General features: G+C 46.5%; 7 protein-coding genes across 9 annotated transcripts; all 7 read left to right on the top strand.

The window, feature by feature from the left end:
- Positions 1–4,872: 4,872 nt before the first annotated feature.
- LOC117852872 (auxin response factor 16) lies at positions 4,873–11,119 on the top strand. 3 transcript variants are annotated; one of them, XM_034735156.2, is made up of 13 exons: positions 4,873–5,058; positions 5,300–5,412; positions 5,500–5,595; positions 5,682–5,738; positions 5,825–5,980; positions 6,081–6,165; positions 6,381–6,471; positions 6,573–6,737; positions 6,817–7,012; positions 7,237–7,375; positions 7,919–9,603; positions 10,180–10,370; positions 10,471–11,119. In XM_034735156.2, the coding sequence occupies exons 1-13, from the start codon at positions 5,013–5,015 to the stop codon at positions 10,613–10,615; spliced, it is 3,165 nt and encodes a 1,054-aa protein (XP_034591047.1). In that variant the 5' UTR covers positions 4,873–5,012; the 3' UTR covers positions 10,616–11,119. The 3 variants fall into 3 exon arrangements, with proteins under 3 accessions (XP_034591047.1, XP_034591048.1, XP_034591049.1); XM_034735157.2 differs by lacking the exons at positions 4,873–5,058; positions 5,300–5,412 and having other exon boundaries at positions 5,686–5,738; XM_034735158.2 differs by lacking the exons at positions 4,873–5,058; positions 5,300–5,412; positions 5,500–5,595; positions 5,682–5,738 and having other exon boundaries at positions 5,842–5,980; positions 6,064–6,165.
- A 1,265-nt stretch (positions 11,120–12,384) lies between these two features.
- LOC117853062 (20 kDa chaperonin, chloroplastic) lies at positions 12,385–16,666 on the top strand. Its single transcript, XM_034735425.2, has 6 exons — positions 12,385–12,546; positions 12,869–13,037; positions 13,186–13,365; positions 15,633–15,788; positions 15,944–16,021; positions 16,244–16,666. The coding sequence occupies exons 2-6, from the start codon at positions 12,897–12,899 to the stop codon at positions 16,415–16,417; spliced, it is 729 nt and encodes a 242-aa protein (XP_034591316.1). The 5' UTR covers positions 12,385–12,546; positions 12,869–12,896; the 3' UTR covers positions 16,418–16,666.
- A 9,349-nt stretch (positions 16,667–26,015) lies between these two features.
- Positions 26,016–26,823, top strand: LOC117852457 (ethylene-responsive transcription factor ERF017). The gene has a single exon (XM_034734565.2). The coding sequence runs from the start codon at positions 26,206–26,208 to the stop codon at positions 26,821–26,823; it is 618 nt and encodes a 205-aa protein (XP_034590456.1). The 5' UTR covers positions 26,016–26,205.
- Positions 26,824–41,932: 15,109 nt separating this feature from the next.
- Positions 41,933–42,652, top strand: LOC117852449 (uncharacterized). The gene has a single exon (XM_034734554.2). The coding sequence runs from the start codon at positions 41,933–41,935 to the stop codon at positions 42,545–42,547; it is 615 nt and encodes a 204-aa protein (XP_034590445.1). The 3' UTR covers positions 42,548–42,652.
- A 3,707-nt stretch (positions 42,653–46,359) lies between these two features.
- LOC117852448 (ethylene-responsive transcription factor ERF018) lies at positions 46,360–47,958 on the top strand. Its single transcript, XM_072293505.1, has one exon. It carries the CDS (start codon positions 46,664–46,666, stop codon positions 47,108–47,110), a length of 447 nt encoding a protein of 148 aa, XP_072149606.1. The 5' UTR covers positions 46,360–46,663; the 3' UTR covers positions 47,111–47,958.
- A 2,189-nt stretch (positions 47,959–50,147) lies between these two features.
- On the top strand, positions 50,148–50,723 carry LOC117852447 (ethylene-responsive transcription factor ERF015). Its single transcript, XM_034734551.1, has one exon. The coding sequence runs from the start codon at positions 50,148–50,150 to the stop codon at positions 50,721–50,723; it is 576 nt and encodes a 191-aa protein (XP_034590442.1).
- Positions 50,724–68,758: 18,035 nt separating this feature from the next.
- On the top strand, positions 68,759–69,999 carry LOC117852446 (uncharacterized). Its single transcript, XM_034734550.2, has one exon. It carries the CDS (start codon positions 68,911–68,913, stop codon positions 69,589–69,591), a length of 681 nt encoding a protein of 226 aa, XP_034590441.1. The 5' UTR covers positions 68,759–68,910; the 3' UTR covers positions 69,592–69,999.
- Positions 70,000–70,334: the final 335 nt, after the last annotated feature.

Below are 70,334 nucleotides of genomic sequence, written 5' to 3'. Positions count from 1 at the left end.
GTCAGAAGATCGAATCATGCATGGCGATCGATGGATCCGGTCAAAGTCAACAGCTAACGGTGCAGTCAGTGCGGTGTGGTCATGAGCTCATCGCATCCGTCCTCGTCGTCGATCGAAACCAACACACAGCCAGCTGCCCAGCTAACTGATGATGAACACGCTGCTGAGATCTCAGTAGATGCTGATCGGAACGCAGGGAGATTTTATACGATTTCCCCCGCGGATCATGCTGCGTCCCGTGCCTGCAGAGTTTCTGCAAACCTGCCGCGTTAATTTTAGCATCCTGACAGATGATGCTAAAATTAACCACTTGCTGTACGTCCCGGTATAATAATCGTACATCTTATCATATCCATCGTCAGTTCGTCAGCAAGAACGTATAATAATGTAATAAATGGGCAAAAAGGCATACGTACGCGACATAAAGTGTACGTACATGAGCACATGCCCGCACGTACAGCCGTACCAGCCGCTTTTGCATACGGAGAAACGAAGGGCCGGACGGATCCCAGATGAGATGCGATGTCGTCACAGCTCACAGAGGTGGCAAGGCAACTGGCCCTGCAAAGCTACCTGCAGGCTACCAGCCCTGGCTTTTGCCGCAACCGGCCGGTCGGGGCCGGCCAGCCGGCGGCACGACACGAGGTCGTGGGAGCGCGTAGGCGTCGCAGCGGATAGACGGACCAACCAAAGCGCAGCTCAATTAAGCTAACCGCCCCGTGGTCCAAGTGGCTTCCGACGAGTTCGTATCTGTCCGCGCGCCGCACATGGCGATCTATCGGCGATCGAGCAGCTAGCCAGCGATCCCTCTCTGGCCTGGCCTCTGACGCCGCCGCACATGCGGCTGCCGGGGCCCTGCCCCCGCTACGCCTCGGCTCTCGCCTTCCCCAATCAGGCCGTCCGGCCAAATGCATGCACGCATGTTTAAGTTTGCCGTGGAGCAACGGGGCAATGATTTGCACGGACGTGACGGGGACGGGCGGAACATGGCCTACGGGCTCTGAGCGCCTGCGGGCTCGTGGCCGGACACACGGTGACACGGGCATATCTGCATATGCGATGCGAGCTCGCGGGGTTTTCACTGCTGCAGGGAGAAAACAAGATCCTCCTCGGACGTGCACAGTGCGTAGCCGGCAGCCAGGAATCGTTGCATGTGTCATGGACTAGTACTCTACTCATGCAGTCATGCGTGGTAGCTGCAGGCTCTTGACTCGCGGGACTGTGCTAGCTAGCTGAAAGTTTAGCCATTTTGGGGGCTTGATCGGACTAAACAATCAGGGCAGGCTAAACTGCTAAAGGCACTTTTTTTGTGGGTGTGTACGTAGATTCCACTACAGGCGCAGTACAGGGGGTGGTTATAAGTATCATCATGTGTCGGGTTATCTCTTTTATGATGATGATGATTTGGGCAACTTGGATTAGTTAAACACGGTGTGCGTTGTTACCATCCTGTCTTGCAATTGCCCTTGCACCCAAACAAGAGGGGTTTGGAGTTAGGAGGCACCAGATACCCCGGAACTGGTCTTGCATTGCGTATACGTAGATGATTGTTGGATCGTAAGACATGTATGTTAAAATGGTGTTTAATTTGGTACTCCTCTGTTGTTGTGACCAGCTAGCCTATAGCTATTTTCCACCTTGAGGATTCGCTAGGCTATAGCTTGGGTTGGGCATGTGAGGAGAAACTCCGAGGAAGGAGCCAGGCCTAAGAGATCTTTTCCACACTGCTATATATATAACAAATTTGTGCTCAGGTGTATGGCCAAATTGTGGGTCCATGATTGATCCTGGATGCATGTTTCATGTTCACTTCGAGCTTGACAGGCTTTAGATTTGAAAGATATACCGAGCTGTGCATGTATGTTTTCTAATTAACAACAACAACAACATAGCCTTTCAGTCCCAAGCAAGTTGGGGTAGGATAGAGTTGAAACCTAGCAAGAGCCACACATTCTTGGGTTTCATCTCCATTAGAATGCCTAGGTTTAACGTTGGCTCGCCAAGCCTATCACAACCCTTCTCCTTTACCAGGCTTGGACCTGCTATGTTGAGAGTATGTTTTCTAATTAAGTACAAGTAATATTTCCGCCATTTCATTTATTAAGCACATATGCATTTTAAGATTCAAATTTCTTTATCTTTATCAATAGACTCAAATTTCATTATCTTTGTCAACAATTAGCTTATACCAATTTTTAAAGTCCTGTGAAAAAATTGGTACCGTTAGATACATATTGAGGCGTACCTTTTTTATGATCGATTTAGTGCCATGGGACATATAGCACTATCATACAAATAAAACGATGAAAGTGTATTATCAAAATACGGCACCCACGTTGAAATGGATGGAGTAACAAAATTTGTCCCTCTGCATTTGCACCTAACAAAAAAAATATACCTGTTAAAGATTTCAATGATTGTGGTTAATCTCTTCCCACATGGTACAATCAATCAGCCTACATCTACTTCCACTCGGATTCCTAGCTAGGAGCAAAAGGATCTCTGGCGCGGCATTAATCAGGAAGCTAAAATGATCTCACGCAAAAAAAAAAAGTAAGTCGAGTCAACGAGTATCATGCATGGCTTCAATTATGCAGTAGTGATAGTAGTAGGTGAGACATGAATTACTGCAGTACTAGCACGTAGATATACCCTCCCCTATCCCAGCATTGAGAATCAACAGAAGCATTACGTAACAAAGCTACATCTGGCGCATGCATACATGCAACATGCTCGGTGAAAACTGCAAGGGGCCACGTTCTAGCAAGTAGTTTACTCTCGACCAAAGCTGGAGCAGGAATTTCTCCAAAGAAAGCTGGCGCAGAAGATAAAAAACTAAGCTGGAGTAGTCGAGAGTCGCCGAGCGGTATAGTAGCACGGGAACGTCGCGGGCTGAGGGCCTTGCACGCGGCCCCGTGCGTGCACGAGGGGGGAGCGCGCGAGACCAAGGTAGGCGCACCGGAGGTCCGGAGCCGCCGCGCGCGGACGCCGGCGCACGGCACCGATGCGTGGAGTGGAGCCCCCCACCGTACGTCGCTTCCGTCCCGCCCAACGCCGCGCGCGCCCTGCGGGAGCCGCAAGCAAGCAGTAAACCATGGCCCACGGGGCAGCGCCGCCGCCATGCTCTCGCGTGCTCCGGTGCGCACGGGACGGCGGCCGGCACGCCATGGGCTAGTCGATGGTGCTGACTGCTGACGGCGAGGCCGTGGTGGGCGCTGCCGCGCGGGACGCGCTGACTCGGGCCAGTTCACGAGGAGCGGCACGGGGGGCACGGCGCGGGTTCCCGAGGCTGCCGCGCCGTACGGGGCGGATGACGCGCGACGGGCGAGCGCCGCGCCCGCCGCGCCGTCCTTTCCCCAGGCCCCGCCTGATCTGGCGGGGGACGACAGATCCAAATGGGGGAACCCTTTCGGTGTACTGCACCTGAAGCTAGCAAGCCTGGGATTACTGTCAGTCTGTCACGGAAGAATCAGCCGCCTCGTTCATGCTAATCACGACACGTACCGAGTGTCATCTTGATTGGGAGTAACTTACTAACTTAATTACTGCCGCAACATTATCATGGCATAATTTCAGTAGGTCAAATCGGCTGTGGAATGACGGTCTCGCCCTCGTCTCTGTCGCATGTGCGACGGCGCGTAGCATGTGGGCTTGTCCGCCTTCTTCCTTAACCTTTACCAACAGCTCGGCAGCCGGATGCCTCAAGTAATCTCAGCCACCACTCTCCTTCCGGCAATACCGACACGTATCCTCCGGAAAGACGGAGCCGCCCAGACAAGCGAAACGAACGGGATACGCCTGCGCTGCGCACGCCAGGACAACCGCATCCGCCCCCACGCCCGTTCCGTGCGCCGCTCCTCCTCGCCCCTCGGCCAGTCGGCCCCCTCACGCTTTCGTCGTGCCGCCGGCGTGACTTGCCGCGACCGAACTTCCTTCCTTCCCACCACCGCGCGTCACCGTCGTCGCCAACGTCAAAAAGCCGCACGCGGCCACGGGACGCGTCGTCGCTCTCGCTGCCCCCGCACCGGCACGAGCCAACAAAAACGCCCGTCGCCGTCCGCCCCCTCCTCGGCGCGGCACGGGCCCGACACGCCCGCACCGGCGCCCGGCACCACCCCACACCCGTCGCCGTCCCGGTCGCCGCACCACGCGCGTCCCCACCCAGCAGCCGCCCGGCGGGCCCCGGCGCGTGTGCTCGCCCCGGCCCCGCCTCCGCCTTCCGTGGGGCGGACGGAAGCCGCCAGCGGCCAGCCCGCGGCGGCAGTTTTTTTTTTTAACCACCGGCCGCTGCCGCGGCGCGCGGCACGGCAGCGCCCGCCCACGAGCCCGACCCCGCCGTGCACCTGCTGCTGGCCTGCTCGCAGCTTGCTTCTCCTCCCCGCGCGCGCGTCGCGGCCATTAATTTACTCCGCCCCTGCCGCTGCCGCCGCGGCACTGCGCCAGCCCGCCCCACCACCCGGCTCCGCGCAGCGCGGCCCGGCCCCCCCGTCCCCATTTTTTAAACCCCCGCTTGTCTCCCTCCTCCGCCTTCCCTTCCCTTCCCCTTGCGTCCCAGTCCAACTCCCAACTCCGCAGCTTCCCCACGTCCCACGCGCGCTCGACCACCTCCGTGCCTCGGCGAGCGGAATCAAGCCCTGAGTAACCGCCGGGACGCGGAGGTCTGGTAGGCGCCTCTGCTGCTCGGGATAGGCGGCGGTGGAGGCTTCAGAGAGCGCCTGAGTCGAGGCGCTGCTGATGAGCTGGCGCCCCGGCACGGCGGCGACGGCGTGGTGGTGGGCGGCGGAGATTCATTCCGCGGATTTTTCACACGGGTGCTCGCCTAGCTCCTGCGCTGGTTCCAAATTTTATTACTCCGAATTGCCTCGTGCCGCTCACTTTCGCCGGAAAGGAGGTCGACGCCTTCCTAGCAAGTAGTAGCTACTACTGGTTCATAAAAGGTGGTGGTGGTGGGAGAAGGTGGGGGTGGATATTCGTGTGTCCGGACGCGGGATTCGGATCAGGATCTCGGCGAGATGAAGGATCCCGGATCGGGCGGCGTCACGCCCAGCCCAGCAGAAGGTGAGATTTTCCTTGCCCATGCTTGCTCAGAGTTCAGCTTAAGCATTGCTGAATTCAGTCAGCATTTTGTCATGAAAACTCATGATTCATGGGCATCGCCACCATTTAGGTGTCTGGCGATCTCAATTTGTCCTAGTTGTTGTTTCCAGCTAATTGCAGTGAAATTTAGTTCATGAATCTTCTTTACTTGATTTGTGCAGTACGTGTAATAATTGGCTCTCGGTGTCTATTTGCAAAGCAGGGGACAAGAAACCCATCAACTCGGAGCTGTGGCATGCTTGTGCCGGGCCCCTGGTGTCGTTGCCGCCCGTGGGCAGCCTCGTCGTGTACTTCCCGCAGGGCCACAGCGAGCAGGTGCAGGATTTATCAGTTTACTGCTGGAATGAGCTGATTCAGGGAATATTTTCTGAAAACTTTCTTATTCTGCTAATTCTTTTTTAGGTTGCTGCTTCAATGCATAAGGAGCTGGACACCATCCCCAGCTACCCGTCTCTGCCTTCTAAGTTGATCTGCAAGCTTCTAAGTCTCACCTTACATGTACGTCAATGCTAGTTTCCCCTTGTTTTTTTTCATTCATTTTTATGTTCTGCTAATTAGGTACTTGAAAAATATTTCTTGTGCAGGCAGATTCTGAAACCGACGAAGTTTATGCCCAGATGACGCTTCAGCCTGTTAACAAAGTATGTGAGCATTCTTTTTTTAATACATTCTTTTTCGTTGTGATTTCTTCAATGGCAATGAAATATTTCTTTCTCAACGCGACTAGTATGATCGAGACGCAATGCTGGCATCTGAACTGGGTCTGAAACAAAACAAGCAACCAACAGAATTCTTTTGCAAGACGTTGACAGCAAGCGACACAAGTACACATGGGGGATTCTCAGTGCCACGCCGTGCAGCTGAGAAGATATTTCCACCACTAGTATGCAAAATTTCTTTATAACACTGAAATAATGTTTATGGATTTATGAATTTATAAGATGCAATAAGTACCTCCCTTACCAGGGTAACATGTTCGATAGGACTTTACGATGCAACCACCAGCGCAAGAACTCATTGCGAAGGATCTTCATGACATTTCATGGAAATTTCGACACATTTATCGAGGTACAGACAATTGCCAGGCACTCAAATATTACATGCAGATGAACCTTTTACTCTGTATGAATACAAATTGTTATGAAGCCACAGTTCAGTGCCACAATTTTTAGGAACCCATTGTTTATATTTGGTCCTTTGCAGCTATTGGAGTTTTCTTTTTAATGACACTTTTCAATTAGAAGCATTCTGTACTTATCACTGTACTGTATCTGCACATGCAGGTCAACCAAAGAGGCATCTTTTGACAACTGGTTGGAGTGTCTTCGTCAGTACCAAAAGGCTCTTAGCTGGTGATTCAGTTCTCTTTATAAGGTAATACCATCAATTTCAGACATGAAAAAGTGTGTGTATCTAAACATATGTGTGTATTCTAAACAATTATGGAAAACATGGATCCTGCATTCTTTTAACAGGGATGAGAAATCTCAGCTTCTCTTGGGCATTCGGCATGCTAGCAGACCCCAACCAGCTCTGTCATCATCAGTTTTATCAAGTGACAGCATGCACATTGGAATTCTGGCAGCAGCAGCCCATGCCGCTGCAAATAGTAGCCCATTTACTATTTTCTATAATCCAAGGTATTTTACTTGTTGATTGTACCTTATAAGCAATTTCTGCCAATAATAAGGTTAATGAATCATACTATTCTTTGGATAGGGCAAGCCCATCAGAATTTGTCATCCCTTTAGCAAAATACAATAAGGCTCTATATACACAAGTGTCCCTTGGAATGCGATTCAGAATGCTCTTTGAGACAGAGGATTCAGGGGTAAGAAGATATATGGGCACAATCACAGGCATTGGTGACTTGGATCCAATCCGGTGGAAGAATTCTCATTGGCGAAACCTTCAGGTTTGTCATTAATTTTTTTTTACTCTGCAGTGATATCCATTTATTTCAGCTACATGCAGTAAAAAGTTAGCCATGTCAAGAAGTGAAGTTGCACTTGCACGAGTCAACCCTAATGCTATACAGATTTTAGATAAGATTTACATAAAACTATATGGAGATGATATTTGAAGACTAGCATAAAGGATGATAACTTCATCTGATTTCATCTACCTTTTCCACTTTAGGTTGGTTGGGATGAATCAACTGCATCTGAGAGGCGCACCCGTGTTTCCATATGGGAGATTGAGCCAGTTGCTACACCATTTTATATATGCCCACCACCATTTTTCAGGCCAAAGCTTCCTAAGCAGCCCGGAATGCCAGGTACAGATACTGCGATATTATGGTTTCTACCATACAGGAAAAATACTTCGATATGTTGTCAGTCTCAAATTTTGGCTTTCTATCCTTTTATAGCTCTGTTTTTCATGCACTTGTTAAGCTGATTGACCCTCATGTGCCAGATTGTATATTTAAGCTGGAGAAAATTTATTTCCTGAATTAGTTCATACTATTTCTTGTGTATAACCTTGATACATCAACAATAAGAAATGTGGGCTGCTCATTGATGATCATCGCTATAAGTTGCAAATAAATAAGTTGCAAAAATGTGTATAACCTTGACTCATTCATTGATGATCATCGATATAAGTTCCAAAAATATGTGGGCATACACATGGAAGTTCCCTTTCCTGAACTTAGTTCTTCTTGCTTATCTATAAACTAGACTTCAACTGTGAACAAGAATAGTGGCCTTATGTTGATCCTTGTGTTGGACTTATTTATTTATTTATCATGCATCTATTATTTGCACTGCTCCATTTTTCTGAAGATATGTTTTGTCCTTGCATAAAATGAATCTTGCAGATGATGAGAATGAGGTTGAGAGTGCTTTCAAAAGAGCGATGCCGTGGCTTGGTGATGACTTTGCTCTGAAAGATGTCCAAAATGCATTATTTCCAGGCCTGAGCCTAGTTCAATGGATGGCTATGCAGCAAAATCCTCAGATGCTAACAGCTGCTGCCCCTGCTGTACAGTCTCAATACTTGACCTCTAATGCACTGGGTATGCAGGATGGGATTGGCGGTGTCAATGAAGATCCAGCAAAAAGATTGAGTATGCAGGCCCAAAATGTTGGCTTACCTAACTTACAGGCTGGTTCAAAAGTGGACCACCCTGCAATTACCTCATTAGCTCAACAACAACAGCAGCAGCACCCTATATTGCAACAGCAGCAGGTCCAACCACTGCAGCAAAACTCTGCAATTCTACAGCAACAGCAAGCCCAGCTGTTGCAGCAGAATGCCATTCACTTGCAACAGCAGCAAGAACAACTCCAACGGCAACAGTCACAGCCACCACAGCAGTTGAAGGCCACTGCATCTCTTCAGCCAATGGACCAGCACAAGCTGAAAGAGCAACAGCCTTCAGGTGGACAAGCAGTCTCGCAAGCACAATTGTTAAACCAGATTTTGCAACCATCGTCCTCTCAGATACAACAGTTAGGTTTACCCAAGTCACCTACCCAACGGCCAGGGTTACCAGGTTTAACGACCATGGGTTCTTTGCCACAACCACAATTAACTCAGACTCCACAGCTGCAACAAACAGCAGAATACCAGCAGGCACTCCTACAAAGTCAACAACCCCAACTACAACAACTATCACAATCAGAACTGCAGCTGCAGCTGCTTCAAAAGATTCAACAACAAAATTTGCTATCTCAGCTGAACCCACAGCATCAGTCGCAGCTGATCCAACAACTATCTCAGAAAAGCCAGGAAATTCTCCAACAACAAGTTCTTCAGCATCAGTTAGGCGGTGCTGATACTATGGGCCAGCTCAAGCATTTGCAGCAAACACCTTTGAACCACATGACAGGATCCATGACACCCCAGCAACTTGTAAGATCACACTCAGCACTTGCTGAGAGCGAAGAACCATCCAGCTCAACAGCTCCATCTGGCAGCCGTGTCTCTCCAATAAATTCATTGAGTAGAGCACAACAAGGAAGCAGAAATTTGCCTGAGATACCATCAACACCACACATTGAGCACTTACTTCAGGAAATTCAAAGTAAGTCAGATAATCGAATTAAGAATGACATACAAGGCAGTAAAGAAACGGTCCATGCACCTAATCGGCATCCGGCTTCAGATCAACTTGACGCATCATCTGCAACCTCCTTTTGTTTAGATGAGAGCCCACGAGAAGGCTTTTCCTTTCCTCCAGTTTGTTTAGATAGCACTGCTCAAGTTGATCCAAGAGATAACTTTCTTATCGCGGAAAATGTAGATACATTAATGCCCGATGCCCTGTTGTCAAGAGGGATGTCTTCAGGAAAGGGTATATGCAATCTACCTACTGGACAAAGGGATCATAGGGATGTGGAGAACGAGCTATCCTCTGCTGCATTCAGCTCCCAGTCATTTGGTGTGCCTGACATGTCTTTTAAGCCTGGATGTTCAAGTGATGTTGCTGTTGCTGATGGTGGAATGGCAAGCCAAGGTTTGTGGAATAGTCAAACACAACGGATGAGAACTTTCACTAAGGTTAGTTACTTGGTAATACTTCACTAAGAATGCACGTTTGCACACCTGTTGACCTATATATTGTGTCCATGCTCTCAAAACCATCAAGTAGTCTAGTATTCTTTTAGAAGTACATTTTTTGGTGCTGTCATAAAAGCTGATCTTCTTAGGCATATATTTTTTAAAATATTAATTTTGACATTTTTCCTGCAAATTCACGAGAAACTCAGCCTTCATCAGCTAACATAGAGGTGTTATGCGTATTAATGTAGTGTTTAATTTTGCACAGAAATTTGATTTTGTGACATTAAGGAATATATATGTTTGCATGCTACCCTGGAGTTTACTTTCCAGTGTTCCATAAATGGGACAGATTGTTCCATGATGAACGGTGCATGTAGCTAAAAGCCTAAAACCCCTGATGATGAAGTTTCTATACTAGTTAGGTTTGTGATAATATTTTCAGTCTCCAACTCTGTTTTGGTTTTAGGCTGAATACTATGCTCATTATATTTGACTCAGTTATTAGAGGATGCAATTGTCCAAAAATAGCGCAAATGACCTTTCATAACTACCTTAACTTTATTACATGTCCAGGTTCAAAAGCGTGGATCTGTGGGGAGATCAATCGATATAACACGATACCGAGGTTATGAGGATCTTCGGCATGATCTCGCATGCATGTTTGGTATTCAGGGGCAGCTTGAAGATCCCTACAGAACAGATTGGAAGCTGGTGTATGTTGATCATGAAAATGACATCCTCCTCGTTGGGGATGACCCCTGGGAGTAAGTTCTTCCCTTCCTTTCATCTCTCTGGTGCCATCCTTACCCTAATGTTTCTTCAAAACTTTTCCCCTTCTGATGATTTGAAAATCTTCACCTGCAGGGAGTTTGTAAGCTGTGTGAAGAGCATCAAAATATTATCATCTGCTGAAGTACAGCAAATGAGCTTGGATGGCGACCTTGGTTGCATCCCTCCACAAGGGCAAGCCTGTAGCGCTTCCGATGACGCAAATGCGTGGAGGGGCTGACGTAAATACTAATGTGCATCTTACCATTATTTAAAGGATACTGAGTGAGGGATAAAGGATTGGAATACACGTCTAATGTTATTACGAGGTATTACTTAGGGCCAACTCACTGACAGAACTGATGGAAATACTTCTGGCAGAATTGTTCAGCAAACTGCCTTATTTTGGCGGTCCTGACGCTTTGTTCCACTAAAATCCGGTAATTACTCAACATAATCAGATTAGTTTCTTTTTTTTGGGATACTAAACTTCTTTGAAGTTGAGAAGCTACCTCTGTTTATTGGGACTTACATTCATTGTAATCCTTCAAATTGTTCAATTGTCACAATGTATATATGTGCTGTAAACCTGTAACTTCTGGCTTTGCAACTCGCAAGCCCCATGTAATTGTTCCAGTGCGCTGCTTCCACTACTGAAGTAGTAGAAGTTGTATTGACTATCTGTAACAGATAACTCGGATCCAATGTCGGACCTCGGACGTAGTACAGTCTTCAGTCTTGTTAATTTTTGCAGTTAGATGGGCTGTAGTAACGCTTTAAAATTTTACTCTGGAATCATGTTCGTATTTGCACTTGGCAGTCATGCCGGCAAATGCAGGGTTACCTAATATCAACAAAACTGAAGCCGTGAGAGGTTTCTGCTCCAGATATACTCGTAGTAGGTACTAAAAAGCTAGCACCTCCAGTTCAAAATGCTAAATTTTATCCTGCAATATGTACACTCAACAAATTTAATTGACACCGACTATAGAAAAAAAAAGGGCACATCTATATCCGTCAGGCTTTACTCAGACCTGCAAACCTATCACTACTTGTCTGTATAAACACTTCCCATCTACTGCCATTTATGATTTGTCACAAGCAGCCCATCAGCCATGTAATCATTCCACCAAGAACGCATCTGTGGCGCACGAAACAAACGGGGGTGTTTAGTTCCCACCATGAATTAAAATTTGGGCTAAAATGTGCATTTTAGTTGGACTAAACATCCAAACACTTGACTAAAATTAGGACTAAAACCTTTAGTCCTTTAGTCCACAAAACTGGATTAAAGGATGCCCAGGACACTCCTACCCCCTCATTAATTGCTCCCTCCCGCCCGACCATCGCCGCTCTCCCACCCGCCGGTGAGCCGGAGGACCTCCGCCGCGGCGTCTCTGGCTGGCCCGCTCCTACCACCGCAGATCTAGGAGGAGAAAGGCCTGATTGTGACCAGCCACCATGTCTCCCACCACCGCCGCCCTTGCCGCGGCGCCCAAGCCCCGTGCCCACCCGCCGCCACGGGCCTTGCCGTCCTCCCGCCCGGCCCCTGCCACCGTCGCCGCCCTCTACCTTCCTGTCAGCTTGGGGTAATGGTGGAGTAGGATGGTTGGAAGTGCAAGCTTGGGAAGGAGAGGCTGGAGAGGAGCGTGTAGCTATCAGGCCAAACACTTTGTCCAGAATGGCCACAAGCTGATGCAAAGAAAGATACCAGAATGGCGACGGGGAGGGGAGGCTAGGAGGGAGGGGTACCGGGATGTGGGTAGCGAGGGTAAAACAGTTTTTGTTCAACTGCATTAATAAATTTTAGTCCACTTCAATCCATGGAACCAAACAGGAATGGAACTGAAATTAACCACCATGGACCAAAATCAAATTAGTCCACCATGGACCAAAATCCCAACGGGTCATAATACCAGCGTCAGTCCGGCCCATTTGAAGCGCAGCCCCTCCAACATTCTAGAACCATCCGGTCTAATCGCACCCGCCCGCGGGGGCCCTGGGGATAATAAAGTGGGGGCTGGGCTTTAGCTCGGCGGCGCTTTACCCGCTGCTGCTCTGCTCTCTCGCATAGGGTTTATCTCCTCACCTCCTCGTCTGCCCCCAACTCGCTTCTCGCGCACGGCAGCCGGATTCCAAAGCGCAGCCTCAGGCCCCAGCTCCGAAGACAAGGTACCAGCCCCCTGGGATTCTCGCTTGTTGGGTGTTGGATTTGGCGGGTTCAGGAGTGGGATTGGGGTGAATTTGGTGTGCTCCGAGCCGCAGATTTGGTACTGCAAGAGGCGGGTTTGATTTAGTTGAGTTCCCCCTTGTGGATTTGGTGGGCTCTGCTTGACACCTACTGCAACTGTTTTTATTTGTGCCGCTGAATCTAGATGGAATTTGCGCTGATTTATTCCGATTTCCGTCATTTCTCGCGTCACAGTTGAGATTTGGATGGCTATGGCATTCACCTCGATTTATTAGGCTGACTCTTGCCTGCCTGAATCCGCAGCTAGCCGTCGTTCCGCGAGCACACGAGAATGTCGTCGGTGCAGCTCTCTGGCGCCGGAGTCGCCGCCGTGGCCTTCACGAACAAGAGCCTGGCGACTCTCAGGGTCTGCTCGTCGAGGCGCTCGGCCCGTAGCCTTGTCGTCCGGGCTGCTACCGTTGTCGCCCCAAAGGTATGCGACACGTGGATATGGGCCTCACTGAACGCGTCCAATTTTTCGCAGAATGCACCTGCTCCGCATCAACTGTTTTGGTAGAATCTAGTGTAGGTATGCTTGTGTATGGCTTGCAGCATTAAGCTGATATGATGTCATGTTGCAGTACACTTCACTGAAGCCTCTGGGAGACAGGGTGCTCGTGAAGCTTGGCGCTGCCGAGGAGAAGACGGTTGGTGGCATTTTGCTTCCATCGACGGCGCAGACTAAACCGCAAGGAGGTGAGGTTGTTGCTGTTGGAGCGGGAAGGACCATTGGGGATAAGAAAATAGAGGTCAGCATAAAGGTAAATTCTGGCTCCCTGTGGTAGACCAGTAAGTAACTCATATGGATGTGGATATATGTCTAATCCATATGCTTCTGTTATGAATAATTGGGAAATATGGACATGGAGGAATCAGGTTCCATGCTCGTAGATGTGCTGATTCAAGAATTGATGCTCATCTGTAGGCTTCACAGTGCACAAACAAGAACACACTGTTAACTTTTAATGGTAAATTGTCAAGGGAATGACAAAATTGGAGGTCAGAGGTGGTTGTGAGAAAAGTCGTGTGCAGAACCTATAAAAATCTTACGTTTCTTATTGTGGCTAGTTCTTCTATGCACCTAAAGTTTGTACTGTATAGTTGTTGGTTTCCCTTTTCTGCAGCATACATACCAAGTTTACTAAAAACAAGAAGACAATAATGGTCTCCAGTTCATCCTACCCAGTAAATTAGATGTAAATCGCAACTGTGAATAGGACATTTGCAAGCTCTTGCAGTTTTTTCCCTTTTTAAATGTTGAAGTAGGCATCATTGCGGTCTTCCTCTATCCGTCAACAAGTCAGTGCAGGTCTGTCCATCAAGTTCATGGATGAATTTGCATTGGTCTAAGGCGTCTAGTCTGCAAATGGTACTCTGTTGAAAAGCATAGGTTGTCTGCTTTGATATGTTCCAAACGGTGTACAATTTAGAGTTGTGGTATATGGATTATGGATGAATTGTGGAACAATACTTTGGAACAATAATTTAGCCAAAAGATTGGCTTGCCAAAACTTTGGCATGCCAAAATGTTGGCAGCAAACCAATCAGGCTCTAATTGCACACATTTTTTCTACACACCTTGAAATGCCACACCATTTGTTGTATATGGAAATAGCACTCGTAACTTCCAATGGAGTATGGTTTGTATATTGGAATCCTCCAGATCTTTATAAAATCCATACATGAACTTCATGGATACAACTGCACCTGGTTGTGGATGGATAAGGTTCCTGGATCCACATGACATCAAGTCCAAACCTCCCATAACCTTACGATGAAGCTGAATTTATGTTGTCACACAAACGGTGCCCAAAAAAATACCAATCAGATTTTGGACTAGCAAAGTGTGACAAAATATTAACATTAGCAGGACTCCTGCCCAAATTTGGTTCGACAGTTTTGGACTTTCAGTCCATCATCCCACAGTGGCATGTGTACCATTGGCATTACCAAGTTTTGGTTTGCCAAGCTTTGTCTATAGTCTGGTTGAGGTCTAATTTTTTGGTGATGCCTGTACCTGTCAGTGCTGAAATTTGGTTTGGTTACTTGGTTGCAGTCTAGATGTGCACTTAGCTTGTACTATGTTTTATCTGGTAACTGTTGAAGGGAGTACAGGTGAGTTTGGGCTAATCTGGTGCCTGGTATTAGGGAATCCGCAGATGAGTTTGGGGTAATGGAGTGCAGGCAGGTACCACCAGATCCAGGGTTTGATCCCCAGGCTGGTCCAGTCAGAACACCCTTTATTAAAAAGAAAAAAACGACTGACAAGTTGCAATTTTGCTTATTTAGGATCAATTTATTACACCTTGGAGAGTTGTAAATCTCTTCTGGAACAAGTGTGTTGCACGAGCCAGGTCTATTTGTGCTGATACAGAAATAAAACCTTGTATCCTATTCTGTTCATAATTGCAACGTGGAAGTTAATGTTCCTGAATAACGTTAATTTGGGCCTGTTGTCTAATTTAAAGGAAATGAGGCAGATCTGGCATATGCACATGCATGTTTGGTTGCTTACAACTTGAATGTCCAGTCATACAAATATGTTCCTCAACCAGCTATCTTCTGCTTTGCGATTAAGTTATGTTAACATAATAAGATTAGGATAATCTAAGCTCAGGGTATGCAAGAGTTTGTTTTATCAAACTTGCTTCCTTCACACTCCTGCTAGAGCTGGACTCCTTTTAATATATCGAGTATGTCTAAATGTCTAGCAGAGAAGTTGGATGCAATAATTCTGTCAATACAGTTGTTTCCATGTGCCCTCATGCCCAGGGGCAGAGCTTCGTTGGGGCCAAGGTGGGCCATGGCCCCCCCCTGCATTTGTGTAATCTCCAGTAGATGCTACAGTGTTTAGGTATAGTTTGCCAATAAAACTTGGTTAAATGGCTATCCCTATACTGTATGTCCCCCTCTAAAGTTTCCTCCAAGCTCCACAACTGCTCATGCCTAAATGTTTATTATCTGGCATACTCCTTCCTCTGGTTGCCCATGAAATACTTTGCAGTAATATGTCTGTTTTGTCTTTTAGACTGGGGCAGAAGTTGTGTACTCGAAGTATGCTGGAACCGAGGTTGAATTCAATGACTCGAAGCATCTCATTCTAAAAGAGGACGATATCATCGGTATTCTTGAGACCGATGATGTGAAGGATATGAAGCCTCTCAATGATCGTGTCCTCATCAAGGTATTAGTATGTTCCCTGTTAGTTGTAACAATGTTGTCAGAGATGTTTTGATTTTGGATAGTAAACCTGGAGATTTCTGATGGATTGTTCTTATATCCTGCTCTTGTACTGAAATAGTGCCACTTAGTTACGTTTCTTTTTGCATGCCATGGCAGGTTGCAGAAGCTGAAGAGACAACTCCTGGGGGCCTTATCCTTACTGAAACAACTAAAGAGAAGCCATCCATTGGAACAGTGAGTCCTTAGCACCAATTTTCTTTCCGGAATTATATTATTGGCTTTATTCTATAGCCGCGACCTAAAAGCTGCTAGGCCATGTCTTAACGTTTTAGGTTGTGCGAGTTGTAGCTTGCAGGATTTGATGCTAGGATAAGAGTATAGCCCCTAGCGAAGTTACAGGCGTGAAGATCATTACCATCTGAATACATGAGCTAACGCATTATTCTACTGGTCCAGGTTGTAGCTGTTGGGCCGGGCTCTCTTGACGACGAAGGCAGGAGGCAGCCACTGTCAGTGCCGGCTGGCAGCACCGTTCTGTACTCCAAGTACGCAGGTAGCGAGTTCAAGGGAGCTGACGGCACGGGCTACATCGTGTTGAGAGCGTCGGACGTGATGGCTGTCCTCTCTTGAGCGCCTCTCGTTTCCAGTTTTCTTTTAGTTTGCAACCAATAGGTGGCGATGCAGATACTGTTCGGGACAACCGGATAGAATTTGTATGGTCAAGTTACGAACTAGTGTGGGGGAGAGAATTTGTATGATCAAGTTACGAACTAGTGTGGGGGATATAAATGTCGACATCTGATAGTGAGAACACTGAGTTGATTTACAAAGGACATTTTTGGGGTGAAATGAAATCCTCCCTTATTTGCTTGTGAGTAATCAACTCCAAACCGAACTTTTGCAACAAAGTAAATTCTGTAGACACACTATGGATGTGCATCGTTTCAATTTTTTTTGAACACGTGGTTGTATGATTTTTGGAGGAGTTTTCATGTTTCCACCGAAGAGGTGGTATGCACCGAATATTTAGGCAAACAAGTTTCTCATGTTCGGTCCGTCTTTGAGAAGAAGCCGAAAGAAAATATGAGCGGATGTGCTTGTTTCTATAACATGATTTTCCCGTCCACTTGAACAATGAAGGAACTAGGCTGACGGTTCCATTATTAGTCGGTTATAATATTTCTTAGAGAAAAAAAGATTATCAACCCCAATGCAGGCATCAGTCGTGCACTGCATTCCCAAATGGACAAGGGATATTGTTCTTCACGATCTCTAGTAAAGTGGCCAAGGGTTTTCTAATCTAGTTTGGTTATTTCCCAATAGGCAAAATAAATTAACTAAAAAAAAAATCCCCAACCAATATTTTTTAAAAAATCGTTCCCTTGATAAATAATCACCGGGATTGCCACAATTTGGCTTAAATGCATTGGTTATTTGAGAAAATTATAAAGAAGGTCAATGACTAGTAGCCATTCACAAAAAAAAAAACAATTGGGAATCATAGAAATTGTGTAGTGACATTGAGAGCATCAAATGTGACGGTTATCCTCTCTTTAGCTTGATGTCTTCAGCATTGAGTTCATAGTGGATGGTATGACGTGGTAAGAAAAACGTAACCAAAATACACCCTAATTTGATTCTAAATCAATCATCCAAAGTACCTCTATTTATATACTTCTTAACTACCTACATCTACTATTATAAAAAAAATAGCTCACATTATATATGCATGAAGCATGCTACCATCTAGACCGTGCATGTATGCATGCGCGGTAGGAAACGGAGACAAGGGGGTGGCTGGGGCACCGGTGGAAAAGTGAACATTTGTCCCGGTTGGAGAGATGCATAGGTCTCAAAAATCCAACCGGGACTAATTTTTCGAGACTAAAGGTCCCCCTCTTTAGTCCCGGGTATTTCACCTTCTCCTTTAGTCCCGGTTGGTACTACCAACCAGAACTAAAAAGGTTCAAAAGAATAAAAGAAAATGGGCCACCCCGCCGTCCAGCCTGCTCCCACCGCTTGCACCTGCGCCTGCGCCTGCACCTGCACCGGGCCCGCCCACGCCGTGCCGGGCCCTCGCCCGCCCGCACCGCGTTGGGCAGCTCCGCCCGCGCTAGGTCCTCGCCTGCCCGCCGCAGCTCCGCCTGTGCCAGGCCCTCGCCCGCCCGTGCCGCGTTGGGCAGCTCCGCCCGCGCTAGGTCCTCGCCCGCCCACCGCAGCTCCGCCCGTGCCGGGCCCTCGACCATCGGCGTTGGGGCGGCGCAACTCCGCGCGCACCGGGCCTCGCCCACCTGCGCCGTGGTGGCTCAGCTCAGCCCGCCCGTGCCGGGCCATCTCGCGGGGAGGGAGCTAGGAGGAGGAGGCCGGGGAGGCGGGGAGGGAAGGAGGGAGGGAGGGAGAGGAGGAGGCAGGGAGGAAGGGAGGGAGCAGAGAGGGATGAGCGCTAGCTAGGTTGGGAAGGGAGAGGGAGCAGAGGGTGGAGCGAGTTGAGGGAAAGGAGAGGAGCAGATAAGGGAGAGGAGAGGAGCGCTAGTTAGGATCCTTTTAGTCCCGGTTGGAATTCTGGACTAAAAGATTTAGTCCCGGTTGGTAATTCTAGCTGGGACTAAATGGATGGCCTTTAGTCCTAGTTGGTGTTTTCAACGGGATTAAACGCCCCACCAGATTCCCTCGTCCCACTAGCCGTTACAACCGGGACTAAAGGGGGCTCTTTAGTCCCGGTTGATATTACCAACCGGGACTAAAGCTCCCGTTGTCGGTGGTCGTCGGTGGTGGCCGTTTGACCCGGGACTAAACGCCCTTTAGTCCCGGGTCCAAAAACGCCCGGGACTAAAAACGCTGGATGGAAGGCCTACTCTCTACTAGTGGCGGTTTCTATGCACCTTGCGTGTGCTGGATAAGCAACATGGCTTTAAAGCCCATTAGACCCAACTAATAAGCCCAATTTATAGATAAATAAATTTAACATTTCGGAAGATTGCATTCGACATTTTCTGAGAAATAGATCAACATTTAGAAATACTACATTCAACATTTTTGAAAAAAATAACTACTTTCAACATTTTTCTTGAACTATTCCAACATTTCAATAGAATGGATTCAACATCTACTAAAACCTATATCAACATTCTGAAAAATAAAATCGGTGTTCTTCTCCGACGACAGCAAGAGCGGCAGCTGCGAATGGAGGAGGCAGGGGCCGTGCCCGGCGGTGGTTTAGGGGGCTGCCGTGGCGGCGCGCCCGGCGGCAGGCATGAGGGGGCCGTGGCGGTGGCCTCGGAGGTGGCGGGGCACGAGGAAGCTGCAGCGGCCGCGACCGACCCACGAGGGCCCCCGATAGGCATGCAACAGGAAGGAGATAGGGAGCAAGGGGTGCGTGGGGTGCCGGCGGCCGCAGGCAATAAGAAGGAGACAGGGAACAAGGGGCGCGTGGGGTGCCGGCGGCCACAGGACGGCGGCGGGGCGCGTGCGGTGCTTGCGGGCAACGGGGGGCTAGGGTTGAGGAGATGGGTCAGATCCTATGGATGAAAATATTTGCACGAATCTCAAACAATGGAAGCTATATAACTAACGGGCTACCGGAAACCATATAGGGTTGGCGGGTGGCTGGCAGGGGCCATGGGCCCTATATAGTTGATGAAAGTCCATGGTATACATGCATGCAACAACCTAATCAATATACATATACATATACATATACATATACATATACATATACATATACATATACATATACATATACATATACATATACATATACATATACATATATATATGCTAAATTTTATACTTAAATCTTGGTAATGGCTCCCCCAATTGTTTAATTTCATCCTGCCTCTATCCCTGATGCGGGGGCGGGGGGGGGGGGGGGATACTTTAGCAATCATAAGAGAGATTTTCTTATTGAATCACATACCAATACTAATAACAACATGTTAATACCCATGAAATTAGAACTTTGTAAGTTTCCACTTTAGATAAATTCATTATATTTTGACTGAAACATTATAACACATTTAGATCCATATTGATAGTGTAATTGTAAGCACTCTAGCTGTACTTTTTATAATATATGAATATAATCATACTTCCTCTTTTTTTACATGTCGCATTTATTTTATACTAAGTCAAACCTATCCAACTTCGACTAAGCTTGTGGAAGATTATATCAACTACACTATCACGAGCACGAGCAGCACCTAGACTGCCTACCTGGCACGTAGCCGCCAACTGTTGTGGGGACTAGGGAGCCTTTCGCACATGCTGGTGTCACTGACGGCGGTGACGAATGTCATGGAGAACGAAGGTGGCTCGTGCCCAGGCCTTTAGAGTTTTAGTTGAGGTTCACGTCTCAATCTTTCTTGACATCTGATAGCGATACTGAGTCGATCGAGTCACGTGGTCTGTTAATTTAGCGGCAAGATCACTCCACCAAATTCAGCCACACTTCAAAATCTCCATCATAGATTTTACTATGCACATAGATATACACTTATGTTTAGATACATAATAAATGTTATGAATCTAGAAATATCAAAACGACCTACAATTTGGAACGGAGGGAGTAGCTGCCAACATAACCACCAAAATCTCACGAACAAGGTAGCCCATTCAGACATATTCACCAACAAACCTGCACCGACATCAAAATAGCACCATAGACGTACAACATAGGCTAATTTTTTAATACTTAACATACTGTCAGTCGCTTGTCAATCATCTTCCCAACATGTTCGTATGGTTGTAATCTACTCGTTCCATCCCAAAACACTATTTGTTTTGGCTATGTATCTAAACATAGTACATATCTATGTATATATAAAAAAATCTAGAAAAGCAAAAATAAATAGTAATTTGGAGCAACAATTAAGGCAGGCCACGAACCAGCAGCCAACCATATATTGTTCATACACGACGTATAGAATAGCACAGGCCCTCTGATCATCTCACATGATGGTAATGGATCATGGCTCTAATGCTATTCCACAATCCAACTTAATCTTTAATTAATTTTAGATTAAAACATATAAAAATTTTAGCCCTACCATTTTAAGTTTGATCCTTAAAATTTATAAGCTATTTTAAAAAATAACCTGCAACAGATTTGCGCTGCGTATATATCTTAATAAAAAGGAGAATACATGTGCTAATCTACACCCAAACCTAAGGTTAGAATAGCGCTGCCCAAAGGAGAATAATAATTATAATGTTAACACAACTCATGCCATCCAGCCACAAAACTGCGACAAAAAGAATGATAGCTGCCAACATAACCACCAAAATCTCACGAACAAGGTAGCCATTCATGCATATTTACCAACAAACCTGCACCGACATCAAAATAGCACGTATGGAAGCTGTTCCTCTGCAATACTACAGAGTGCAGTTGGACCACTGACACATGGGACCAGGTCCACATGTTAGTGACCCCGAGCTGCAACTCATTACTGCAGATGAGCCCCATCCATGTACAACATAAGCTAATTTTTTTAAATACTTAACATGTCAGTCTCTCTCTCGTCAATCAGCTTCGTAACATGTTCATATGGTTGTAATCTACTTGTTCCATCCCAAAATACTATTTTTTTGTTATGTATTTAGACATAGTATATATCTATGTATAAATATCAAAAGTTATGTATCTAGGAAAACAAAAATGAATAGTAATTTGGGACATATGAAGTACTTAATATCTCCTATTTATATTTGAATAAAACCTCTCTTGTTATTGTGGAGTCCCTAAAATAAATGAGTAGAGAAAATCTGTCTGACGCACATGGGTGCCGTAGTGGGTTAGTTACATCATGTATCACGCCTCTCACTTGTATGAGTAGGCCTCAAGAATAGCATAGCGCCGACGAATGTGATGGCTGTCCTATAAAAAAAATCAGTGAACTGGTTGGGACCGGTTCATTCGAACGTAACGCTTAGTCTTACGCTCACACTTGACAAATACATGGTCCATGGTTACATTAGCTGGATATATAGTGTAGTCATAGTATCATGACGACATGAAACTTACGTTGACGAAGACTGAGACAGGTGCAAAAGGAAAGTCACCTGAGAGTCCGAGACTGAGACGCAACACTGACCGCCTCCGGCTCTTAGCTTGTTCCATGAAAGATCCGGGAAGGTCACAGTCGTCCACGTACATGTGTAGGGCACACGTCACCCTCTCATGAACCTGCCGCCGTCATTATTCCTCACGCAGCTTCGATTCCCAAGGTGCGATTGTAATGTAAACGTAAGAAGAGAGAATCTTGCACTACTACGAAACATAGATATTGTAACACACTCTTGACACATTTATTAATGTGTTAAAAAAAGTTTTGTAGTAACACAAATGTATGTGTTACAGACGGCGTTGTGACACATAGCTTTTGTTTTGTAAAATTATATGTTAAAAAACAATTATAGTAACACAAAATTAATGTTACAAATAAAATGTTATAAAAATGGTAGTATACTGTAACACATAGAAAGTAGTGTTACAACTAAAGCGTTACAAGTCCCTCTAAATGCAAAATATGGAAAAACTCCTTGACGTTATCTATATCTATATATTATTAAAGCAAGCAACATCTCTGCCAGCAATTTTCAAAGCAAGCAACGTCTCTGCCAACAATTTTCGTCCGTCGTGGTTATGTTGCAAAAAAGTCCCTTGACTTTTTAGTAATCAACCCGCAGTCCAAATGTTAAAAAGAGGGGAGCTCGGGTGGAAAAAGAAGGGAAGGGAGGGGGTTAACGGGAAAAAGACTTCTCCTTTCTTCACAACATAGAGGCGGAGGGAGATTGGGCGCGGGCGGCCGACAGCGTCGGTGGTGCGGCGGCCGGCATCCTGGGCTCGACCGCAGCCGTGAAGAATAGGAGGAGGGAGAGTGTGAAGGGAGGTCCTCTCTCCTCCTCACCTCGGCGAAGGAGGCGCTGGAGGCGACGACGAATCTGGCGCCAGACGAGGGAGCTCCTCGGGGAGGTCAGCGGTGCAGTCCTCCCCGACGACCTCGGTGGTGGAGGCGTGGAGCAGCGGCGGCGGCGTGGGGAGGGCCAGCGAAGGGGACGGCGGCGGGGGCGGGGGCTTGCGGCGGCGCAGGGTGGAGGCCCATGGGGTCCCTCTAGTTCGTGTTCTCGCTCGATCTCGGCAGTATTTCCTGATCCCCGCTCCGCGGCGGCCGCAGTTTGCTCCCGGTTGCCTCACCCGCCGATTCGGCCCGCCGCGCGCTTGGAGACGGAATCGAGAAATAGAGGCTGCATCGAGACGGAATCGGAACATATACTGGTGCGGGCAGGCGGTGCCGGTGGCGCCTTCCCGGCGCACTGCAACTGGACCGGCGTGGCCTGCGACGGCGCCGGCCACGTCACGTCCATCCAGCTCCTGGAAACCGAGCTCCGGGGCACGCTCACGCCGTTCCTCGGCAACATCTCGACGCTGCAGGTCCTCGACCTAACATCGAACCACTTCGGCGGCGCCGTGCCGCCGCAGCTCGGCCGCCTCGGCGAGCTCGAGCAGCTCGTACTGTACGACAACAACTTCACCGGCGGCATCCCGCCGGAGCTCGGCGACCTGAGGAGCCTGCAGCTACTGGACCTCGGCAACAACACGCTCCACGGCGGCATCCCCGGCCGCCTCTGCAACTGCTCGGCGATGTGGGCGTTCGGCGCGGTGAACAACAACCTCACCGGCGCGCTTCCTGACTGCATTGGTGATTTGTCCAACCTCAGATTTCTGGTGCTCTTCAACAACGGCCTCGTATGATTTTCTCAGCAATTTTGTTGATGTGGCAAGATCATTATGACGAGACAGAAGAGTGAGTTTCATCATACTCCTTCTGTCCCAAAATAAGTGTTCATTTACAAAAATTTGGACACATTAGTAGTTGTGGAAGTGACCATGCTGCCCCTAATTACTCATATTAGTTGTGGTAGAAAGCTGTACAATCTCTTTGGTTTTCTGGATCCAGAATAAATGCACATGCATTGGAACCAGAGAAAAAAATATCAATTGATTATTTCATTCGCTCGATGCATTTTCAATATAGTTTTTTTATTGGTGTGAGTGTTGCTTTAATTAAATCTCACTAGGAGCTAAATGAACACTCTTTGTGGGACAAAATTTGAAAGCTAAACGAACATTTATTTTAGGACGAAGGGAGTATGTGAGAGGAGTTTCATCACCACAAACCCAGCAGACATAGTTACCAAGTTTTAAACCTTGGTAACTGTGCCATGAAATCGTGCACTGAATGGGTCTTAGGCCATCAAGTCTCCCATTTCTCCAAGTTCTACTAAAAATTTGGAGGGCGCACAATGAATGTGATGGCTGTACTCTAAAATTTCTCTCATTTTAAATACATGACGTACTAACTAGATTGCCCTAAATGTTACATTAACAACAAAAGATAGTAAGTGGTGGCACCTTTGTGGTGATAAACTTCTTTAATATGCCCGGTATCTCCATGTTGTTTGTAATTCAGAGCCACAATAATTGTTTTTTGATAATAAATTCAGAGCCACAATTATTGTATCACCAGTTGGCAATGCAATAAACCTTGTTCAAGAATCCTCAACCAATAATTCCCAACCAGAGAAAAGCCACCAGCTGCTTAGCAAAAAACTACCAATATACAATTATTAAAAGGACCAATAACCATCAAGAAGCACCTAGAAAATGTCAAAAAAATCTAGTAGTATATTGGTAAAAATAAATTAAAACCCCGCTCCGTCCTATCTTTCATTTTAATTTCTTGCGGCATCTTTGTGCTGTTCCCTATCGCCTCGCTAATTGTCATAAGCAGCATTGTCCAAATGAGGCTTGCAAGCCTTCTTCCGAGTAGTTTCTGAATTTGCGGTTTGTTTGGAACTGCTAGGCCGTCATTGCTGACGAGTTTGAATTTGCTGCTTGTTAGTACTAACCCGCCTGATAAAAAAAAACTTTTGAGTCTTCAAGCAATCAAACTAGCTAGTCCACCTGAGAAAAAGTGAACACGTGGCGAGGTACTACTCTGGAGGCTCATCCCTAAACTGATGCTCCTGTGTGTGCTTGTTGTGTGAACATGAATGGACTGATTTGGACTGTTTCATTCGTAGGTAATTCAGTCACATGATCACACTTGAAAGCAAGACAAACCAAATTGCCGTCAACGATTACGTACGATATTGAAGAATTTCTGCCTCCTTTAAGCCAAGCATTTGATATCTCATTCTGAGCGTAATGCGGAAGTTGCCCCTGCTTAGTAGTTTCATAAGATTTCCCACTAAAAACTAGCTCCCCTATCCCAAATTTTAGGTTGTTTTGGGTTTTCTAAATGCATAGTTTTTGCTATACACTTAGATATAATATATGTTTAGATGCATAGAAAAATTGATAAATCTATTAAAGCCAAAATGATCTATAATTTAAAACGAAGGAAGTATTAAATAGCAGTTTAGTTAAGGTCTAGTTGGATTGCGTTTGATAAAATTGGCTCAGTGTTGCATAGCTGAGCTTGTGGTGGTGCGAGCGGTTACTTGATCACGATGGGTGGCGCACCCTTTCCAGTGCTATTGTTTTTGGGCTCGGTTTTCCGCTTAAACACTAGGCAGCATTTGACTTTTTTACCATGATAAAATTTTTGCTGTACACTTTCGAAAAAAGGTCTCGATATAGATGTGGCTTCGGTTGCTAATTTCTCTTCCTTTTTTTTATCAAACTAAAACATAATTTCGTTTTTATAACCCCCACTTATTTTAACACGTTTACTATACGTTCTTCTGTTTCATCATATATTATTTACTATATTGTTTCGATTGCGCCACAACTTTTTTTTGACCTTTTTCATTGCGTCTCACTTGTTTCTACAAAAATTGATCTCTTTGTCTAAAACACCCAATTACTTCAACACGTTCACATTCTTCCTTTCATCATACTCCTTCCGTTCCAAATTGCAGGTCGTTTTAGCTTTTATAGGATCATAGATTTTATTATTATGTATCCAGGCATACACTATATATGAGTGCATACTATGCAACTAAAAAAGCTAAAACGACCTGCAATTTGGAACGGAGGGAGTATATTTGTTCCGCCGTATCCGCAGTCGTAACATAACTGTACCTCCAGGTCAGCTTCAGCTAGTCACTGACTTGATGCTGCTTCCTGGAATGAGCATACGCTGCTTCTGTTCTAAGTACAAGTTAACTTAGCCTGATTGCATTGTAATACTAAGGTCAAGGGAGCTGACCAATGTTGTACAGCCTCCAAGATATTTTCATCGAGTCACACCTGTTTGACCTATGTTCATTGGCAAGGTGATTTGTTATATATCCTGGAGATCACTTTGTTTCCCATGGGCCCATGCATGTAGCTTGCAGACTTGAGACGAGCTGCCATCCCCGCGTACGACGGCGAGCGCGGCCATTACTCGCGCTTCGTAAAAGTTCGCGACATGTCGTCCTTGCCGCCGCCGCCGGAGCAGCCACACGCGGGGTCGTCGTCGGGGGAGGAGACGAAGTACAAGGGCGTGCGGCGGCGCAAGTGGGGCAGGTGGGCGTCGGAGATCCGCCTGCCCAACAGCCGCGAGCGGATATGGCTCGGATCCTACGACACGCCGGAGAAGGCGGCGCGGGCGTTCGACGGGGCGGCCGTGTGCCTCCGCGGCCCGGGCGGCGCCGACGGGCTCAACTTCCCGGGCTCGCCGCCCGCTGTCGCTGGTCTCACCACCGACCCGGAGGAGGTGCGCGCGGCCGCAATGTCACACGCAAACAAAGTCCCCACCAGTTTCACCGGAGCTCCGTCGTCGGAGGTAACCGAGCGGGCGGAGCCCACGCCGGCGGGAACTGCGGCGGTGCCTGCCCCGGCCCCGCTTCAGGTGTCCACGGAGACCTTCGACAGCTGGTCGGAGCTCATGGCCAACCCACTGCCGCTCTTCTCACCGACCGTGGTGGGAAGCCATGCGCACCTGCCGGCGGAGTCGCTGACGCCAGCGACGGACGTCGACATGGATGAGACCGAAAGTGACTCGTGCCCGGGCCTTTGGAGTTTTGATTCTGGTGATGCTCCCTGATCAGTGGTGATCACGTTGACAACGGCGTCAGATGAACGAACTACATTTAAAGTAGGGAGGATATATTTAAAGGCCATCCATGCACGTGTATCCGGGGGGGGGGGGGGGGGGGGGGGGGTACACACTTGCCACTTTCGGGATTATTAAACATAAATCACGGCCCAGGTGTGATCCATGTACTGTTTTTCTCTTTTCCTTTTTCGTTTATTCTTTTCTTCATTTTGTTTTATGGAAAAGGTGTATTTTCCATCCCTAAGTATTGCAAAGTGTGACATTCATCCCTCATATTTTATTTGATGCAAATCAATCCTTTAACTAACTAAATCGGTGCATTTATCATCCCCACCTTAGTTTAACAATAATTCAGTGTCATCTAATGGTGATTTATGCCACATAATGATTTAACTAATCCATGTGTAGCGATGCAATATGCTCAGTTGAAGATATAAAGCCCACAAAAATAGTAAATCCTCTAAATTGTCTATCCAAAAAAATTTAATCGAAAAAATTAACGGAACCGATTCACGCCAAACTATTATAGGGATTGACTCAGCATCAGATGTGACTACGCAGCGATTATTAAGATGATTACATGGTCTAAACCGATGTTATATGACACTAAACCATTATTAAACTCAGGTGGAGATGATAAAATGCACCGATTTAATTAGTTTGCACCAACTGAAATATGTGGGATGAATGTCACACTTTTGGATTACTTGAGGGATGAAAATGCAATTTTTCCTTATTTTATTATTTTGTTCATATTTCTTTTCAATTTTCTTTAATTTATTGCTTCCTTCTCTTTGGTTTTTCTTTTTGTCATTATTTTCTTTTGTATACTTATAAACTTATTTGTTCGTTCGATATGTGTATATATTCCTCTCCGATCCAAAAGGTAAAATCAACATCTAAAGTACGGTGGATATAAATTGTGAAACAGGTGCTCTGAGGTCATGAACATAGGAGTACAGCTTGTAATTGTGAAACATACTTAATCTTCCATCTATCCTAAAATATAAAGCATACACGTATTCAAAATTTATCAAATATGAGGCATTCCAGACGTATTTGAACAATTGTTCATTTAGTTTTTTTCTTGGAGTTAGCATGATTATTTTGGCCGATTGATGGATTAGTTAAATTGCACTTCCTATTATCTGCAATTCCTATTAAAACAAGGGTTTTGCTAAGGTACTCCAAAATGACTATGGACCATCGATCTGGATAATTTTTACCACATATTACCTCCTAGGAGTTAATAGAAGAAATGCATATTTATTATTTTGGAAAGAGGGAAAGTAGGAAAAATATCTTTTAGTTAGATCCAACTTGCATGCTACGCGCAAGATGGATCCAAAATGTGTAACTGCTGTTTTAGTGCTGCAAGGTACAAAATGGATCTTAACCTGTATGTTTTTTTTTTTGAAATGCATGCGACGTGCAGGTATGATCCAATTTTGTAATGATTTTTTTGAATGAAATGTGCAACAAGGTGGATCTCAACGTGTATGTTATTTTTTGGACTGTGAAAACCGTGACTCCTTATCTTATGTACCGCTTCTTTTTTCCATCTTGTGTGCCATTTCTTTTTTTTTTCCCGAACGTGTCATGAATTTGTTAAAAAACCATGACATGGGCGACATGGCATTGATAGAAAAATATGACATGGGTGACACCGACACGTGATTTTTACCCCTTACGTTAGATTTGATATAGGCTCTTATTGATGACACGTGATGTTTTATGTTATAGTATGACATATGTGAGTTGTAACAGTTTTTCTTCTACGTGATGACATGGGTGAGTTGTAACATCTTCCATGCAAATTATATTAGGGAAGCTGACTGAAATTTAATTTAGTTGATATGCAAATAAATCTTGTGGGGAAGCAAGAAGCAGATAGTTTAACAATTTAGCTTTTCAAAGTTCGTTAAGTAATTCATGGAAAATTTTTAAATATAACTGCATGCACACGTGCATATGACCGTACTTCAGGAGATAATAACCGCATGGATGGATGCACGCATGCATGTGACTTGTGGTTAGAGAGAAGTGGGTTAATATCTTTTTTATTTTCCATAATTGATTTTTTTCCTCTTATAATCAAGGGTCACATTTTACCTCTTTGGAGGTAAAGAGGTGTACCTTAGCAGGGCTCTTAGAACAAATATGCAACATAGCTCTCAACGTATTATTCAGGGATATACGTCTTTTGCTAGTCCCTCTAATACGGAGTTAAGATGCTTTATATTTTAGGACAGAGCGGCAGGCAATATCATGTATTCTTATCTAGAAGACGGTACAAGTGCTATATATGACCACGAACGCCCTTGCATGTATGGGTGGTAAAATATTTTCATTTCAATGTTGATTTCTCATGTTTTGAGAGATAGCATAGCAAGCATATATAATTTTTGGGTATTTATGCCCCGATCCTGGATATAGCATCTATATCTCTCTAACATGCGGGTTTGAAACTCACATTGATCTACTCCCGCCGCCAGTCAAATTTACATGTTGTTTCGGACATCTTTTTGATCGTGCGTGTAGTTCAATTTCTTGTCCAAAGCGTCATGTAAAGGTGATTGGAGGTACTAGTATCTGAGATTGAATAGCTTATATTACTTTTCAAAAAAAAAATTGAATAGCTTATATAAACGGCACTTTTTTATTTCAATGATTTTTTCTGTATCATTTAATAATTTGAGTATTTCTTTTGAATTCTATAACTTTGGGTTAGTTATAGCCAGGGGCGGAGCTGCACCCCGTGCTGGGGGTGCTGCAGCACCCCCTTAGCCAGAATTACTATAAGTACCCTTATGTATTAGCTCACAATATTATAATAGATGGAACACTATTGCTCTTTGATTTTAACTCATGCTTCCTCTTCTTGAGTTCCTCTTCATCGACCATTGTCACTTTCCCAAATCCCTCCTTCTAGCTACCAATAGCCGAGATAGCACATCTCGAGCTTTGATGCTCATGTAGTAGCACCAACGCATAGCACCTCTTTTATTCCATTTCTGGACCCGCCACTGATTATAGCTATACCGCAACTAGTTTGGTCAACTCCCCCATCTCTTACTTAGAATAAAAATCTTATATTTTCAGTGGTAGGCATCGACACTGATTTAGGGCCCGTTCGTTTACATTAGAACGATTCCCCTGGAACTGGAACTGTTTCAGTTGAAATGATAGACTTATTTGTATTAACATTGATCAGCTGAAATAGTTCCTAGCCTCAGTCCAGACCAAACGAACGAGGCGTTAAGGTGATTCGTTCCGTAATCCGTATCCGCCATCTCGGTTCTTCGAGGAAACACGAAGTAATCGAAGGGGATATGGGACTGTCGGCTGTGGGTTGGGCCAGCCCAGTAGCACAAAGAAACTACGGGAGAATGGGCCCATATGCCAGCAGTCCAGCACTCACTCCTTCTGACATCGGCGATGAGGTGCAGCAGCTGAGCAGCATCTTCTCAATCAGACATGATGGTGCGTGTTGGTTGCCTCTTGCCTGTCTATATATATCTTTTCAATTAAGATATAAATTCAACTCGTATGTGTTCTATTTTGGGTACAAATTTTGTGAGATGATTCTATTTGTCATAACTAATGTCGGAAAAAATAAATCGATCTTTTTCGTCGTTATTTTTATGCATTTATATATCTGGAGGGATAAAGTAATATCAAGTACTACCTTCATGTCGTTTTATTTGACGCCGACTAGTTCAAAAACGAACTGACCAACGTCAAATAATATGAGCGGGAGGGAGTACGTAGGGAGTGCGTTGAAGGCCTCATGAGATTGTAGTTGTTCAAAATTTTGAGTTCGCGCCTTCGCGGTAGACGGTAGCAAGATGTTAGATCGCTTTAATTTGTAGGGAGACCGTTGCTCTTTGCAGAAGCGCAGATGATGTTCCGGGTAATCCCAGGGCCAGAGCTGTGTGGTTACAGTTTACAAGCTACTTGTGGGGTATAAACAAGCAGTCAGGCTAGTAGGCAGCTGGTAGTGAGACCATCTATTTGCATTCTGGTACTGTTTTTTCTATCGCTTTCCTGATTGTCATAAGCGTTATTTCATCAAAAAAATGTGAAAGTTAATTCACACGTTAACGTGGACCCTGAATTGGCGACCTGGTTTGAGAAGTCCTGGTGGACCTTGTTGTCGAGTTTAACTTTGCTGCTGAACCATACTCCTAGTCCGCCAGGATGAGTTCTAGTCTTCTAGATTACCAGCATAAAGTACGTGCTGCCAGCATCTTTCGTATCAAAATAGAATACTGTTAGTATCAACGACACCGCGTGAGCGTTCAATGTGCTGCTCCAAAATTGGAATCAGTAACGACAACAACGGATCTCGTGTCCAACTCCTTTCCTTTGGCGGTGCACAAGACCTTCCAATCGGTCGCCGGTCGTCCAGCAGAAATGGGCCACAAGCGTGTGCTCATCATCATCAGTAAGTGATCTGACTCCTGATTCGGACCGGTCCGCTTAATTTCTACTCCCACAGCGTCACGTGCTCACACCTAGGGGAGTAATCTAGGACAACGATAGATACAGTGGATCCAGGCGCAAAACGTCACCAGCTTCGCGCTTCATGAAAAAGAGAGATTCGGGAAGGCCCAGAAAGGCAACAACCAGCCAACCAAAACGGAGAGGTTTGTCTTATTATACTTCATAGACATCATGTCTCTTACTTATATATATCGGGTGGTAAAGGGCTAAAACATCTAGCTTAACAATTTCAAAGATCGAGATCGATAAAGACCAGACTACAATATTATATGTATTTTGTTAAGAATAGTTACTTACTCCGTTCCAAAATATAGGTCATTTTAACTTTTCTAGATATATAAATTTTGCTATGCACCTAAGTATAAGGTTACATCTAGATACATAACAAAGTATATGTATCTATAAAAATCAAAATGACCTACATTTTGGAATGGAGGGAGTAAGAACTAAGTTGAATTGTGAAGAAAGCATAAAAGCCATAATTCATTATTATTACCCCTACTTATATGGCTTTTATTACCTCAAAACTTAGTAGGGCTCGAAATCCGATGGCTGTCCTCTCTGGGCTGAGCTTCATCTCAGTTTGCAACTCGCAACAAGCCAAAGAAAGTTTTATCTCTCAGCGTGTGTGGTTTGCTTTGTGGGTGATAATCTCCTTGTGTAGTATCTTCATGGTGAAAATAATGTTGTTTTGTCTACTAGTGTCACCTGTTGAAATCACACAACCCAGAAAAAGATTCTTAAACATTGTTACCACGCGGTGAGGTGATCCAATCGGAAGTTCATCTACGTGGTCCCACGTCGTAGCACCGCGTGCACACTTCAGGCGGCGCATATCCCACTCTTGTAAACGTAGATGTTACCAGGAGTTTGACAATTTATCCCTAGTCAATATGCTGATGATAATCTTTTGATAGAATTCTAGGATCTCTAGGCGTGCATCTAGCGGGTAAACAACTTAATCTTAGGATAAACAACAACGCGTTTCATGGGTAACCGAGAGTAACCGAGGGAGAGAGACAGGGAGATAGAGTGAGAGAGTCACCGACCATCGAGCTTGGAGGAGGAGCTCACCATGGCGGTGATGGTGGTGAGTGCAGGCGGCGGTGACGGCGCGGCGCAGGGCGGCGGAGCTTTCCGCCACTTCAGCGCTGAAGTGATCAGGTCTTGGGTTTTGATGGTGGGTCTGATGGGCACGGCGAACCTTGGCATGCGTGGCCCCGGCCCCCACCTTCTCTTTTTATAGTGCTGCGCGATGAGGGCCCGCAACCATGAGTTGGTTGTGCTCCCCCGATCAGGGCGTGGGATCAGGATCCGACTCGGTCGTTGGACCGAGTCGGTGGAGATCAACACTAACACCTTTTGCATGGTGCTTCTTTGCGGCTGGCACGACGTCTAAAACTAGCTAAGTAGGAGTTTTATTTTGAGTAGTCAATGCAAATGCTGGCACATTGCTACGGGCAAAAAGATTCTATTGAATGGACTGTTTATGTGAATTGAAAACTTCAGCCAAATGCACTTTGGATAATAATTGCCAAGGGTAAACATAGGGAGAGCTAATGCTTATGCTTATTTCTAAATCAATGGAATGTGAGGGAGAAAGTGACCTAGGTAACAACCGCTGAAAACAAGCTGTTTTTACATAACAGGAGATTTGAGATGTTGTTTTTGGGATGGAACAGAAGAAAGCTCCAGGCCCGGATGACTTCTAGTTGAGTTTTATCAAAAGTTTTAAGAGATTATAAAAGGAGATTTGATGCAAATATTCCATGATCTAGACTCTAGAGACCTAAAATTTGGCGTTATAACTTTAATTAAATAGTTTCTTGTAGTGACAGATCAATCACTATGCCAGAAACGATTTGTGCTGGCATGTCAAAATTAGCGTGCTGGCAGGCGAAATTGGCAGCCGTCGGCATAAAGGTGACCGGGGCCGCCGAGCTAGTGCCCGCCAGGCTCTGTGCTGGCGAGCAATCTAAATGCCCGCTAGCATAGATGGGATGCATCTGTGCTAACGGGTGCGTTAGGTGGCCCGCCAGCACAAATGCCACCCAGATAAAGCCGCGAACAACTTCTTCTCCAGCCAACCTTCCATTTGGACCTTGCCCAAGAGGAGCTCGAGAAAAGCTCCAAAAATACCAAATCTAAGGGGGAATGTTTTGCTCTTATTTTCTTTGGAGGAGGTGGCTATAAAAGTTATGTTCGTGTCATTCCAACCTTCTTTTTCAACTTCTATCCATCATTTCTAGCTTCATTAGGTTGTCATCTAGATCTAGATCTAGACCTAGAAGAGAGATGAGGGAAGAAAGAGAACATAATTAGAGATGGATTATTTTTGTAAATAAAATTCTATGGTCATATTATAACCATTACAATGCTATGTTTGTCATTTTAATGTAATATAGAATTGATTTTGATTATATTTTTCCTACTTATTAATTATTACATCCATAGTTTTAATTAATGAGTTGATTGAATTTAATATATGATTGAGTTTGATTTTTTCCTTCTACTTATTAATTATTACATCCATGGTTTAATTGAGTTTCATTTAGGGTAATATAGAAATATTTTTTTATTATATTTCTTCCTACTTATTAGTTACTACATCCATAGCTCATTAAATTAGTTAATATAACATAGAATTGTTATCATTGGTTGTTAAAGTTAGATCATAGAGCATGTCTGTATGGCATACGGAGACATTGGCATATATTCATGTCAGAGGTATCAAATACGTTGTCCATGTTTTGAGTGTAGCAACAATATTGTATGGGAGGATACTGATGTCATCAAGAGGCATTTGATAAAGTGAGATTTTGTGGATGGATACACAATTTGATCCCACCATGGTGAGGCAAGAGGTACTTTCAACACCACAGACATCGATACTGGCTCTGATGAAGTGGGTGGTGATGATGCAAATGAAAATGATCATGTTATGATGGACGATGATTATGACCGTGGAGATCAAAATGGTGATCAAACAGATGCGCGTGTGGAACCACAGGTGGACGAGGAACGTGATATTGATATGGAGGACATGTTGCGCAACATTAAACCGGAAGTGTTGCTAGGGAGGGCTAAAGGGTTAGAGAATTTCGAGACACTCAAGAAGGCAGCAAAGGACCATATGTACGAGGGATGTGGGAAGGAGTAGACAGTGTTGCGTTTCGTCCTTCATCTTCTAATCCTGAAGGCTAAATTTGACTGGTCAGATAATAGTTTCAATAATCTCTTTACTCTGCTGGGCAAGTTGCTCCCGAAGCCTACTTTTGTGCTTAAAACACATACGAAAACAAATTAGATTATCAATCCATTGAAGATACATGTGCAAAGAATACATGTGTGCAGGAACCACTGCATATTGTACCATGGTGAGTACGCAGCATTGGAAAAGTGTCCAAAGTGTCCAAATTGCAATGCTAGCCGTTACAAAAGTAGTGCTGATTACTGTGAGGACCATGCTGGTTCCTCCATCGGGATTAAGAGGAAGAAGGGTGCAAAGAAAAGTGCTGGTGCTTAAGTGGAGGACGAGTCCTGTATAGGTACTGACACGACGAGTCAGCGTAGAGTCCCTGCCTTGGTGATGTGGTACTTGCCGGTGGTGAACCGTCTGAAACGTTTGTTCTCAAACCCAAAGACCGCTGAAATAATGACTTGACATGTTGATCTCCTAGTAAAGGCTGACGGAAAGCTTCGACATCCTTCCGATGCTTGCCAGTGGTGGACCTTCGATGCCAATCATCCAGGGTTTTCAGATGAAAAAAGGAATGTACGGTTCGTGTTGGGTACAAATGACATGAATCCATTTGGTGAAAGAAGCAGCACGCAAATCACATGGCCAGTGTTGATGACCATATACAACCTTCCCCTATGCCTATATCATAAAAGAAAGTTATTTTTGCTAACTATTCTCATACAAGGCTCGAAGCAACCTGGCATCGACATAAATATTTTTCTTGAGCCATTGATGGAAGATATGCATAAGCTTTGGGAAGATAGGGTTTAGATGTGAGATGAGTAAAGACAGGAGCACTTCACACTAAGGGCTATTATCTTTGTTACCATCAATGATTATCCTACCCTATTTGCCAAAACGGGTCAGGTAAAAGGTAAGACAACATGTGTAGTTTACTTGGATGGAACATCATATGTGTAACTTAAGGGATCTATGAAGACAATGTTCATGCGGCACATGCGCTTCTTATTGAAGATGCACAAATACCGCGGGGCATGTCAAGAGGCGGTTGAAATCTGTCAGGAAATTGAGAAACTCTGGAGTTATAACTTTGGACTATGTTCAAACAGCTAAGAATCTGGCAGATCAATTCACAAAGGATCTTTCACGAAATGTGATAGACAATGCATCTATGGAATTGGGCTTGAGACCCACGTGAGTTATTCTATAGTGGTAACATGTTCTATGTGATCAGAGATCCCGTGAAGTAGGATGGTGAAATAAGCTATAGTTTGACTGAGAGAAGAGAACCTTTGAATAGGCTAATTCCAGTGAAAGTTGTATTTCTCTTCAATCCTATATGGCAGGTTGGCCTATACTTTAATATGTTCCAAGTGGCCTCTTTGAAACAAGGGAGTTGTTTCTTTGAAGCAAAGATGTTGTCTTACAGAACATCTTTTGAGGAATACACCTATATGAGTCTGACTACTGGTCATAGTCTACGAGATGTGGGTGATCTCTAGAAACTCATGAAAAGCCTGGAGTATGACTTATAAGCTCCAAATCGCGAGGATGTTTTCGCAACCTAGTATCAGTGAAGGGCTTTGGTCAAACTTGTTTGCACAAGACTGACAATTCAAGGCATAGTCCATTGAACAGTTGTGAATAAGTGTAGCCTTAGCTCTAGATGGAAGTTCAACTTAACAGTCTCTGTCAAATACTGGTATATCGAAGATTATAGTGGATCTGAGAGTATTTCTAGTTGGCTTGAAATTCTTGGTGGGGACTGTTGGAATATATGAGCTTGGCCCATTTATTTAATTTGAGAGCTATGTGTTTAGTCCCACATGGGTATTTGAGGAGGATCTCAATCGACTTAAAAGGTGGACTTTTTTACACCATTTGTGAAGTTGATAAAAGAGATTGGCGTGGCACACGCTCTCGCTCGCTTGCCTCGCCGAGCTGGGCCGGGCCGAGGGCGTGGGCGTGGGCGAGGCATGTCGAGACGAGACGAGACGAGACGAGATGAGTGATGTGACGTGATGTGATGTGCTGCAGGGCATCCAAGTTCATCCCCCCTGCTCACGTGCTCGCCTATATAAGATGCCCCTCCTCCTCCCAAAGATGTACCAACAGGTATTCCTTTCAGGAAACCTCTCTCTTCTCCCTCTTCTGTTTTCTGCCACGCTTCTGTATCTCCATCGCTAGCCCTACGCACACAATACTAGCGAGAGTAGAGCCTCCGGAACCTCGCCTGCCACTGAGATCCTGCTCGTGATAGGCAGGCGATAAGGTTTTTGGGGAGTGTTGAATGCAACTGCTCGCTCCCGGTTCAGCTACTTCGTCTACATCCTGGTGGCCGTTCGCTGCTGATCGACTAATTCGTCTACTTCCCGAAGGCCATTCACTGCTGTTCGACTACTTCGTCTACTTCCCAAAGGCCATTCGTGGGACTGCACTGCATCGACTCCTCACGGCATCAAATTTGTACGACTACATCGACTAAGACCATACCACGGTTAATATGACTAATCCAGATGATAACGACGCATCCGGTGCCTCCGGCACTAGCCCCATCCCTAAGTACATCCTGAATCTCCTTTGGTTATGTCTGGTCTTGTTTATTAGAAGATTAAACTTGAACACTGGCACATATTATTTTGTCACCGAGTCACTCAACATATTCATGATAATTTTTTACGTGTTTAATTTTGGAATTAAAATGTACCAAAATATGCCTACTTTTCTAACAATCCTATTGTACGCCAAAGAAGGCGGCGCCGACGTTCGATGCCACGTACCTCTGCCTCCGAGGCCCCGGCGGCATGGATGGGCTCAACTTCCCTGGCTTGCCACTCGATGTCGGCCGCACAAGTGACTATTAGAATAAAAGCGCGGAAGAGATAACCCCAAGAATGCAAAGCCAAATCGCAAGATCATACAAATGAGAACGGCATCGAGGCACAATATTTTTTTTAACGAGGTTCGGCCATGTACCTACATCCTCAAGGCATGAGTACGGCGCTCCTCACCATAAAAAGCAGCTACACCAGCATCCGGGCACCACCGCCCACACGAGCCGCCAAGTCATCTCCCGGTTACAATGGTAGTGCCCTCATATTTATGGGCCTTAGGGATACAAAGTACAACCAAGACTCTATCCCTAATCTACCAAATTACAACTCAAGTCATATTCGACACATATGGACCCAGATGAGGTGTACGTGGCCGCAGCGTCCCACGCAAACTGGACTGCCACTGGCGTGGCTCCATGGGATGCAACCAAGCTGTCGTCTGAGCCTACTTGGGAGAATGATGACTGTGCGCCGGTGGAAGCTATGGCGGCGAACCTGCCAGCACTAGCAACACTGCAGGAGCCCACACAGAGCTTCAATTGGTCGCGCGACCTACCGCCGCTCTTCTCTCCAAGTTATCTGCCGGTGTCACCGCCGACGGCGGTGGACGTCAGCATGGAGGATAACGAAAGTGGCTGTCCGTCGTGCCCTGGGCTTTGGAGCTTTGATTCTAGTGGGATCCCATGACCGACCACGTTAACGACTAAATCGTACCAGACAAATGCTCGATTCTTCCTGTCATTCAATAGGGTGTTTGGATACGATTCTAGAGGGATTCTAGTCATTTTAATCGAGCAAACGACCCCAAACGCTTTGATTCTGGTACGCTTCCATTGGAATCAATTCCCAAGCATCGAGAGAAACAACGTGCGCTGAGAATCGTTCGGCTCGTCGCTTGGGGAAAAATCCCACCGGTTCTGCGAGTGAGTTACCAGCTTGCCGTTAAACTTCACACAAAATTACACGAAAACTGCCATTGCATATAAACCCAGAGATAGTGTTCGATCGGCACTCTTCCACCCATTCTGCCGCCTCGCAGGCAGGGACGAGCGGAACCTTCAGTAGCCCGCTGTCCCTTGCGGGTGATGCTGCCGCCGCTCTCGCTGCTTGGGGCCCGTGCACCCCTGGCCGGCGCGGCCGCCGCCTGACATGCCGCCTCCGCCGCTCTCGCTGCTTGGGGCCCGTGCACCCCTAGCCGGCGCGGCCACCACTTGACACGCTGCCTCCGCCAAGCCCTTGCCATTCGCCTACGCCACGCCCCTGACACGCCGCCCCTAGCGAGCCTCCTCCACGAGGAACGCGAGCAGCAAAGCCAGCAGTGGCCAGCCCCCTCCCTAAGATCTGCAGCGAGCAGCACCACCGGAGGCCGGCACCAGGAGCCCCAAGGCAAACGCTGGACACCTCCCTGGAGGCAAGTTAAGCAAATTTCCCTCCTCTGATTTGTCTAAAAGATGAATCTGTTGTTAAAAATGGGTTGCTAATGATTCATATGTGAGTGCTATGCTATCGATCTACTAATTTCTACATGATTTCTGCAAGATTTATCAAGAATCCCATGTCTCTGTGCATCTTGTAGTTAGAGGGTCCTGTCAAATATTTCTATACATTTAAATTGATGCATTCCTATGATATATGATTAGATGGAAAACTCTAAAAGAATGTTGCAAAGTGGGATCCATTTGCTGCAAAGGTTTTCAATCAGATTTGTGTGGAAGAAGTCAATACCAAAAATAGGCCGCAACACTATCTGCATAGCGTAGGATATGCAAATATGATTAGGAAGTTTACTGAAAGAACCAAGAGGCAGTACACCCAGATGCAAATGAAGAATAGATGGAATACATTGAAGAGGATGTATACACAGTGGAAGACTTTGAATCTTAGGGCCAGTGGTTTGGGCAGGAATCCTAATACTGGATGCATAGTGGTTGATAAAACTTGGTGGAGCAAAAAATTGCCATATTATTTCTTGTTCTAATATAGGCTATGCTAGGTTGCATGATGTTTAAATATGCACCCCTTAAGCATGAGGATGATCTTCGCATCATGTTTGATTTAATTATCTATACAAATGAGAGCTCATTTGTACCAGGGGCTACTGAAGATTACCCGACAGGTGAAGGTGAGGGTGCCATTGCAGGGGTAGATATTGTTGATGGTCAGGCTGAGGAAGGGGATGGTGCACCCAAGTCGTCACCCATTGTCCAGCAGCGTATCATAGGGAAAAGACCTGCTCATGATTCTCCCAAGGAAAAAAAGAAGACTATGAGATCAGTATACGAGACGATTGGTTGAAGCCTAGAGTTGAAGGCACATATGAGATATTTTGGACGTATGAGGAGAGATTGTAATAGGCTCTAGTAATGACAATTGATGCCTTAATTAAAAATTAATGAACCTGTCAAAACTTAATGCAATTATTGCATTATGCGCTTTTTTAGCAAGTAAATAAGGTATTATCACCTCAGGGGCATACATGTCATTACACACTCAACACAGATAATCTCCTAATAGAAAATCAGGTTGCCAAACATTCTGCTTCTCTTACTAGCAAGTTCTGTTGATAACAACTTTTCCAGATAGCTAGATTTTTAAAGAATCGCTACTCACAACAGATCCAATGGTCGCGACACCCGAATAATCCATCATTAGGCCGGCCGTCTGTCTCGATCTCTCCTCTAGTAGCTAGCGTTGACGCCAGTCGTCGTCAACAACGGGTCAGCTACAGCATGCATGTTTGTAGTAGGAAGTAAAGGTTCGTTTTTTCTCCTCCACCGAAAGGGTACCTCCACACGCGGGTGTCATCTACGCATCCTCTTTATTTAGTGTTTGAATTTGAATTCTATCTTGACGGCTTTGACAAGACTCCCACAAAAATATGCAGTACTGTTTGCATCGATTCTAAATGCTCTGGTAGTTTGCTAGCAAAAAGAAAAGTTCCCTTGGTTATTTATGGATAACTTCAAACCACCTAGCAGCGTCATTTTTTATGCAAATTTAGGGGCCTAATATAACAACGTATCTCGACTACACTACTCTAAATACAATATTTGCTCTCTGTACACTATATATACAAAAAACACTTCCATATTACCTCATTCGTGTCGTTACTCGTACTAGAAGGCCAGCAGCGATAAGTCTCTCATATATTTCCACGGTCTTAATATGAGACGACTCAAATAGTCGTACGTAAGCTATCTACATCAGCTGTTATTATGAGCCGAGGCCGATAATAACTATTCATAATAGCTCTATTTCTTTCCCGTTAGTAATTGGAATATTAGCTTGTTTTGGAATTATAAAGCCGGTCTTAGTGAGAGTTCTATGGGCATTAAATTGTATGCCACATCAGCAATTTTGCTAACTTGGAAGGTCTTTATGATGAGAGAGAAGGGATAGTTTTATCATATGTGAGAGGAGTTTTATCCCCATAACACTCAACCTGCATGGTTACCTAGTTTCCGGTCTCTAAATTTTCCATACGGATTCTTTTTTTTAAACTTAATTCCATACAGTTTCCATACGGATTCTTTTTTTTAAACTTAATTCCATACAGATTCAGATGCAGGCCAAATTGCATATAAAAGTCGCATGTTTTGAGGAAATGTACAAGTTGTAGTTTATTTTCTTTATTTGAAGTCATTTAGATATGTAAGTAGCTAACCAATGTTTTATATACAACAATGAACAAAAGAAATAAAACAGACTATCGCAGCATCAACAAAATATACGTGGGATGATAAAGATATATACTGCAAGGTCGACACGCGATGAGTTCGAAGCTGCAGAGACCACTCGACCACATATTTCGAGATACTCCCTCCAGAACTTTTTGTTTCCAACAAGATTGTTGAACTCTAGTGCCAATCAAATTCTTCTGGTCGTAATAGCATGCACTTCCTACCAAGGAATCGGAGTACACCTTTGGATGTGCCTTTGAGATTTATTGGAAATAACAAAAAAAATATAATTAGCTTGGGCCATTTATTCTAGCTAGCAGAATAAGGGGCAAAAAACCATTGCCGCCGCGGTGTTACACAAATGATCATCTTAAATGTCTCGAGAGTCTCATCTAGCTTAAATGGTTTCCGAAGCCATCATAATATACAGCTAGTTCTAGAAGAAAAACGAGAAGACTCGACATGCATGCATGCAAAAGTCCCAATCGCAAAAAAAATTTTGCGACGATGTTTTGGTTCACTAGCAAACCGTCCAAAGCAAAAACACGTAATGTAAAATGACGGAACAACAACCCTACGGTTAGAAGAGTCTGAGTCTACGTGTTACCCAGTCTCGCTGTGCACAGGTGTTGGGCGGACAACTAAAGCCAAAGTCCCTGTATGTGTCACCATCCTACATTCCTACTCGTTTCTGGCCGCGTCCCCACCTTCCTGCGATGTCCGCAACCTGAACGTATAAAACGAGCAGCCTCGAGCTTCCTGTTTCCCATGCACTCAGGCACTCAGCAGCAGCAGCATCTAGGCCATAAGCTGCCAACCTACAACGCACAACGACGATTCGCGCAGCCATTGCCCGGTGCACTCTAGTTCGTGACATGCAGCCCAGCGCGGCGGCGGTGGCGTCGGGAGAGAGGAAGTACAAGGGTGTGCGGCTGCGCAAGTGGGGCCGGTGGGTGTCGGAGATCCGCCTGCCCCACAGCCGCGAGCGGATATGGCTCGGTTCCTACGACACGCCGGAGAAGGCGGCGCGGGCGTTCGACGCCGCGTACCTCTGCCTCCGCGGCCCCGCCGGCGTTGACGGGCTCAACTTCCCGGGCTCGCCGCCGGACGTCGGCCGCACCAGCGACCCGAACGAGGTGTACGCGGCCGCAGTGTCCCACGCTGACACGGCCGACGCCGCCGCTCTGTGGGATGATGCAGCTGAGCCGCCGTCCGAGATGCTCGCGCATGATGACGGTGCGCCGGCTCCGGCCCTATCCCCCCCGCTGCAGGTGTCCGTTCCGAGCTTCGACTGGTCGGAGGAGCTGCTGGCCGACCTACCGCCGCTCTTCTCTCCAGCTGAGGTAATGAGCCATGCGTACTTGCTGCCAGTGTCACCGGCGGCGGCGGACGTCACCATGGAGGAAAACGATAGCTGCTCACCATGCCCGGGGCTTTGGAGCTTTGATTCTAGTGGGGATAGTCCCATCACTGATCACGTTGACAAGTGACGACTGAACCAGACAAACGCTCGATTCTTCCTGTCATTCAATGATGGCGACACCCGAATAATCGGTCATTTAGGCCGGCCGTCTGTCTCTTTAATTTCCTCTTATAGCTACCTTTCACGCCTGTTGTCGTCAACAACGTGCCAGCTACTGCATGCCATGTTTATAGGAGGTAAAGGTTCGTTTTTCCTCCTCTACCACAATGTAATACCTCCAAACGCGTCATTGGACGTAGATTAAGAAATCCAACATCGATACAATGCATACTATTGTACTCTTCAAACATTTGAAGACGAGCAAATCCGTTATACTTAAGTCCCTCAAGTATTACCATGATACGGATACATTAGAAACTATCTTTACCAGTTACATTCTCTTATTATAAGCTGGCTCTGCAAATGTATCTATGCTAGCTCATACACAAGCTGACGCAGATAATAACTATTCATAACAGACCTAATACTTTCCCATTAGTAATTGGAATTTTAGCTTGTTTCGGAATTATAACATTTTCATACAGATTCAGATGCAGGTCAAATTTTATATGAAAATCGGATGTTTTGATGAAATGTACATATTGTAGTAAATATATTTTTTTTATGGATTGAGTTAACGCGCCACCAGTCGCGCAATGGGGTAGGGCAACCCATCTGGTGCCACCATGTGTCTCTTAGTCTACTTGGTTGGCGTACGCACACACGCTTTGTCGTAGCATGTAGTAGATAGAAGTTGCTTTTTGATGACATCATTGCTGGCATTGGTGGGAAAAATAGGTGTATTTTCTTTAAACAAGCATTATTCTCTCATCAAGTAACAGTTTTCAAATCCATTTGCGTCGTTATATTCCTTGCGAAGAGATCTATAAAATAAGATCCATATCTATATGTAGCATGTTTTGAAGTCATTTTAGGTTATTGTCAACTTATGTTGAATGGACAGTGCTAACTTGTGTACAAACTATGTAGCAACTTATATTGTATTTTTAAGATAACAAATCTTCTTGTTTAGAAAATTGTGCATTGAGGAATATCAACTTATCTATACAATGCAATAACTTATACGTGTAGTACACCTTTAACTTTCATCATGTTATTATCAAATTACATAGAGATTTTGTGATAACTTCTGTATTGTTATGTTATGTAAAGACGATGAGACAACTTATATAGGAACAATATACCAATTTATATAGAGATAATGTAGCAGCTTGTACATATATTTCAGATAGGTAATAATGCCATGTAAAAATATTCTTTAGCAATTTATGTATATAGTTTTATTGGTTGGTGACATATAAATTGCCACACACTTAATACATAACTACCTGCTACACATATAACATAAGTTGCCAGTACATAAAAACTTTTTTAAAACATATGTATCATGGATCTAGTTTGATAGATCTCATCATGAAGAACAAGATGGTGTAAACGGAGTTGAAAATAGAAAATCTAGAAGAAAGTTATCACATTTTAAAAGGGGTACATCAATAAAGAAACATGCGGGTTCCAACATTTCAACTTGCTCCCACGAAGACTACATCAAGTTGTATATGTCAAGCTATTCCATGCAATATTAAAATCGGCTATGTCAGCCCACCACCTTAATAGCAGGCCGCGGGCCGCCACTGTACCTTCGCGCTTCCTCGTGACTAGACGCGATTTAGCTTTTTTCCAGTTTTTTTGTTAGATATGTAAGTAGCTAACCGAAGTTTTAGACAATTATAGGGACGAAAGGAATAAACTTTAAGAGAATTTTCTCAATGCCATTAAAAATTATACCACTTCCCTCGATTGCCATTGAAATTTTTCAGTTCCCTTCACTGCCACTACATCAATTTTTCGTTCCTTTCACTGCCATTGACATCATAAGTGCCTTGTCACTGACATACGGGCCCCACAAATTGTAAAACAACTCCCTACCATTTCCCAGGCTTAATTTGTGCTTAGCTGTTAATTTCCCGTCGCTCAGGTGGTTCTTTCGTCTCATCGCTCAGGCAAAGCTTGGCCGCACGCGTATGCTGGTCGCGCTCGTGCGACGTTAGGATGTCACCAGCGATGGCCCGCGTGCCGCGGCGCAAGGCCGGTGGCTTCCGGGGAAGCGCGTCCATGCCACCGGGCTCGCCTTGTCCTCCGCGGCGAGTCACCTCCGTGCGCTAGGCCCCCGAGCCTCCAGGCACTGGCGGTGCTCGCCCGAGCACCGCAGGGAGGCACAGGCCGTTGAGGAGTCATAGGGAGGCGCGGCCGCCGAGGAGGGAAGCTCCGGCATGACGAGCGCGAGTACAAAGGGCCGCCAAGGAGGGAAAACGACCGTGCCCGCGCGGCGGAGCTCGCCCGCATGACGGCGCTGCTAGGCCGGCGGAGCTCGTCCACGCGGCAGCACTCGCCCGCCCATCCCGTGGCTGGGCCGGCACCGCTCGCTCGCGCAGCGGCTTTTCTGGGTCGGCAGAGCTCACTCGCGCGGTGACGCTCGCCCCTCAAGGTCCCTCGGCGGCAAAGGATCAACGAATCAAGCTCCAATTGGGGGAGGGAGGCCGGCAGCGTTGCAGGCCGGTGGAGCTTGCCTGTGGCGGCACCAAATGGACTAGCCGTCACCCCCAAATCATCGCCGGAGGTAGACTGGTGGAGCCACGCCTGCCTGGGAGCTAGGGCGGCGGAGCCTCGCCCGCACGAGCAGCGCTATCTGTGTTGCAAATCGCTGGAGCTCAGGAACAAGATGAGAGCCCCGGCCGGCAAGGGAGTGCAGGGGCGGGCGGGTGCTCGAGACTCCCTCAATGCCGGGGTGTTGAACAGGTAAGGCCGGTCCGAGGTGGGGCCATGATGTCATTGAAAGAGGAGGGCAAATTAAGCAGGGGAAACGGTGGGGAGTTGTTTTACAATTTGTGGGGCTTGTATGTCAATAAGAAGGCCGTTAACGGCTGTTGACGGCAATGGCAGTGAAGGGAATGAAAAATTGATGTGGTGGCAGTGAAGGGAACTGAAGAATTTCAATAGCAATGAGGGAAGTGGTATAATTTTCAGTGGCATTTAGAGAATTCTCTCATAAACTTACTATTGTAACATCAATAAAATACATGTGGGATGGTAAAGGATATACAGTGCGAGTTCGCTAGGTCATAAGTTTGAAACCGTAGCAACCACTCTCCTACATATTCCGCAGAACAAATATATGTGACTTGTGTATATACTCATGTGTATCCATGTTGTTTGCATGCGCCATTTGGCACGTAATGATGAGGCGAGCGACCGTGTGTGTTGCTACTATGATTTCATCCACCCTAATAGATGGGAAAGAGTATATATATAACTCTTCTTATGTTGTTCTCCATCCACCTCACCTATAACACTATAAACTAAAGAGATACTCCCTCCATTCGTGAGAATTTGTCATTTCCAATAAGATTGTTGAACTAGTGTCGGTCAAAATTTTCCAATTGGAACGACATCTATTTCCAATCGGGGGAATCGGAGTACATCCATATTATTCGAATTTACCATTGAGATTTATGAAAATAACCACAAAATATAATCAGCTTGGGTCATATATTCTAGCTAGAAGAATGCGGGACTAAAAACCGTTGCCGCTATGTCACACAAATGATCATCTTAAACGTCTGTAGAATCTCATCTAAATCGTTTGATATGCCATCATAATTACAGAATTACATCTTCAAAATACACAAACTATCTCCCTGAATACATTTTCAGTCTATCATACGGTCAGAGCTTTGGTTCTAGTCTTTAGAAGGAAAAGGAAACTTGAAATGCAGAAGTCCCAAACGCCAACTTTTGCGACGATGTTTTTGTTCACTAGCAAACCGTCCAAAGCCAACACACGTAGTAATAATGTGAATGCACGGGACGACCGTACGGTTAGAAGTCTGAGTCTACGTGTTGCCCAGTCTCGCTGTGGAGGGCAGTCTCCGCATGTGTCACCATCCCACTCGTTCTGGCCCGCCGCGTCCCCCAGCTTCCTCCCACGTCTGCAACCTGAACGTGTAAAACGAGCGGCCTCGAGCTTTCCTGCTTCCCATGCACTCAGCAGCAGCTAGTGCATGAGCTGCCAACCTACAACGAACGCACAAGCACAACGACTGAACGACGGTTTTCTGCTCGCGACATGCAGCCCAGCGCCGCGGCGGCGGCGCCGGCGGGAGAGAGGAAATACAAGGGCGTGCGGCGGCGCAAGTGGGTCAGGTGGGCGTCGGAGATCCGCCTGCCCAACAGCCGCGACCGGATATGGCTCGGCTCCTACGACGCGCCGGAGAAGGCGGCACGGGCGTTCGACGCCGCGTACCTCTGCCTCCGCGGCTCCGGCGGCGCAGACGGGCTCAACTTCCCGGGCTCGCCGCCGGGCGTCCGCCGCACCAGCGACCCGAACGAGGTGTACGCTGCCGCAGTGTCCCACGCCGACCCGGCCGCCGCCGACGTCGACCCGTGGGATGCAGCCCAGCCGCCGCCCGAGCCCACGCTGCAGGCGCACGGTGACGTTGCGCCAATGGAACCTGCGCCGGCGCCGGCCGCGCCACCAGCCCCGCTGCAGGTGTCCGTCCCGACCTTCGACTGATCGGAGCTGCTGGCCGACCTGCCGCCGCTCTTCTCTCCAACTGAGGTGGGGAGCCATGCGTACTTGCTGCCGGCTTCACCGACGGCGGCGGACGCCAACACGATGGAGGAAAACGGAAGTGGTAGTGGCTCAGGTTCGGGGCTTTGGAGCTTTTAGTCCGGTCACTGATCGCGTTGACAACGAAAACCAGGCAAACGCTTGATTTTTCATGACGCCCAATGATCGCGACACCTGAATAATTAATCGATCATTCTCAGACCGGCCATCTTTCTTTTGTTTCGTTTTCCTCTTATTATAGTTAGCGCGTTGACGCCGGTCGTCAACGGGTCATCTACTGCATGCGTGATGCATGTTTATAGGAAGCAAAGGCTTGTTTGAATTTGAATTCTGCTTGCACGACTTTGACAAAACTCCCACAATAAGGCACAGTAATTCTGTTTGAATTTGAAGCAAAGGCTTGTTTGAATTTGAATTCTGCTTGCACGACTTTGACAACTGTGCATTATGGAAGAATCAACGAAACTGCATGATATTATTTAAAACATTTAAACTAAACGAAAGGAAAGAATCATTATCCGTTCTAATGTGCATGTATATGGTGTGGTGCTGCTGGTGTCCCCACTCGTCCGCCCGATGCAGGCCTTGGCTTCCTTGCCAACACGTGCTCCTACTGTTTCTCTGGAGGCTAGCTCACCCCTAACTAAGACGAGGCTCAATTAAGTCCCCCAGCCCACACACACACCAGATAACTGATCTAAATCGGCCGGTACGGTGTTATGCGCTGACAGTCGCATGCTCACACTTGACAGCTTATAGATAAGTGAGAATTAGCCCATGACCAGCTGGATATGTACTCCCTCCGTCCAAATTGTACCAAATTGTACGTCGTTGTAACTTTTCTAGGTGCATAAATATAAATATTTATATGTGCCTAAATATAGTGTATATCTAGATGCATACAAACATCTATAAATTTAGAAAAGTCAAAACGATCTACAAATTGAAACGGAGGAAGTAAAAATTATATAAGGAAAGATATATAAGTTGCAACGAATCAAAGCTAAACGCCTAAATGTTCACCAGATAGAGGCTGAGGACACATGCATGTAGAACCACAGACTGCCCTCTTCTTACATCGAAATATTTGGGAAGACCTAGACTGGAAAACAAACAACCAATTACTCCCTCCGTTTCAAATTATAAGTCGTTTTATCTTTTCTAGGTACGTCTTTTGTTGTGCACCTAGTTGTACATTTATGTTTAGATACATAACAAGAACTATGTATTTACAATCAAAACGACTTAGAATCTGTTCGTTTGAGCTGCAGCTTTTGTAGCTCTTTGGAAAGTTGTTACCGACTTTTTTGTTTTGAAAAAGCTAACAATAACTTTTAGAAGATATATTTAGCTTTCTGAGCTTAAAAAACTACGAAAAACTAGGTTTTCTGAGACTTTCAGTTTTTCATATAAATTCAATTTTATAGATTTCTAGCTTTTTGAAAGCTGCACAGGAAGTGTTTGAGCTTTTGACTTTTCATACTTTGCTAGAGCCTTACAATTCGAAATCGAGGAAGTACTTTTATACGGCCAAGCACAAAACATGCCCATGTTTTCTTAACTACTACACTACAGGTTGTCATCGTCCGCACCATCTAAGAAAATGTTCATCAAACACGTGTGTAAACGAGAGGATTGGAGGGCAAGCATACCACTTTAGTACATCTTTGTAACTAAAAAGGTTGATCTCTGTTTAAAACATCCACTTATATTAACACGTTTAAATTTGTTCTTTTATTCCTCTCTTCCATACCATGATAATATTCGTTCCCGTACCAATAGCGTAATTGTGTCTCTGCTAGCTGGGTCAGTTTCCAGTAGTCACTAACTAGCTTACAGGTTGAATTAGACTGATTGCATTGTTTTTTTAATGAACGTGGCAGGAGCTCTGCCTTTCAATTAAGAGCTAAAAAGAGTACTTATTTACAGATCACAATGGAGACCAAAATACCAAGACACCCTCTGCCCAAAAACGGGCAACACACACATGAAAGCACCTCAAAAATTCACCCTAGGTTTGAACTAAAGGCATGTTTGAATTGCTCTATGCACTCTCTGGTCCTTTCGGCCACCTGCAGAGCATTCGAGTGTACATTGTCGAAAATATGTCGGTTTCTCTCTTCCCACAAATTCCACATGATGTAAATAGCCATTCCATTGAAAGTTCGCCTCTGGTCATTCGTCACCCTCATTGCCATCGCTTCCCACCACTCACCAATGCTATCGTAATTGTCGGGCGCAGGCTGTTCTGGAAGAGCAGGAAGTTTTCCCAAGTGGAGACTTGGTTCCATACTGCCTGGGAGAAAGGGCAGAGCAAGCAAAGATGTTGGCCCGTTTCCAAAGGGCCATTGCATAGCACACAGGAGCTGTGATGTGGCCAGCCGCGCAATGCTAGGTTGTCCGGTGTTAGGATTTTATTTTGGATTAGGATCCAAGTGAAGAGCTTGCACTTATTTTCTGCTCAGGCTTGCTAAATGAGAGGAGGTTTGAGTTGCCGGTAGGATTCCATGAATTGTGCATGATAAGCTGATTTTGTGGAGTATTGTCCATTGCTAGCTCACATCCAGCTACAGGTGATTGAGTCGGCTGCCCCTGTATGCAACTGCACATCCCGTAGGCGAATCCAGAGCGAGACAAATTCCTCAACATGTGTCGTAGACGTGATGTTGTCACGCAAAGCCTTAACCCAGGCATTGTTCCTTGGTTCTTGACCGTTTTGTTTTTTCTTTTCACTAGCTCAAAAAGGTGTGGCGCTAGGTTTCTCGGTGCCTCGCCATCTAACCTAGACTGATTGCATTGTAATACGCTAATACTGTACTAGGGACTGAGAATGTTGAACGGCTTTTCCAAGATATTTTCATTGTGTCAAATCTGTTTGTCCTGCGCTCATACCTAGCTTATTGGAAAGGTGCTGCTATATAGTATACACTACAGGGTTGGACTTTATTTCCGCATGCACAAGCTGTGGTTAGCTCGTGACATGTCGCTGCCGCCGGAGCAGCCACACGAGCGGCGGTCGCCGTCGGGGGAGATGAATTACAAGGGCGTGCGACAGCGCAAGTCGGGCAGTTGGGTGTCAGAGGTCCGGCTGCCCAACAGTCGCGAGCGGATATGGCTGGGCTCCTACTACACGCCGGAGAAGGCGGCGCGAGCGTTCGACGCGGCGTCCCTATGCCTCCGCGGCCCCGGCGGCGCGGACGGGCTCAACTTCCCGAGCTCGCCGCCCGCTGTCCGCCGCCGCACCAACGACCGGAAGGAGGTTCTCGCTGCCGCACTGTCGCACGCGAACCAGTCGGCAGCAACGGAGAGCCCCTCGGCTAATGGAGGCGCGCCCATGGAGCGTGTGCCCACCTTGCCGCCGGCCGAGCCGAAGGTGTCCCCGGAGGCGGAGAGCACCGACTGGTCGCAGCTGTTGCCGCCTATGCCGTCGCCGATCAGAATGGGGAGCCATACCTACTTGCCGGTGTCGCCAACGGCTGCGGCGGCGGAAGACGTCGACATGGAGGAGGAGGACAGTGGCTCGTGCTATGGACTTTGGAGCCCTAGTTTCTGGTGAGTCGAGCTCGCGGCATTGATCCCGGCGACAAAGAAATTTTTCGATTCCGATCCGGTCAGTCGTCCTGTACTGGTTTCAGTTGTTAGGATGTAGCTGTTTCTTCTTCCTCTTGATGAAAAAATGTCTTCAATCTTTCCATGGCATTTGCTTGAGTTTCATCTTGTCATTTCGTGTTTTTTATGTTAATTAATTTGCACTTAGCATGTCGTAGGCCCTTGGGAAACAGCAGTATGCAACGCCGGGAGAACCGTACGTGAGCGCTGTGGCCGGCCGATAATGCAATGCACACCGAGAAGCTGAGAGATGGTTAGCATTGCCAGCGCGATTTGAGTCCCCGCGAGTATTTATCGAGTCTGACAGTCACTATGCTAATGAGCTCGCATATTGCGGTACTGTCGTTCTACCTACAGCTAACGTTTGGCAGTAGTTGACTAGTTCTCCGAGAGCAATTTTGTTTTTTATTTTATTTTGGTTTATTTTTTCTACGTGTTTATGAAACTTTTCTTATATCGGATGAAACTCTCGATCCCTTCTCTCTCCTTATAATGGTCTTGCCAAGTCAGCAAAATTGCTGATGCGACATACAATTTAATGCTCATTAGGAAACTCTCCCTTCTCTCCTTACAATGATCTTGCTAAGTCAGCAAAATTGCTGATGCGGCATATAATTTAATGTTCATTAAACTCCTACAAAACCTTTTATTAAGACCAGTTAGTGCACAATTTTATTGCATGTCACTAAGTCCGCCATGTTGGTAACTGAGCCTACTTGATGTCATGGGGTAAACTCCCCTGTCATATTTTCTCATAATAATCTTGCTAAATTAGTAAAATTGTAGATGTGGTATAAAATTTAATACACATGAAACTTTTATGAAACTCCAGTGAGACTAGCCTTCTACATAAAAGCATACGTTACATATGCAAGTTATTACTGTCTAGCTCGAGTGTGTGTGCGGAGTGAGTTCAAGGAACTCCCCTCGAGCTCGTGGCCAACAGTAATTTCTAGTTTAAACAAAAAGGACCAAAATATATATAACAGAGACTACCATGTAAGCAGACTGCATTTTAACAGTGATTGAATAGTTAAATACTATGCAAGAACACGTACTTCTAGTTTTAACATATAGAAAGGATCGTCAATGAATAAAAACTACTCAATGTAAAAAAAATAAAAATACATCAGCACCACAATGTACTCTTTGATAAAGAATGAGGATAGCAAATAGCATCTCCACTAAGTAATTATGAAACGATATCGAAAGGTCAAACGTCCACATGTCCTAGATTTTTTTAGAAGAGCAATTCTATCATACATTTTAATTCACGTTATGTAGTGATAAACGGTTTCATATGTCAAGGATATAACTGACCCAAAAAAGGTGCATGTGACAAATATAAAAAAATAAGCATCACAGATTCACAAAACTGAAACGAGAAACAAATACAACAATATAGAACAGATACATTCATACATGCTTACCTAGAGTATCAATTGCATTATGGTGCGGCCATCCTTCAGGATGGTGCTTACCATCTGACAGGTGTTTGGTACACCAGAACGGGAGTATTCTGCTGCAAAAGCTTCCCATCCTATGCTACTGTTACAAGTAGCACTTTTCCCATTATTGCAAATTTCCCAATAACAAGTGTGATGTCAACCGTTGGCAACTCTTTGCTCTGTGTTCCAACCATGTTTGAAATATCACAAGAACTGTGTTCAGGAAACAAAGATGCCAGGACTTGACAATGGAATCGATTCTCTCATCTGATTGACCAAATGCAACTTCTCTATAAACAAAGTTAGCATTTTAAACTGATGCAAAAAAGGCCCCTCACATCAAATGCTGCAGGAATCAGATATTGCTAACACAATTGAATTTGTATAAACACATTGGAATACATAGCACCAAACTTTCTAAAGAATGAATAGCGGATATACTTTCTCAACAAAATTTTCATTCAATTTTTGTAGTTGGAATTGAACTACTACAAATGCATTATATCATAGGGTGAATTAAAGATACTAAAAAAAAACTTATGTCATCTGAAAAAAAAAAGACAATAATAAGACTCAGAATCTCCTAGATTTATCTTTGTGTTCGTTCTTCTATCCTCTGATGTTACCACCTCCAGGCTCCAGTCAGGTTTACCTGGCATTCAGACAAGAAAAACAAACTGTGTTTTCTGTGTCTGAAACACCAGTTAGTCATGTTCAGTCCTCAGTCCCCACATATACGGTCCTGCCGCTCCTTTTCTGCGTTGTTGAGCAATGCAGCATGTTACGTGTCGTCCATGTGAATTTCTGAAGGGTGCCATAATGCATGTTTTCTTCTAGAGGCTAAATGTTCCACGAGTGCTCGACCGCATCATGTCCGGTCGTTCGGGCGCGCCTGTCAGTGTAGCGATGTAGGCCGGTAGTGTTCCTACTCCTACCTAGTACGAACAAAAGTAAAATAGTGCAAACCCATCGTTGACATATTTTGCCTAGATATATAGGCCAATTTGTGAGGGAAATTTGGCTAGTATTAACGGTGGTGTCCATTCCAATCCGGCATGCATGTACTCCTCCCCTAATTAGCTTGTAAAATGTTACTTCCAAACTTATTTACACTAGCCGACACCATACAACAATCCACGGGTACCTGTTCAGTCAAAATGGCATCATATACGCCCATAACCCGCGCCTCATTTCAATGCTGGATGATCACTGGGTGCTGGTGGAGTGACACCGCACTAGCAGAGAAATGGTATTTAGTGGAAAGAGCCCGATTTTCCCAACCGAGAATAAAAATTTGAGATCAAAGGTCCTGATCTTTAGTTCCGGTTATTCTGCCCGGGACTAAAGACATATATTTTATTTTGGTTGGTAATACTAATCGGGATTAAAGGGTTTTGCGCAAAAAAAATATTAGAAATTTCCGGAAGTCACAAGGCATGTGTTTTTTCACGCAAATATACACGTCCATGGTGCGTGGGATTTGAACCCACAACCTCAAGCATCACACGATCCTTCTTTACCATCTTACTTACACAGCACATGTGACTGAGTAGGGTATGCTATCCTTTTGTAGTCACCCGTGAGGGACCCTTTAGTCCCGGTTTATAACACCAAGTGGGACTAAAGGTGACCCGTCCAGGTTTGTAACACCAACCAGGACTAAAGGGTCATCTTTAGTACGGGTTGTTATTACAACCCGGGACTAGAGGGGTCTCCACGGACTATGAAATTTAGACCTGGGACTAAAGCCTCTTTAGTCCCAGCTTCAATTCGTTCCGAGATTTTTGCTAAGGATCGAAGGTATCTCTTGATGGACAAGAACAACAACCATTGCTACCGGCGGCTATAGAAATCCACCACGTGTTTTTCATTGTAGCACAACGCATGAACGCATCGGTATACGACTTAGCATCAAATACGCTCATGCAAGCTGCAGTGGAGGAGGTGGGGGTAGATGTCGGTGTTTTAGACCGGCAACCCGTCTAGGGAGTACCCAAGGTGGTCTTTTGTGTGGTGGGTGTCGTCGAGAATCAAGGAGTCGATGGTGATGCAAGGAACACGATTTAGACAGGTTCGGACTGCTAGATCACGTAATACCCTACGTCCTGTGTGTTAGTTGTATTGAACTTGTGTCGAGTTGCCCTTGTTATTTGGAGGGGGTCCCTGCTCGCCCTTATATAGTCGGGGGAGTAGGGTTACAGGGCAAGAGTCCTAGTCGAGTACATTATAGAGTCCTACTCTAACTCGGTAAAGTAGTTTCCTTTGGACTCAACTAGTCTTCGGGGGGTCCATGAAGCCTACGCGCCATGCAGAGTAGTCTTCATGTCCGAGCAGGTTTTGGATACGTTCCCTTGAGCGGGTCCGTACAAGTCTTCTGCTGGGCCCGAGGGTGCCCAGCCGACAAGCCCCCGAGTACTTTGTAGTCGAGGGGAACAGTTCTGAGTACTTGAAGAATGTCGCCCGAGTCTCCTGGTGCTCCTCGAGTACTTCTTGCTGCGGCCAACTTTCGAGTACTGGAGTTGTCCGTGACTAAAAAGTACTCTTAGCAGTTCCCGACGTTTGCTTCGAGTAACTTTTGTCTTGAAACTTTTTATATGGTAGTGTGATGACAATCGCACTCCATATGAAGTAGCCCTCGAGCCTTAGGTTGAATCAAAGAATCAGGTTGAGGGTCAAACTTGTAATTTCACTTCGACTTATCTTAGTCTTCAGAAAAAGAAAACTTTACCCAACGGGTACAGTATACGCAGCCCCCGAGCACTTGGGCGACTACTTGTAGTCGGTGAAGGGATCAATGTCTTGGTCAGAGTAGCTGTTGGACACTATCTGATGGTAAATCTACGTCGTATCTGACCGTTGCTTGATTAATGGGTGGATCCTAGAAATGCTGCTGATATAATAGGGGGGCCCAGCACTAATTCTTGGCACGCCTGTTTCAGCAGATCTGCAATTTGCGCCCTTTTGCAACACTAGCGTTGCTGCTTCTATTTGCATTGTCGCTTCCATTGTTGCCTCACCCAAGCTTTGAAGAGAAATCGTTGCGGCCTTCTTCACCCCTTTTTTCCTCAAGATTAGTTGATGCACACCAAAAAGATGGGCAAGAAGCCTAAGAAGATCCAAGGGGAGGCCACAACCACCAGCAAGAGGAGAACCAGATCCAAGAAGGGCAAGGAGCCTGAGTTGCCGGTGCCCAAGTGTGGCATGACGAACCAGACTGCGCCGCCGCCTCCTGGGGCCACTTGGCAGCATTCTGTGATGAAGGAGTCGGCAATTCAAGCCTTGGTTAATTCGAAGCTGCTCCAACCGAAGGTGGAGCTTGAGTGAAGGCCCGCATATGGAAATGCATGGCAATTCGAAGAACACCCAAGGAAACAGTGATGCTGGCTCACTTTGTCAAGAGAGGCCTGGCGGTGCCTACCTCAGACTTCTTCAGAGGTATTCTCGAGTATTATAATCTTCAGCTAGTCCATTTGAATCCGAATAGTGTGCTGCATATGGCTATCTTTGTACACTTGTGCGAAGTGTACTTGAGTACTCTACCTAGTCTGGAATTGTTTAGGAAGTTGTTTCAGTGTAAGCCACAACCCAGTGTGACTAGGACAGAAGACTTTGGAGGAGCCAGGTTTCAGTTGAGAAACTTGGGTGCGTATCTCGAGTACGACCTGCCTGATTCCCACGACGATTGGAAAAAAGATGGTTTTATATTGGGAACCATGATCCTGTCTTGCCAGTAGTCATCGGCCATGCTCCGAAACATGCGGACAACTGGGTAATGGAGCTTGAGGATACTCGTGAGATCACCGACTTGTTGGCACAGATTGTCGAGTTGAAAACTTTAGGGTTGACTAGGATCCATGTAGCTGCCGGTTTCCTCAAGCGCAGAGTACAGCCCCTACAGCAGCGTGATCAATGGGGCTTCGAGTACATGGGTTTTGATGACCCGTCGCATATGTCCCCTGAAGATGTATCCAACGATGACGTGGAGGCGTTGTTGGGTAAGTTCTTTAAGAACTATCGAGGAGTGCCAGTACTCCTAGGAGTCCTCCGACACTTCGACGGTTGGTATGGACCAGCAGAGGTATGTTTGCTTCTCTTTGTTCATTTGTGTAGCTAGAAGATGTAGTCGGTTGATTTTGTTGACGAGTAGTACTTTCCGAGTAACAATGTTGTATTGTGGTTTGTAGTCCCGGGTGCTGGCTGGTTTCTGGACCACGCCTTCCGAGGATGAGGAGGTAGCCGAGGATGAAACTGAAGATGCACCTTCCGCTCCTCCGGCTAAGAAACGCTGAGTAGTGCGAAAGAAACCCGCTACTCAGCATACTACGACTGCTTCGGACTTGACCCCCGAGGAGTCGCGAGGTACCAAGTTATGTAGTCGTGCGTTGTAATTGTTTGAGTACTTTGAGTTTCTTGTTGACTTAGTCATGTTACTTGTAGAATACTGATGATATTAGTCTGTATGTTGAAAAGGCCGTCGACTTGACTTTTGGTGATGACGAGGCTACTTCTGTTGTAGTCACAATTGCTAGAGATGCGACTGCAAGTGTCGAGGCCGTTGAAGAGCTGCTCGTGAAGGAGGCTCCATCAACCTTAGGGTCAGCAGCCCCCGAGGAGGTAGCCCTCGAGCTGGGAGCCTCCGGGCAGGCTACTGACCCAGTAGGTGATGAGGCCACAGTTTCGGTGAACGAGGTCTTAGAGCCATCGGCTGATGGAGTGGCGAACGCTGTGAAGACACCAGAAGTAGCTGCTAATGCCTCAGTTCCCGAGAATGTTACTGGCGGTGAGTACGTGATCTGTTCTGGTAGTCATGCATATGTAGTCTCAACCTTGGTTCTTTCAGGACTTGGCGAGAATGTGGAGGACTTTCCTCCCGTGGCCCCTGGAGGCGTGTTCGTCTGCCACCGCGATCAGCCCGGTAAGGACTTGTGTAGTCTTTTCTTTTGTTTGATGATTTTTGTAATCTGTAGCCGGATGATAATCTTGTGACTTGATCGATCCAGGGATGCCGAAGACATAATTCCCGTCGAGGTGGAGGTGGAGGTTGAGGCTGGTTTGTCGACTACCGTTCCTGAGCCCGTAGTCGGCTTGACTATGGATGATGCACCTGAGATCGAAGACACAAGTCTCGTGGGTGCTACCATGACTATGCTGCAAGAGGTCATCTGCTCGGTGGGGGACCTTACAGTCCCCGAGAGTTCTGGAGGTGTGCCGCCTACAACGGCTGAAGTTGCGTCGACTATGAGCGTGACTGGTGCTGATGCCCTGGCACTGATTGTTGCGGCAGGAGTAGGCGAACCCGGCGCAACTGGTATGTTACTGGATCAGAGATGTTGTTGAGGGGGAGCTCCCTTATACCCAGTAGCTAGCCTTGATTTTTCTTGTCAGGGTCTGTTATGAGTAAAGTGCCGGAGCCTCTAGTCGTCAAGAGCACTGGGGGTCCGGTACTCGAGCTGCCACCAGAGTCGGAGATCAAGAGAGCTATCCAGAGCTTTCAGGTGCGTATATAACCCATTTCCTTCGAGTAATTTTATTTTGACAAGTCTTGATGCTTGTGTTATGTTGTTGTAGGATTTGTATGATAAGTCCTAGAAAAATACTCGGGCTCTTCAGGAGCGCGGTGAAGCTGTACAGAAAGTGGCGCAATTCAATCAAGAGTGTCACCGCCTTACGGATTCCTTGAGAGTTCATGAGGAGGCCGCAAAGTCTTTTGCGATTGAGAGGAGCGATCATGAAGTCCTTCAGGAGCGACTGGAGAATCGCTATAGATCTTTGAATTAGAGATATCAGAGTGAGTACTCGTAGTTGTTGAGTATGTTTAATCGTAGTCGTAGATTCTTCTCTAATTTGTGTGTTGCTTGACGCAGAGCTCAAAGGCAAGTAGGCCACTGCGAGTAGCCAACTGCTTGACTGGAGAAATGCTCACGACTGGGTAGCCGATGAGGCTGTCCGCCTTAGGGCATCACTGGCTGAAAATCAGGCGGCTTATGAGTGCAAGAAGGAGAGAAAGCATCGGATGGGAGTGATGTTGGCGTTGGCGTTGGCTATGATGTCCTGTAGAGGTCATGCTAGAACTATGGAGAAGCTGAAGAGTGATCTCCAAGAGTTGACTAGTGCTGCTCAGGATGCAGTCAATGCTATTGCTCCACCCAGAAATGATGCTGAGCTTCGCTTGTTGGTCAAGAGACTAAGAGTTGCCCCGGGTAGAGTCGCTGAACTGTGCAAGACTGTCTATAAGCAAGTCCTTGCAGTTGTCAAGTCGTATTACCCGAGGGCAAACTTGTCGGTGGCTGGAGATGGTATTGCCCGGAACTGCACAGAGGACGCATATGCGCAGTATCTTGAAGAGACTGAGCCCATTGCGGCGAGGATGACCGAGTTCATATCTTTGGAGGAACCCTAGTCATTTGAACTCGTGTTGTATTTTTTGCCGAATACTTGTGGATGCACTCGAACAATTGTCTTGCAAATCTTGCTCTGTCGAGAAATTTGAATTTTGGTGTGATTGATGATCTTTCCTGGAGAATTGTTGCTTGACCTTGTAGTTGGAAAAATAAATCCGAGTAATCGAGTAGTTGTAGTATCCGGTGTGGTCTTCGATTATTGGAGTTACTGATGAGGGTACTGTAGCTATTATTGCCTTGTATTTGAGAGGGTGCACGGGTACACTGTTCACTTTTGTCTGTTGTGCTCAGTGTAGTCACATGCATGGAGTTAAGTCGTCTGTCTGGCCTTTGTCAGCGTCTGAGGCTATTTGTCACGAGCGAGCAGTAACTGCGTGCAGTTAGCAGTTGCAACCCTTCGGCTATAAATGAGCCTCTAGGTACTCGATCAGTATCATGCTCTTCAGTATAGCGATGGCTTGCTTCAGGTTGCTATTGTTTAATAGTAAAGAGCTTTCAATGAGTGTCCCGGTGCTACAACATTCCTCGTAGATTAGTGCCACCTTCCCTCCACATAATGTCACGCTCGTATGGATAGCTGCGATGCTAGAAGAATCCTCGTATGAGGGTTTGCCGCATGCCTCGTCTTGCAACTCGTGATCCAGCTTAGTTCGTGCTGGAACTCGCAAGTGAAGGATGATGAGCTCCGCGGTCTTTATCCAGCTGCCTGATTAGAGGTGGAGGTGTGACATATGGTAAGGACTTGTGCGCTGAAGCTATCCAGGGAGCAGCTTTGTGACACCCGGTCCAATTTGGTCAGCCCAGTGTGGCCCATGAGCGCAGGTGCGCATGTTTAGTACCACCTTGCTAGTTAAGCTAGGGTGGAGCCAACTTATAAGCCTTTGTCAACCAGCCATAGCACCTTCGGGTTAACCCTTTTACACGAAGCGAGGACGAAAGTGTAAGCAGGGTGCTATGTGTACGCGTGCTCGCCCCTCGGAAGGGCTGGGCGGTGTGACTTTGGAGGACGAAGTGTTACAAATGGTATCAGAGCTGACCCTCATGGTTGCACGTACGGGTCAGTGTGGGCATATGGTGCATTGCGCGTGTGGGCTCTAGATGGGCCACACGGCATGGCATATGGCAGCAGCACTGGACGTACGATTGTGCGCTAAGAGAGTACGTTCCTGTACATTTGCCCATGTGTGGGTGAGTTGGACCGACCCTCACGGTTGCGTGTACGGGTCAGTGTGCGGGCATATGACGCATGACTTGTGTGGGCTCTGGATGGAACACACAGCATGGCATATGGCGTCGGCACTGGACATACGGTACTGACGAGGATGTCGGGTTCTTTGAGGGGGGGTGAATGTGACACCCGGCCCAATTTGGTCGGCCCAGTGTGGCTCATGAGCGCAGGTGCGCATGTTTAGTACCACCTTACTAGTTGAGAAAGGGTGGAGCCAACTTATAAGTCTTTGTCAACCAGCCATAGCACCTTCGGGTTAACCCTTTTACACGAAGCAAGGAGGAAAGTATAAGCAGGGTGCTATGTGTACACGTGCTAGCCCCTCGGAAGGGCTGGGCGGTGCGGCTTTGGAGGACAGAATGTTACAAGCTTTGGGGAGTGTGCTTCATCTTCCTGGTGCTTTTGTTCCTGATCCTGTGTCGGGTACCCTTCCTATCGCCGTCGAGGGAGCAGCGGTGAAGAAGTACCTGGTGTTCCGGTTGTCAGGAGGAGGAACCAGGGTACAACTGCCTATTGTGCAGCTTCCTTGTGTGCAGGTTCTGCCTTTTAACACTGCTTGCACCTTGGTAGTCCAGCGGTCACCAGGCTCAAGTGTACCATTGTGATGAAGTTGAGGCCTGGGACTTCTGTTGTAACTGCCATAGGTAGTTGCTTGCAGTCATTGTTGTGCAATTGTGTTCTACTTTGTATATTCTGACTCTATTGGGTAGTCGATTGTAATCCTGCGGAGTTTCGTTAATGCGAAAAGTGCAAGTATGAAATGAAGTGAGTTTGAGTATTCCTTGACTGATGATTGCGGCAGTCTTGTGCCTTTGAAGAACAAGTGACTAGCACCGTAGTCGTGGCTTGTTATCATAAGTCGTGGGTAAAGCGTTGTAGCCCAGTAAGTGGAATGACTTGAGTCATGGCTTTGTGAAGCCGCTTAGACTTGTAGAGACGAGTCGACGAGAGAGTGTTGAAACTCGTAGAGCTGAAGAGCTTGAGTGGTTGTGAATAGCCAACGAGTTGCGATAACTCGAAGAGACTTGATGAAAACAAGTCAAGGGTGGAGCACTGGGGCTCGTGGAGCTAAAGAGCTCGAGTGGTTGTGAATAGCCAATGAGTTGTGATAACTCAAAGAGACTTGATGAAAACAAGTCGAGGGTGGAGCGTTAGGGCTCGCGGAGCTGAAGAGCTTGAGTGGCTGTGAATAGCCAACGAGTTGTGTAACTCGAAGAGACTTGATGAAAACAAGTCGAGGGTAGAGCGCTGGGGCTTTCGGAGCTGAAGAGCTCGAGTGGTTGTGAATAGCCGACGAGTTGTGATAACTCGAAGAGACTTGATGAAAACAAGTCGAGGGCGGAGTGCTGGGGCTCACATAGCTGAAGAGCTCGAGTGGCTGTGAATAGGCGAGCGGAGGCAAAGATAAGTAGTGTTCGGCAAAGAACTTTGTTTTTTAATAAACTGTGGGTGAGGACCCGAGTACATGTCTTGTAGTCTGCTACGGGTAGTAGCGACACAGATGCTCTATATTCCAAGAGTTTGGTACTTCTACGCCTGAGAGTTCCTGTAATCGGTACGATCCAGTTCCTGTGACTTATATGATGTAGGGACCTTCCCATGGCGAGTTGAGTTTGTGCAGCCCTGATGTGTCTTGAATGCGCTTGAGGACCATGTCACCCACGTTAAAGGAACGTTCCTTGACATTACGGTCGTGATAGTGTCGTAGCCCATCAAGATATCTGGCTAACTGAACCAGTACTACACATCTTGTTTCTTCCAGACTGTCTAGGTCTAGGCGCCTTGTTTTCTCTGATACTCCTTCGTCATACTGCTCAACTGTGAGAGATTGCAACATTACGTCTGTAGGGAGGATGGCTTCTGACCCATATACGAGGAAGTAGGGAGAGTACCCAATAGGCTTGCATGGTTGAGTGCATAGTCCCCAAAGAACATTGGGTAGTTCTTTGAGCTATTTGCCACCTTTCGTTTTGCTAATGTCATGCCGCCTTTTCTTGAGAGCTTCGAGTAACATGCCGTTGGCACGCTCGACTTGGCCGTTGGCCCTTGGTTGAGCGACGGAGACATATCATCCATCAATTCCGCTGTTCTCGCTGTATTCCCAGAAGTCGTGATTGTTAAAGTTGGATCCCAAATCAGTGATGATCCTGTTAGGGAAGTTGTAGCAATGTACGATATCATCTAGTAAGTCAAGGACTCGGTCGGCCTTGGGGCAAGTGACGGGTTTGATTTCAATCCACTTGGTGACCTTGTCAATGGCTACGAGTACTCGATTGAACCCTCTTGGCGCAGTTGGGAGTGGACCAATCATGTCAAGCCCCGAGCATGCAAAGGACCATGTTGGAGGTATTGTGATGAGCTTTTAGGCGGGGACATGCTGTTGCTTTGGCAAAGAATTGGCAGCCTTGGCATCTGCGGACTAGTTGTTTTGCGTCGACCAGCCTGGCCAGTAGAAGCCTGCTCTGAAAGCTTTGCCTACGATCGTTCGTGAAGAGGCATGATTCCCACATATTCCTTTGTGTAGTTCTTCCAAGATTTCTTGACCTTCTCTCGGGTGACACATTTCATGAGTATTCCTAAAGATGCGCTCCTTCTGTAGAGCTTGTCTCCAATAGAACATAGCTCTTGCCTCGTCGCGAGACTTGTTCAGCTTGGTCCTTGTCGGAAGGTAGCTTTTGTTTTTTGATGTAGTCGATGAACGGTGATCTCCAGTCAACTTCGATCATCATATTTTCTCGGTTGGGTTCTGGAGGTTTTGTGTTGGTAGTTGCTGGATTAGCTTGTTCTGGTATGGAAGGCTTGCGAAGCTCGTGTACAAAAATGCCTGCTGGAACTTCTGCATGGGTTGAGCCCATTTTTGATAACACATCAGCAGCTACGTTGTTGTTGCGGATGACATGGTGAAACTCAAGGCCTGAGAACTTATTCTCTATCTTGCGGATTTCCTTGCAATAGGCGTCCATGTTTTCCTTGTTGCGATCCCACTCGTCATTGACTTGGTTAATGACAACTAGCGAGTCACCATATACTAGTAGTCGTTTGGTACCGAGTGATATTGCAAGACGAAGGCCATGTAGAAGTGCTTCGTACTTGGCTTCATTGTTTGCGACTTCCCAAAAGATCTGGAGAACATATTTGAGTTGTTCACCTTTTGGAGAAATCAAGAGTACTCCTGTGCTAGCGCCTTCAAGCTTGAGGCAACCGTCGAAATACATAACCCAATGTTCGGGCCTTTCAACTAGTGTTGGTACTTGGTTTTCCCTCCACTCCGCCATGAAGTCAACCAAAGCTTAGGATTTGATAGCTGTTCTGGGTTTGAAGTTTAGAGACAGAGCTTCGAGTTCTACTGCCCACTTGGAGATTCTACACATTGCATCCTTGTTATGAAGTATTTCGCCGAGCGGGAAGTTGGTGATGACGGATATGCTGTGTTCTTGAAAGTAGTGTCGCAGCTTCTGTGAGGTGAGCAGGATTGCGTAGAGTAGCTTCTGCACCAGTGGGTACCGAGTTTTGGAGTCTGAGAGTACCTCACTGACGAAGTAGACGGGCCTCTGGACTTTGTAGACGTGGCCTGGTTCAGACCTTTCGACTACTACTGTTGTGTTGACAACATGAGTAGCAGCAGCTATGTATAGGAGCAAGTCCTCGTTTGGAGATGGAGCCGTGAGGATTGGTGGTTTCGACAGGAAGTCCTTGAGCTATGTCAAAGCTTTGTCTGCCTCCTCTATCCATTGAAATTTATCTTGTTGTTTGAGTAGTTTGAAGAAGGATAATCCGCGTTCTCCAAGTCTTGAGATGAATCGATTGAGGGCTGCCATGCAGCCTGTAAGCTTCTGCACATCCTTGATGATAGCTGGAGCTTTCATATTTGTGATGGCAGAGATTTTCTCCGGGTTGGCCTCAATGCCACGGTGACTAATGATGAATCCGAGTAATTTTCCTGAGGATACACCGAAAACACATTTTGTAGGGTTGAGTTTCCATCGGAACGCTCGTAGGCTTGCAAAGGTTTCTTCTAAGTCTGCAACTAGATCATCTGATTTTCTTGTTTTGACGACTACGTCGTCTACATAAGCTTCTATGTTGCGGTGTAGTTGCTTCTCGAAACACATCTGGATGGCACGTTGATAGGTCGCACCTGTGTTTTTTAGCGTAAAAGATATTGTTTTGTAGCAAAATGCTCCAAACGGGGTGATGAAAGCTGTTTTGACTTGATCTTCTTCTTTGAGGGCTATTTGATGATAGCCTGAGTAGCAGTCGAGAAAGCAGAGCAATCCACACCCAGCTGTAGAGTTGACTACTTGGTTGATCCTGGGTAGTCCAAAGGGGTCCTTTGGGCAATGCTTGTTAAGGTCTGTGTAGTCGACGCACATCCTCCACTCATTGTTCTTGTTGCGAACGAGTACAGGGTTGGCTAGCTAATCAGGGTGGAAAACCTCCTTGATAAACCCTGCTGCGAGTAGTTTGGCTAGTTTTTTTTATTGCATCTCTTCTGTCTTCGGCGAACCTTCGTAGTCATTGCCTTTTTGGGGTAGCTTTGGGGTCGACGTTTAATGAATGCTCGATCAGCTCCTTAGGCACACCAGGCATGTCAGCTGGCTTTCAAGCGAAAATGTCATGGTTAGCCCGAAGGAAACTGACGAGTGCGCTTTCCTATTTACGGTCTAGCCCTGTTCCAATCAGGGTTGTCTTGGATGAGTCACTAGTCTAAAGATCGACGGGTTTGAAGTCTTTTTCGCTTGCTGGTTTCACCTTAGTCGATCCCGACTTGTTTTCTGGGATCTCGAGTTTTGTGGGGTTGAGTTTCTTTGATGTTGTGAAGACTTGTTGCATGGAATTGGGTGCTTGAGAAGTCGCTGCGATTTCGACAGCTTCCGTGTTGCACTCGTACGATCGCCTCAAGTCTCTACGTCGTGTCAACTCGCCCTTAGGTCCTGGCATCTATAGTACCAGGTACACGTACTGTGGTATAGCCATAAACTTGGCCAGGGCTGGTCTTCCGAGTATGGCGTGGTAAGAAGTTTCGAAGTCGGCAACCTTAAACCTGATGTAGTCGGTTCGGTAATGTTCCTTGGTGTCGAAAGTGACTGGTAGGACAACTTGTCCTAAAGGTATGGCAGCATTGTTTGGGACAATTCCGTAAAATGGTGAGTCCGTTGGAGTAAGCATGTCTATGACGTCGAGGCACATTCTCCTTAATGTCTTGGCAAAAATGACGTTGAATTTGCTTCCGCCATCGATGAGTACTTTGGTAAGTCTTAAACCTGCGACGATAGGATCGAGTACAAGAGGGAATCGTCCTGGTTCTGAGAAACTTGTCCATTGGTCCTTTCTGCTGAAAGTTATGGGTACTTCAGACCATTTGAGTGGTGTAGGAGCTGCTGGCTCGATAGCCATAATCTCTCTAAGTACTAGCTTATTGGACTGCTTGGATGCGGTACCTGGGATTCCACCAAAAATGATGTTGACTGTCTTAGAGGCAGTTTGGAACTTGCCTTCACCTTCGTTAGCTTCGTCGACTTTGCCTTTACCCTTGTCCTTCTTTTGACCAATGTCTTCGGGAGGGGGTGGTGCGGTTAATTCTTGCATTACTCGGCGCATGTTGTAGCAATCAATCGCTGAGTGCTTGCTGTTTGGATGCCATGGGCATTGCTTTTTGAGTAACTCGGTGAAGGAGGATCCATCATTACGTTTGTGTGACCCTTTCTTGCCTGGGTTGGACATAGCCGCGACAGTGTTGTCAGGTTTGCGCTTGCGGTTCTGATTACCCGAGTAGTTGTTTCGAGTGTCATTGTTGCGGTTTCTATCTTGTTCATGATTGTTGTTATTGTTGTCGCCACTGCGGTTGCGATGAGAGCCGAATCTCTCACGCTCTTTGTCTTCTTCATCTGCCCATTGTTGCACCATGATTTTGAGATCTTTGACAGTGGCTGGACGACGTCTGCCAAAGTCCTGGTATGTTTGACGATCGTAGAGGCCATTTTGAAAGCACTCGATGACGTCCCCTTCTGAAATGTCGACTACTATAACCTTCTTTTCAAAGAAACGACGTATGTAGTCACGAAGTGTCTCGCTTTCTTTCTATTTGACTTGGCTTAGGTCAATTTTGTTGCCTGGGCGAGACATGAAACCCACGTAATTATTAGTGAAAGCCTTCGTCAAGTCTTCCTAGGAATCGATCGACTCGGGCTTGAGTGACTCGAGCCATGTTAACGGCGCGGGTTCCATGCATATGGGGAAGTGAATGACCTTTGTATCATCATTACCCCCAGCTGCTTGAATTGCTAGTGAATAGCATCGTAGGCATTGAACTGGATCTTGCTTGCCATCGTACTTGGTGATCCCCGTCGGCTTGAACTTCTAGGGTAATTTAGTCTTCATTACCCGTGTGGTGAAGGCGGGGAAGTGATCATAGTCATTGGCTTCGTGTTCGCGTTCGCGACGATAGTTGTTATTGAGTACCTCTCTTAGGTTGCTGAAGATTGAGGCTTCGTGATCAGCTCTATGGTGGCGAGGGCTCTTTGCTGAGTTGGTGCAACTAGCCTCTCCTACATCCCTGTTTCGCGTTGGGGCCTCGCGTTCATCTCTACTTTGCCTTCGGCTGTGTTGTCTTGGCTGGTTGACTACTTCGTGACTGTTTCTTGGAGCCTCGTGATTGCCACCGTGAACTGCAACATCTCTGCTGCCATCTTGGTGGGCCGAGTTGCGAGGAATAGATGGGATCGGTGATTCCTTATCAAGTACTTTGTAAGCTTGTTTTGCGAGTTGTGCTATTAACTCGTTGCCCCTTTTCGCAAGTTGTGTTGTTAACTCGTTGTCTCTGTCGTGAGGTATGAGAGTTGATATGAGATTGATCGAGGCAATTGCTGCGAGTGGAGTGTTGTGCTCTCGAGCTTGCACTGCATCGAATGCTCTTTCGAGGTTCACGATAGGAATGTTCATAGCTAGTAGTCGGCGACGATCTACTCGGGCAGCATTGCGTGCCCTTCTTTTCTCTGTTCAGAGGTTTCACCTTGCAGGGCGTTAGCTGACAACTCATCTTGTGAGACGTCGTCGAGTTGTCCAACCCATCGAGTAGTTTTTTGGTGGCTGGCACCTGCGTCGTTGTTTGGTGACGTGATGACGAAGATTTCTCTATCCGAGTAGTAGCTTCCAGAGCTTGATGTTGCAATCTCCGTAGTGCTTCCTTCTTCGTGGGTTGAAGTAAGCGGGATACCCTCTTGATACGGGAGGTTGTTCATGTGAGTGACAAGGCGTGACTCGTAATCTTAGGTAAGGAACGGTGGTTTCATCCCAGGCCAATAAACAAATCTACCTCTCGGAGTTGAAGTAATTATCAAGCCTTGAGCTGGGCATGATAAAAGGATCTCTTGGATGGAGTCCGAGTCGTAGTCACAGTCTTCAACTGACTCGAGTTCGGGTTGGACTTGGTTAAGGAGTTCTTGGCAGACTGTGGCTGCGTTGCGGAGTCCAATTGGGAACCGACTTTGGGTTGGAGTCGGTTTGCATGATGACTTAGACGCCAGCTGGCGTTTGCTAGTCCGAGGCGTAGCCGAACTCGATGTCGTTGACGTTGAAATTTTTTATTTTCCCGATGGAATCCTCTGCTTCTTGACGATCAGAGTTTTCGTCAGGACGCTTCTTCTCCTGGTTGTTAATAATGTAGCGTTGAAAAGATTCAGCGCCGTCGGCGATGCAGAGCCAGGAGCCAAAGACGAAAGTTGCATCCGCTTTGAAGGCGAACACAAGCTTGATGACGACCGGTGCCATCGATCTCGCGTGGAGAAACTCAACGACTGCCCCTACCTGGCGCGCTAGCTGTCGGTGTTTTAGAATGGCAACCCGCCTAGGGAGTACCTAAGGTGATCTTTTGTGTGGTGGGTGTCGTCGAGAATCAAGAAAGTTGATGGTGACATAGGTTTGGGCCGCTACCAACTGTCGATGTTTTAGAATGGCAACCTGCCTAGGGAGTACCTAAGGTGGTCTTTTGTGTGGTGGGTGTCGTCGAGAATCAAGAAAGTTGATGGTGACACAAGTTTGGGCCTTTTGTATGGTGGGTGTCGTCGAGAATCAAGAAAGTTGATGGTGACAAAGGTTTGGGCCGCTAGATCGCGTAATATCATACATCCTGTGTGTTGGTTGTATTGAACTTGTGTCGAGTTGCCCTTGTTGTTTGGAGGGGGTCCTTGCTCGCTCTTATATAGTCGGGGAATAGGGTTACAGGGCAGGAGTTCTAGTCGAGTACATTACAGAGTCCTACTTTAATTCGGTAGAGTAGTTTCCTTTGGACCCGACTAGTCTTCGGGGGTCCATGAAACCTACGCACAGTTATCTTCATATCCGTTTTTCGGGTATATTTCCTTAAGCGGGTCTGTACAAATTTTTTGGTGGGCCTGAGAGTGCCCAGCCGACAGTAGACTCCAAACGAACACAGCGCCTTCATTTCCTGGACCTATTGGAGCCGAAACGTCGTATTCCTACTCGTTTGCGGTTTCCGACGGCAGGGAGCTTCTCGATGCTTCTACTGTATAACGCTACTGTATAACGCCAATCCGAGCTGTCCGTTCGAAGGTGTACAAATGCCAGCTGTCATCGCGCCACCCAAGAAGAAGAACCAGTGGACCACCATGGCCCACATCACCCGACGTGGGCCCGCCCGCTTCCTGTCGTTTTAGAAAAAAAAAAGATTCACGATGGCAGTCAAGTAGTCAACAGTCGACACGACCACACAAGTGGGTCCCATCCTCGTACCCCCGCACAAGTTGGACGTACTCACGTACAGCGAGGCAAGCCCATGTACACGTCGCCGTCCCACTCGGCGGCGCCCCCGGTTTCGCCGCGCCAAACCGAACCGTATATAAATCCAGCGAACTCGCGGCCGCCAGCCTCGAAGCCACCACCTCGAGCAGCAGCCCTGCAGACTGGAGCTCTCAAGCTAGCTACCTACCTGCGACGCACAGCTAGCGGCTAAGCGGCTTTGTACTCTTTGGGCTCGTGGCAGCTGTTGCTCGATCGGTGCTCGTGCTGAACTGCTGGTTGGTTAGCTCGTGACCGATAATGCCGGCGACGGGGTCGTCGTCGTCGACGCCGGCGAGGGATCGGAATGAGCCATCGCCGTCGGGCCAGAGGAGGTACAGGGGCGTGTGGCGGCGCAGGCTGGGGAGGTGGGTGTCGGAGATCCGCCTGCCCAACAGCCGCGACCGGATATGGCTCGGATCCTTCGACACCCCGGAGAAGGCGGCGCGCGCGTTCGACGCGGCGCTCGTCTGCCTCCGCGGCCCCGGCGCCGTGCACGGGCTCAACTTCCCGGGCTCGCCGCCGGACGTCGGCCGCCGGACCAGCGACTCGCGGGAGGTGTGCGCCGCCGCAGTGTGGCATGCCAACCACGCCACCACCCCGGCCAATGACGACGGCGCGCCAATGGAACGCGTTGCCGCTGCGTCCCATCATGCCAGCCAAGCAGCCGGCGCCGCTGCTGCGCCGGAGCACGACCGCGGCGGCGTGCCAGTGGAAAGTGTGGCCGCGCCGGCCCCGCTGCAGCTGTCCGCGCAGAGGCTCGACTGGTCGCAGCTGGTAGCCAACCCGCCGCCGCTCTACTCGCCGACCGTGACAGGAAGCCATACGTACCTGCCGATCTCGTCGACGGCGGCGCCACCAGACGACTTGGACGAGAACGATGACCGTCCATGCCCTGGCCTTTGGAGTTTTGATTCTGGTGGCTCCTGCTCTCGTCACTGATCACGTTGACGTCGAGAGCGGACAACGGCGGCTCAATTTTTGGCGACACTGAACTATCGCGACTAGCGATATTTTCTGGACCTTGTCAGTTTTCTTCTCATGATAGTGTCATGTGTCACCAGTCAATTAGTCAACAGTCCGTCACTCCATGCATTTAGGTTTGGTGAAAACTTTCCTCTCTACCATTTCAAGATAAGACAACTCCCTTTTCTAGTTTTCCTTTTCTAGAGAGAAAGCCTTGGCAAAAATAGGTTTCGTACTGGGAATAGCAGAGAGTAGAACACTGGTGTGTTCAGTTTTGTAGCTTCCATATTGGATTCTTCATTTTTTTAAAAAGAGACAAATAGTTGATTTTTTTATTAAGATAATTAAAGTTCAGTTTTTATATAAGTAATCTCAGTTGATATACTCACAGTGCTTCATTAGTTTACAGTTGGAGAACCACAATAAGGCTGCAGTGATTATTTTCTGGAGAAGTGATTTCATTTTCCCCCAACGCTGCCAAATTAAACTAGGAGCCGAAGTGAAATATTTCTGGTAATTGATGAAAGCTTCAACCTTTGGAGCCAAAGCTTCCATGCCCTCCAAAATGTTGCCAGTTCGCCAAACGAATATAATACAGTAATGCACTGTAGGGTCTCTCCCAGTGCTTTTGAATCTTGATAGATACAGTTACATCTTCAGTACAGGACTCAAAATATCGCAAGGTAAAAGAATTCCACGAAGCATATGTGTAAGTCGCT

Source organism: Setaria viridis, chromosome 4, assembly GCF_005286985.2.
Source record: "Setaria viridis chromosome 4, Setaria_viridis_v4.0, whole genome shotgun sequence".
NCBI lineage: Eukaryota > Viridiplantae > Streptophyta > Magnoliopsida > Poales > Poaceae > Setaria > Setaria viridis.
The sequence above is the reverse complement of the archived record's forward strand: the minus strand, read 5'-3'. Positions and strand labels throughout refer to the sequence as shown.

Coding starts and splice junctions, on each gene's coding strand:
- LOC117852448 (XM_072293505.1), top strand. CDS start 46,664: ATGCAGCCCAGCGCCGCGGCGGCGGCGCCGGCGGGAGAGAGGAAATAC.
- LOC117852447 (XM_034734551.1), top strand. CDS start 50,148: ATGTCGCTGCCGCCGGAGCAGCCACACGAGCGGCGGTCGCCGTCGGGG.
- LOC117852449 (XM_034734554.2), top strand. CDS start 41,933: ATGCAGCCCAGCGCGGCGGCGGTGGCGTCGGGAGAGAGGAAGTACAAG.
- LOC117853062 (XM_034735425.2), top strand. CDS start 12,897: ATGTCGTCGGTGCAGCTCTCTGGCGCCGGAGTCGCCGCCGTGGCCTTC. Junction 13,366..15,632: donor AAATAGAGGTCAGCATAAAG/GTAAATTCTGGC, acceptor TTTGTCTTTTAG/ACTGGGGCAGAAGTTGTGTA. Junction 15,789..15,943: donor ATGATCGTGTCCTCATCAAG/GTATTAGTATGT, acceptor ATGCCATGGCAG/GTTGCAGAAGCTGAAGAGAC.
- LOC117852872 (XM_034735156.2), top strand. CDS start 5,013: ATGAAGGATCCCGGATCGGGCGGCGTCACGCCCAGCCCAGCAGAAG. Junction 5,596..5,681: donor TTCTAAGTCTCACCTTACAT/GTACGTCAATGC, acceptor TTTCTTGTGCAG/GCAGATTCTGAAACCGACGA. Junction 6,738..6,816: donor ACTATTTTCTATAATCCAAG/GTATTTTACTTG, acceptor TTCTTTGGATAG/GGCAAGCCCATCAGAATTTG.
- LOC117852457 (XM_034734565.2), top strand. CDS start 26,206: ATGTCGTCCTTGCCGCCGCCGCCGGAGCAGCCACACGCGGGGTCGTCG.
- LOC117852446 (XM_034734550.2), top strand. CDS start 68,911: ATGCCGGCGACGGGGTCGTCGTCGTCGACGCCGGCGAGGGATCGGAAT.